We start from the raw sequence: 72089 nt of genomic DNA, 5'->3' as shown, positions 1-72089 counted from the left end.
CGGCAGAGCTGTAAAGCCGAGACACCCCGGGCAGCCACCCAAGAAGACCCCACGACCTAGTCGAGTGGGCCTGAACAGATTTCGGAACCGGCAAGCCTGCCATGGAATAAGCATGCTGGATAGTAAGCCTGATCAAGCGTGCAATTGTCTGCTTTGAAGCAGGACACCCAATCTAATTGGGATCATAGAGAACGAACAGCGAGTCAGGTTTCCTGTGACAAGCTGTTCGCTTTACATACACCTTCAAAGCCCTCACAACATCCAAAGACTTTGAAGTAGCAGATGTGTCGGTGACAACCGGAAACACAATAGGGTGGTTGATGTGAATCGCAGACACCACTTTAGGAAGAAATTGCTGACGAGTTCTGAGTTCTGCTCTGTTCTCATGGAAAATTAAATAGGGGCTTTTGTGAGACAAAGCCCCCAGCTCTGACACACGTCTTGCTGAAGCCAATGCCAACAGTGTGACGGTCTTCCACGTAAGATATTTTACATCCACCTCCTGTAACGGTTCAAACCAGTCCGATTGGAGGAACTGCAGCACTAAGTTGAGATCCCAAGGTGCCGTGGAAGGCACAAAAGGAGGTTGGATGTGCAGAACACCTTTCAAGAACATCTGGACCTCAGGGAGAGAAGCCAATTGTTTCTGAAAGAAAATGGACAAGGCCAAGATCTGGACTTTTATGGAGCCCAGATGTAGGTCCACATCCACACCTGTCTGCAGAGAAAACAGGAAACATCCCAGATTTAATTCCACCGCAGAAAAATTTCTGCTCTCACACCAAGAGACATATTTCTTCCAAATACAGTGGTAATGTTTAGACGTTACCCCCTTCCTGGCTTGAATCATAGTTGGGATGACCTTGTTAGGGATCCCTCTTCTGGCTAAAATCAGCCGTTCAACTTCCATGCTGTCAAACGTAGCTGTGGTAAGTCCTGATAGACGAACGGGCCCTGTTGCAGAAGATCCTCGCTAAGAGAAAAAGGCCCCGGATCTTCAAGGAGCATCTCCAGAAGGTCCGCCTACCAAGCTCTTCTTGGCCAGTCCGGAGCAATGCATTTTGCTTGAACCTTTTCCCTTTTTATTCTTTTTAGAATTCTTGGAATCAGAGGAAGTGGAGGAAACACGTACACCATCTGATAGACCCATGGAGTCACCAGACCGTCTACCGCCACTGCCTGTGGGTCTCTCGACCTGGAACAATACTGCTTGCACTTCTTGTTGAGATGAGAGGCCATCATGTTGATCTATGGATATCCCCATCGACGTGTAAAGTACCTGAACACTTCCGGGTGAAGGCTTCACTCCCCCAGGTGTAGGTAGCGTCTGCTGAGGAAGTCTGCTTCCCAGTTGTCTACTCCAGGAACGAAGACCACTGAAAATGCTACAGTGTTTTTTTCTGCCCAGAGGAGAATTCTTGACACCTCTGACATTGCTGCTCTGCTTTTCGTTCGCCCTGTCGGTTTACATACGTCACTGCCGTCACATTGTCCGATTGGACCTGAATGGCCCAATCTTGAAGAAGATACGAGGCCTGCAGAAGAGCATTGTATATGGCCCTGAATTCCAGAAAGTTGATTGGAAGGATGACTTCCTGACTTGACCATCTTCCTTGAAACTGCACCCACTGGGTGACTGCTCCCCAACCTCTGAGGCTTGCATATGTGGTTAGCAGAATACAGTTCTGAATTGCGAACCTCCGACCCTCTATGAGGTGAGAAGTCTGTAGCCACCACAGAAGGGAGATCCTGGCTTTTGGCGACAGACGGATCCTCTGGTGCATGTGAATATGCGATCCGGACCATTTGTCCAACAGATCGAACATGAAGAGTCTTGCGTGAAACCTACCATATTGAATCGCCTTATAAGCGTCACCATTTTCCCCAGAAGGTGAATGCATAGATGCACCGATATCCGGGTTGGCTTCAAGACATCCCGAACCATCGGCTGGATTACTAATGCCTTTTCCAACAGAAGGAACACCCTCTGCGACTCCGTGTCCAGTATCATTCCAAGGAATGGAAGCCTCCGTGTTGGCTCTAGGTGAGATTTTGGAAGGTTCAGAATCCACCCGTGATCCTGGAGAAGTGTGGTTGAGAGACCAATGTTGTTCAGCAACCGCTCCTTGGACTGCGCCTTTATCAGAAGATCGTCCAGGTACGGAATTATATTCAATCCCTGTTGGCAGAGATGATGTTTCTACTCCGTAATCACTTTGGTGAACACCCTCGGTGATGTGGAGAGACCAAATGTCAGGGCCTGGAACCGGTAGTGACAGTCCTGCAGTGCAAACCATAGATAAGCCTGATGAGGTGGCCAGATCGGAATGTGAAGTTACACATCCTTGATATCCAGAGACACTAGGAATTCCCCTTCCTAAAGACCTGAGATCACCGCTCTCAGAGACTCCATCTTGAACTTGAACACTCTTTAGAAGGGGTTCAAGGACTTGAGGGTCAGAATCGGCCGTACCGAACCATCCGGTTTCAGTACTACAAACAAGTTGGAATAGTACCCCTTGTTTTGCAGATGAGGTGGAACTGGAACAATGACTTGAGTCTGTACCAGTTTTTGGATGGCATGCTGTAAAGTTATACTTGCCTCTTGTGAAACTGGTAAGCCTGATTTGAAGAATCTGTAAGGTGGGAGCTCTTGGAACTCCAGTCTGTAGCCCTGGGAAATAAGATCTATGACCCAGGGATCCTGCCACGAACTTGACCAGATGTGACTGAAGAATTTTAGCCGGGCTTCCACCTAACAGTCTTCCAGGCATCGCGGTCCACCATCATGCTGAAGGCTTTGAGGAAGCAGAGCCTGAGCTCTGTTCCTGGGCACATGCAGTTGTGGTTTGCGTGGTTTACCTCTTGTGCCTCTGGAGGCCGTAGAAGCACCTCTGGATTTGCCCTTAAACTTGGCCGTCCAAAAGGACTGTAAATTTGAAGCTGAATAAGCTTTCCTGGCTGGGGAGCTGTGGAAGGAAGATACGTAGACTTACCCGGAGTAGCTTTGGAGATCCATTTGTCTAGTTCATCTCCAAACAAGGCCTCTCCTGTGAATGGTAGGCCTTCCACGCCTTTCCTGGAGTCCGCATTAGCAGTCCACTGGCGTAGCCACAAGCCCCTGCATGCTGACACTGCCATAGCGGTGGTGCATGCATTAAGCAAGCCTATCTCTTTCATGGCTTCCACCATAAAGTTTGCAGAGTCCTGTATATGCTGCAGGAGTAAAACAACATCCACCCTAGACAAGGAATCTAACCCCTCAATTAGGTTACCTGACCATTTAGAAATGGCTTTTGTGAACCATGCACATGCAATAGTGGGTCTCTGGGCCACCCCAGCAGCTGTGTACGACGCTTTGAGTGTAGTCTCAATTTTACAATGTCTTTTAGGAGGGAGGCTGCACCAGGAACAGGCAATACAATTTTTCGTGACAGCATAGAGACTGATGCGTCCACTATCTGTGGATTTTCCCATTTTTTCCTATCCTCCAGAGGAAAAGGAAAAGATGAAAGCAACCTTTTTGGGATTTGAATTTTTTTATCAGGAATAACCCATGGTTCCTTAAACAGGGTATTCAATTCCTTTTACACAGGAAAAGGGACTGAGAATTATTTTTTACATTAAAATAAGATTCCTCACACTCCTCTGACACCTTATCAGGAACAAGAAAAGGTTAAGCACAATTAACCCACAAAGAGCCCTTCAGGGAGACACAAAGTTATTTGAAGCCAGCCCCCACTGCGCCCTTATTGCTAATGCCAAGCTTAGCCGGGCCACAGACTAAGTACCCTGATAGGGGACTTAGTACACTAATAATCGCTATCACCCTGCTATGACCCCCTGGTACCGCTGAGGTAAACTGGAGTCACTCCAGAGAAGCTGCGCATCCCTGTCAGTCAGCGTCTGTGTCCACTGCAGAGGGAAAATGGCGCTGGTGAGCTGCTGGATCCACTCATAGTGAAGGCCCCGCCCCCTCAACTATGCACGGTCTTCCCACTTTTTTATACTGGCTAAGGTAATCTGGTGCTTAAAATGGAGAGAAAACCATGTTAAGGCTGTTTTTGCCAGTGTAGGTACAGTGTACTGAGACACAACTGTGTACTGTGTCTGGAGATGCATTCTGCCCCAGTTAGAAGCCATCTCCTTACCCTCATGCTACCATAATGGCAGGCACACCGCTAACCGGGACACCGGCTTAGTAGTCACCACACTTCATTCTTCTGGCTCGGTTAGGGGTGGCGGCGTGCTGCGGGAATGTACGCTCGCCGTGGTGGGGCTTGCGAATAGTTCCCTCAGGAGCTCAGTGTCCTGCCAGCGGGGAACGGGACCATTAACCCTTCAAGAGGTTGGGCCATCCCCTCCCCCATAACTCCCATGAAGCAAGCAGGCTAGTGCCAGCCATATACATATAAAATAAATGCAGAAAACTCTTCAGGAGCTTCCATAAGTGTGACCGACTCCTCTGGTCACATTTTCTAAACTGAGTCTGGTAGGAGGGGCATAGAGGAAGGAGCCAGCCCACACTATCAAATTCTTAAAGTGCTCATGGATCCTAGTAGACCCGTCTATACCCCATGGTACTAAATGGAACCCCAGTATCCTCTAGGACGTAAGAGAAATACACCTACACCATCTACCACCAAACATAGGGGGTAATTAAGACCTGATCACTGCTGTGCGTTTTCGCACAGCAGGCGATCAGGTCTGTACTGCGCATGCATATGCACCACAATGCGCCGGCACGTCGGACGACTGCACCGAGCATTTGTGCATAGTGACGGGATGGTGCGAAAAATTCGATCGCACGGGCGATCGCAAGGTGACTGACAGGAAGAGGACGTTTGTGGGTGGCAACTGACCATTTTGTAGGAGGTGTCTGGGAAAACGCAGGAGGGACCAGGCATTTGGAGGGAGGGTTTCAGACTTTAGCTCCAGCCCCGATCATCACAGAGGCTGAGTAAGTCCTTGGCTGAGCAGAGACTGCACAAACTGATGTTTGTGCAGCTCTGCTACAAATGCGAACGCACACTTCCACAGAGCTAATACCCTCCACCTGTAGGCGGCGACTACCTGATTGCACAGCTGCAATAATACACCCTAGCGATCAGGTCTGAATTCCCCCCCTAATTTTACAAAATTAACTTGAACCTTGTGATGATAAAAGCAGTAGGACCAAGAAAAATGGCAGATAAGTCTATATGCCAGTGTGTTTACTTGAGCTTTATTGACAGGTCATGTTTTCTAGGCCACATGTGGAACTATAGAATGTGTCAGTTAGGAATGAATGCCCCACATATTTGAAAATGTGACAGTTAGTAATGACTACAAATGTACACCAGCTAGGTGATCTGGAAAATGTGAACCGTTAGTAGCTCTCGAGGACAGGGTTAGCTATCCCTGGTTTACAGGGTGGTAGTCCCACCAAGACTGCACATGCTACGTTGAGAATTTTTTACTGCACTTTTTATACAACAAAGAAAGCACAGAGCCCAAACATAGTATATGCTAGGGAAAGTTAAACCCACTAAAATAAAAAATACAAGTCAGTCATTAAAAACTAAAGACAAGTAATGGAGAAGGGTGTCAGAGATCTCTTGAAAGTTCTGAGCATTTTTATACTGCCCTAAGAAGCAAAGGGAATGGATGGATGGATGGATGGATGGATGGATGGATGGATGGATGGATGGATGGATGGATGGATGGATGGATGGAGAACTGTGCACAGATATATGTCAGTAGAAGTGCCATGCCTTCAGAATGTTTTCTATGTAATGCTTCAGCACACTACCGCAAATGCTTTATAGACACCAAAGCAGCACGGCGGCAGCGAGCAGGCAGCGGGAGTAAGATGCTCCCGTTGTAGTGTATAGTGAGAGGAACACTGGGAGACACTATCGAGATGGGTAGCAGGAGGACATGCTCCCGCTACCCGTAGTTATATGTTCCGTGTGCAATCGTGGTGCGCATGCGTACGCACACGCCTGCTATCATTAGCATATCAAAACAGCCGTGGCAGTGCCCATTCACAAAAATGTGGCGATATGGCTGTAAAAACAGCAAAGTTTGTGTGAGGACACATCTGTAGTGGTCAGCTCATAAGTACTGTAGCTCAACTGTGAACCTCACAAACCACCACAGCAAGGTTCACTGGAGGCATCCATTTTCTACTTCCCTCATATTTTCAGCCAGACATCACACATGCTCACCTGTAGCATAGAATCCAATAGTGAGTTTCTCATTCCTAAATCTACCATCTGCTGATAGTAATACTTTGCATATGTAATTTAATGTTGTTTGCATACAATAGTTTGTTTATGTTTCTGCATATCTGCTATCTTGCATGTTATGTTATGTTTGCATTGCATTATCCTATCTACGCTTCTTATAATTGCATTTTATAATTTGTATATACAGTTCTACCAGTTTCCTATATTGCAAAATATATACTAGTATTCAGCTCGTCACATCTGATTGGGATTATTGAAAAGTAGAGGTTGTTATGCCATCTATTCAAATTTAGCCATCTATCATAGTGGAAGCAGATAAAGGAGAGTAAAGGGCCCTACACATTGGCCGATGCGCCGCCGAGCTGCCCGACGGCGGATACAGCCGACGGGCGACCCGGCGGCGGAGGGGCAGTGACGGGGGGAGTGAAGTTTCTTCACTCCCCCCGTCACCCGGCTGCATTGAAGTGCAGGCAAATATGGACGAGATCGTCCATATTGGCCTGTATGTACAGCCGACGGGGGACCAGCGATGAACGAGCGCGGGGCCGCGCATCGTTCATTGCTGGAGCCTCCACACTCAAAGATATGAACGGTATCTCGTTCATTTATGAACAAGATCGTTCATATCTTTGACTGATGTCGGCCAGTGTGTAGGGCCTATAAGAGACAGCCCCATGTTGTCCAGATATTGTCTCAAAGGCTTCTGTGCAAATACCCCATAGTGGCTATCTGTATTGAAGTCGGAGGCCAGGTGAAAGTGACTTTTGGACATTCTCAGCAAGTACAGTATTTATGGTTTACAGTAAAAGTTACACTTAACTTCCCTAGAGCCCGCTGATGGTTGTAAAAATACAGAGGACCCCTACTCATTTTTTCCTCTGTATTTTTGCAGCTAGGACTGGCTCAAAGAGCCCAGGGCTGGTTATGCTGATAAATCCACACTACGACACTTGGTATCCATCTTTTAGGGGGAGACTTATCAAAACTTGAAGAGAGATAAAGTGGAAAGACATAATGTACCAGCCAATCACCTCCAAACAGTCATTTTTTTCAAACACAGCCTGTAAAATGACAGTTACTGTAAAAGCTGACTGGTTAGTACTTTATCTTTCTCCACTTTATCTCTCCCCAGATCTTGATAAGTGTCCTCCGAAATTTTAGCTTTCGAGATGAGAACCAAAGAGGTACAAATATTGTTTTGATCCCAAAGGAGCAGAAGGACCACCTAACCTGTTTTGTTTCCCTGTCTCATAAAAAATGGAGATCTTGACAAAACTCTTCAAAAATGATCTGCTAACTCAGCTGGACATGGTAGTATTTCTCTCTAGAAGACACAGCACAGACAAATACAGGTGGCTTAGTGGGTTAAATCAATTATGGATATTTTCACTGGGGTTTGAACATTTTTTTTTATTAATTCCAGATACAGACAATTCTATAGATCAGTAATACATGTATGTTCTTATTCAAGATTTTCTTATCTATGAAACAATTCCCCAAATATCTCATTTTTCCATGTACATTAAATTATATCTTTAAAGAATGCAGATATTGATGTATAAAAATGCAATTTTCCACAAACAAGAACCACTTGTTAGTTGTTGACTCTCGCTGGGCTGTCTGTTAACAACCACTAGCCTACAAGGTAATATGCTGAGATGTAATGGCAATGAACAGCATGCTATAATAGAGAAACATTTGGACCTGCATTGTAATAACATGTTTTCTCCTGTCTGTTTCTTAAAGTGCCTCTGTTTTCCATAACTATGCTGGAACACTAATTGTGTTCTGAAGTTGACAATAGCTACTTTACCCAATTTATTTAAAGGTACCTAAATGCAAAGTGCTTTATTTTTGAAAGAATGGACACTTTTTTTTTTGCCAGCAGGTATTTGTGTGAGTATAGTCATTATGAGTGCATTAAAAAGCTAAGTGCTGATCCCCATGTTAGAACTCTGAAAGGCAATATGATATTATTTCGAAAACTGATTTAGCACTTAACCTGCACGTATAACATGGTCTAACTTTGAAGAAGCTAAGCACAATCAAGTTTTTTCTTTATAGAGATCATTAAGGTCATATAACCTCCACCTTGGGTCATACTAATGCAAACTTAGCCTACTTGAAATATATAATATTACAGATAGTAGATGGTTAATTAAAAAAAAACCACTGGGTCGGATTCAGATGTTCACATAATTTGATGTTGGACGCAGTGTAGCAACTTTTTGCCAATGCACATGCGCCAAAGCTGCAGATGCACAGAGGTTTTTTTGCAAAGTGAGTGACAAAAAGTGTACATTCCCGACAGCCAGCACAACATAGTCGACCCACACAGACAGCATTAGGCCTAATTCAGCATGGATCGCTGAAGTGCGATTTCCATACTTCTGCGTTCGCACGCAGCTGCATGCATGCGCAAGGACTTAAACTGCTATTGTAGCAAGGGGGAGACGGTGACGGGGCAGTGTTTTTGAGGTGGTGATGCGGCATTGGGGGGTGGCGGACAATGTATGCATGTCCGAACTGTTTACGGGGTGGGCTGCGGCGGCTGCATGACATCACACGCAGTGCTGCGCCACAAAACATGGCGTTTCGCCTGCCCTTAATATGCAAATGCTTCACTGTTTAGTGAAGCGCTCGTATTTCAACAGGGGAGGGACCCGACATTATTATTTATTTATTAACAGTTTCTTTTATAGTGCAGCAAATTCTGTTGCGCTTTACAATTGGAAATAACAATAATATAACAAAACTGGGAAATAACAAACAGTCATAGAGGTAGGAAGGCGAGTTTACAATCTATAGTGAATATGCATGTATACACAAGGAAAGGTGTTATCTATTGCATAATTGTCCACCAGATTGCAAAGGTTCTTGGTATGGTCACACAGCAATGATGAACCGGGGTCGAGAGGAAGGGAAAGTGAAGAATGAAAAGACGTGTGAGGATATGTGTGGACTGCGCAGAGTGGATGCAATTTGATAGGAAGGTTTATGAGTTATGCGGGGTGGTGTTGCCCTGTGCTGGGTGGTCCCCTGCATGCTAGGGAAAGGACTGGAGTTGTAATTTTATGACTTTTTGCAAAACTACAACTCATGCTGAATTAGACTCTTTGTACCTGAATTGTACTCCATTTGCGATTGCATTTACCACTGCCTAATTGGCAGAAGGAAAACATTGTGCAATTTTTTTTGGGGGGGGGGCATTTTCCTTTGTACAAAAGTTGCTCTCAGGAATACTAAATTTTATCCATTCTCGGTCTCCACCCAGTCTCCAGTCATTGAACCTCTTTTATCATGTGAGTAAACCTTGACCCTGCATTAGCCTGCATGAAATGTCCCTACCGCACAATGGGGGTCATTCCGACCCGTTCGCACGCAGCGGTTCTTTGCTGCATTGCAAATGGGTCGGAAATGCGCATGCGCGGTGGATGCTTTGCGCACGCGTGTCGTTGCCTGGGCGACGACGACGCCAGCAACAAATGTGATCGCAGCGGCGATCGCAAGAAGATGGACAGGCAGGAGGCGTTCCGGGGCGGATACTCACCGTTTCCAGACGTTTTCAGGGAGTGGTAAGAAAAACGCATGCGTGTCCAGGTGAACGGAGGGTGGATGTCTGACGTCAAAGCCGGGACCTGCATCGCTGGATCCATCGCACAGGGTAAGTAGATCTAGGGCTAGTCTTGTTTTGTGTGAAACTTTTTTTAGCATAGCAGGGCTGCACAAGCGTTCGCAGCCCTGCTATGCTAAAATACACTCCCCCATAGGCGTAGATTAGTTGATTGCACCAGCAGCAAAAAGTTGCTTGGTGCGATCAACTCGGAATGAGGGCCAATGTCACTGTCACATCCCAATGCACAATTTAAGTACAAGGAATACTACACAGATATCACCCCAATACCACAGAGTTTATAGACATCCAGATTACTTCTATTCCCTGCATTATATCTAGTACCACTACAGCCAAAGCCGGCCATAGGCATAGGCAAACTAGGCAATTTCCTAGGGCATTTGATATGCCTAGGGGCATCAGCAGCTTCTGCTGATTAAAATGGTATGTGGCATGCCTATATTCTGTGTGTAGCATTTCATATGCAGATACAGCCACAGTCTCACACAGTATATAGGCATGCCGCATATCAGTTTAATCGGCAGAAGTGGCTTGTGCATCCTAGCCACATAGCAATGCAAATAAGATGCATTTTCATTAAAAAAAATATGCCCGACGTTAGCATTGAGGCAAGATTTATGAGGACCCATCTGTATCCAAGTAAAGGCAGAGGTCACAGTGTTATTGGCAATGTGAGTGCTGTGTGCATGTGAGTGGGTTGGTTGTGCAGTAGTGTTCGGAATATGTGTAAGGAGCATTATGTGTGTAAAAATGCACTAATAATGTGCAGCAAATGTGTAGGGGGCACTATGTGTGTCATTATGTGTATAAGGGCATTAATAATGTGCAGCATATGTGTAAGGAACATTATTTGTAAAAGGGCATTAATAAAGGTTGTCATAATGTGTAAGGCGCATTATGTTTATAAGGACATTAATAATGTATCTCATATGTGTAAGGGGCATTACTGTGTGGATTTATGTGTATAAATGCATTACTAATGTGTGGCATTATGTGTATAAGGTGCTCTACTATGTGGCATTGCGTATAGAAAGGGCACTACTGTGTCATCTAATGTGAATAAAGAGCAATAGGGTGTGGTGTAATGTGAATAAGGAGAAATTCAGTGTGATGTAATGTGAATGAGGGGCTCTACTGTGAGGAGTAACGTTTATAAGGTAAAGTGATACTACTGTGGGATGTAATATGAATTATGGACACTCTTGCATGTTCAAATGTGAATAAAGTTGCAGTACTGTGTGGTGTAATTGGAATGGGGGTTACTATTGTGTGGCCATGCCCCTTGTCAGCAAAAACACACCCCTTTTTGGACTGTGCGCCAAATGTGCGAACTGTTCCTTTTTAAAATATAGGGGGTACAAACACCAAAATAAGGACTGCTATGGGTGAGGGGTGATGGTGCTGGGAAAGAGGTGCAAGGTCAGAGGCGGAACCAGCTGTGGTGCTAGGGGGCACCAGCCAAAATCTTGCCTAGGGCATCATGTTGCTTAGGGCCGGCCCTGACTACAGCTACTGTAATCTGGAATGACCCTGTCACACAGAAATGTAGCATAGGCACCAGTTTTGTTGGGAAATGTATTGCTGCTTAGACGACAATAATTTTGTCAAGGTTTCTCTGCAATATCCAGAATTAAACACAGTGGGAACATGAACTGACTTTTCACCTCCATGTCAGACATTCCACAATGGCTACTGAAAGACTTGTATACAACCACCCATTGCTGCTACCGCCTGTAGAGATGCATAAATGAAAAGTGCAACTGACAGATAACTACAGTATATGAAATAAAAACGTTATACTATTCAATTGTTGAACCTAGAAAAAAGAAGTAAGATTTGTTAAATGAATAAATGCTTAACTGTCCTGTCATACTTATTATTTAAAAAAAAGAAAATTCACATACAGTATGATGTTTGCGTGTCAAAAATGTTAAAATTCAGAAGAGAAAAGGACAGTATTCCTTGTTTGGGGAACTCCGTGTTAGCGCTTGACATAACTTTTATTAGAAATTATCAAAATGTCGAATTATAAATCCTTTGGCCATGTATGTGTTGGTTAAAATATATAAATTAGTGACTGTTAAAAGATGGTTTCTCTTTCTAGTTATTATAATCTTCTAGCCTAGGCTGCATGAAGTTATTTGTAACTTATCTATATCAAATAGCTGTTCAATTATTTTATAGACAGTGTTTATCAGTGGTATTGGCCATTCAATTGTTTTGTGTTTATTTTGATCATCTTAATGTAATTAAGAAAAAATAGTGAACTGCCATTGAAACTATGAGCCTGATTCATGTTTGTAAGTAAAGCAAAAAAGCAAGCAACTGGGCAAAAACATGCTGCACTGCAGGTGGGGCAGATGTAACTTATGCAGAGAGATTTAGATTTGGATGGGGTGTGTTCAAACTGAAATCTAAATTACAGTGTAAAAAACTCTCTACCATTTGTGGAGTACATGCAAAAGCAGTATTTACCCTGCACAGAAAAAATATAACCCACCCAAATCTAAATATCTCTGCACATGTTACATCATCTTCACCTGCAGCGCAACATGGTTTTGCCCAGTTGCTTGCTTTTGTGCTTTACTTACAAACAGGAATTTAGGCAATATCTTCCATAACAAGCCATTGACAGGAGTATACTAAGTATATGTACTCTACAATAGACTACTATACCTGTCTTTTTTAACAGTCACTGATTTTGGCATTTCAGCCAACACATACATTACCAAGTGTTTTATGACTTGACATTTTTATAATTTCTGATAAAAGTTATGTTTTAAGTAGAGAAATGCGGCGGGCACTTTGCGTCTTTTGTGTTTTGGTTTTGGAACTGGATCCCGACTCGTGTTTTGGATCTGGATTGGTTTTGCCAAAACCACCCTTTCGTGTTTTGGTCTTGGTTTTGGATCTGGATGATTTCAGAAAAAAAAACACTAAAACAGCTAAAATCAATTTTGAACCTACGGTATTATTAACCTCAATAACATTCATTTCAACTCATTTCCAGTCTATTCTAAACAGCTCACACCTCACAATATTGTTTTTAGGCCCAACAGTTGCACCGAGGTCACTGGATGACTAAGCTAAGAGACACAAGTATGCGGCACAAACACCTGGCCCATCTAGGAGTGGCACTGCAGTTGTAGACAGGATGGCACTTAAAAAAAACTAGGCCGCAAACAGCACATCATGCAAAGAAGTATAATAGGTGCAATGAGGTAGCTGTACTACTAAGCTAAACGACACAAGTGTGCGGCACAAACACCTGGCCCATCTAGGAGAAGCACTGCAGTGGTAGACAGGATGGCACTATTCAAAAACTAGTCCCCAAACAGCACATGATGCAAAGAAAAAAAAGAGGTGCCCCGATGTTGCTGTATGACTAAGCTAAGTGACACAAGTGTGCGGCACAAACACCTGGCCCATCTAGGTGTGGCACGCAGTGGCTGAATGACGAAAGTGGCTCACAATTTTTTGGGCCACCGACAACATCTGTGAGATGTTGCTACTGGTTCCGCTGCTGTTGTTGCTGCAGGAGGATATACATCTACCCAGTGGGCTGTCACAGTCATGTAGTCCTTAGTTTGCCCTGCTCTACTTGTCCATATGTCCGTGGTTAACCGGACACTGGGTACTACCGCATTTTTCAGGACACTGAGGACACTTTCCTTAATGTCCCTGGGATTTGGTACTGGGGACACACTACCTCCATCAATTGTCTAAATCCCACTGCACTAATGGGGGATACCGGACACACGTCTAACACCAACATAGCTGTCAAGGCCTCAATTATCCGCTTTGCAACTGGATGACTGCTGTCATATTTCATCTTCCTCGCAAAGGACTCTTGGACAGTCATTTGCTTAATTGAAGTAGCACAAGTGGTCTTCCGACTTCCCCTCTGGGATGACGATCGACTCCCAGCAGCAACAGCAGTGGCAGCAGCAGCAGCAATAGGAGGTAGTGGTTCTTGATCTTTCCCTATTTTATCATCCAAATTTTTGTTCTCCATTATTTTTCTGGAGTTATATAACAAAATGCAGCACATGAGAGCATACCTCTACACCACACGGGGCAAACACTGTAAAAATAATTTTGAATAAATATTAATAACCCCTTTATTTGGGGTAAATAATATACAGTACAGGACAGCACCACTGGACTTATATGGCAGCACCACTGGACTGGACTTATAAGGCAGTATCACTGGACTGGACTCATACAGAAGTACCACTGGACTGGATTTATACGGCAGTACCACTGTATTTATACGGCAGTACCACTGGACTTGATTTATATTGCAGTACCACTAGACTTATAAGGCAGTATCAGGACTGGACTTATATGGCAGTACCACTGGACTGGATTTATAAGGCAGTTTCACTGGACTGGATTTATACGGCAGTAGCACTGGACTTATACGGCAGCATCACTGGGCTGGACTTATACGGCAGTACCACTGGACATATACAGCAGTATCACTGGACTTATACAGCAGTATCACTGGACTTATGCAGCAGCACCACTGGACATATATGGTATTATGTAACATTGTGTCTAGAAAGGAGTGGTGCTCCTTCTTTGGTGGTTTACCGTGCTGCAGCTAGGGCGCAAGTTACTATTTCACATTTTTTTTTTTACTTATATATGGTATTATCACTGGCCTTATACGGCAGTATCACTGGCCTTATACAGCAGTATCACTGGACTTATACGGCAGTACAACTGGACTGGATATATACTGCAGTATCACTGGACTGGATTTATACAGTAGTATCGCTGGACTTATACGGCAGTATCACTGGACTTATATGGCAGTTCCACTGGACATATACAGCAGTAATCAGTGGACTTATACGGCAGTATCACTGGATTTATACAGCAGTATCACTGCACTTATACGGCAGTATCACTGGTCATATACGGCAGTACCACTGCACTGGAATTATACGACCGTACCACTGGACACATACAGCAGTATGTATCACTGGACTTATACAGCAGTATCACTGGACTTATACGGCAGTATCACTGGCCTTATACGGCAGTATCACTGGACTTATACGGCAGAACCACTGGACTGGATTTATACTGCAGTATCACTGGACTGGATTTAAATGGCAGTATCCCTGGACTTATACGGCAGTTCCACTGGACATATACAGCAGTATCACTGGATTTATACAGCAGTATCACTGGACTTATATGGCAGTATCACTGGCCTTATACGGCAGTACCACTGCACTGGATTTATATGGCAGTATCACTGGACATATATGGCAGTATCACTGGACTTATACGGCAGTATCACTGGCCTTATACGGTAGTATCACTGGACTTTTACGGCAGTACCACTGGGCTGGATTTATACTGCAGTACCACTGGGCTGGATTTATACTGCAGTATCACTGGACATATACTGCAGTATCACTGGACATATACGGCAGTACCACTGCACTGGATTTATACGGCAGTACCACTGGACATATACGGCAGTATCATTGGACTTATACGGCAGTATTACTGGACTTATACGGCAGTATCTCTGGACTTATATGGCAGTATCACTGGACTGGAATTATACGGCAGTATCACTGGACTTATACGGCAGTACCAATGGACATATACGGCAGTATCACTGGACTTATACGGCAGTATCACTGGACTTATACGGCAGTATCACTGGACATATACGGCAGTATCACTGGACATATACGGCAGTATCACTGGACTTATACGGCAGTATCACTGGACTTATATGGCAGTATCACTGGACATATACGGCAGTATCACTGGACATATACGGCAGTATCACTGGACATATACGGCTGTACCACTGGACTGGATTTATATGGCAGTACCACTGGACATATATATGGCAGTATCACTGGACTTTTATGGCAGTATCACTGGACATTTACAGCAGTATCACTGGACATTTACAGCAGTATCACTGGACTTATACAGCAGTATCACTGGACTTATACAGCAGTATCACTGGACTTATACAGCAGTATCACTGGACTTATACAGCAGTACCACTGGACTGGATTTATACTGCAGTATCACTGGACTGGATTTAAATGGCAGTATCCCTGGACTTATACGGCAGTTCCACTGGACATATACAGCAGTATCACTGGATTTATATGGCAGTATCACTGGACTTATACGGCAGTATCACTGGCCTTATACGGTAGTATCACTGGACTTATATGGCAGTACCACTGGACTGGATTTATACAGCAGTATCACTGCACTTATATGCCAGTACCACTGGACATATACGGCTGTATCACTGGACTTATATGGCAGTACCACTGGACTTATACGGCAGTACCACTGGACTGATGCAGGACAACACAGCACCACTACAATTTGACTGGACTTATAGAGCAGCATTGGACATATGGCAGCCACCATTGTGACTGGACTGATACAGCACGAGACACCACGACTGGACTGATGCAGGACAACACAGCACTGACATGACACACGTAAGACAGAGCAGGTCGCCTCACCACTTTCCTGCACAGACACTGAGGCGAGAGACACGTCCTCTCACTACACTCTCCGGGACTGGAGTGAAAATGGCGGCAACGTGCGGCTCCTTATATGGAATCCAAAACCTGCGAGAATCCGACAGCGGGATGATGACATTTTGTCTCGTTCTGGTTTCTGAGTCTGGCAGGAAGTCCCGAGCCAGACCCGGATCCGGGCTCGGGACGTGAAGTTCGTAGGGGTTTCGGTTCTCAGAGAAACGAACCCGCTCATCTCTAGTTTTAAGTATTGATGCTTACACTGACTGCCCCAGCAAGGAATGCTGTTCTTTTCTCTTTTTTGAATCCTGTAACATTCTATTCTTCCCAAAGAAATTATATATTAATTGTACATGGTAAATACTATAGAGATGAGCGCCTGAAATTTTTCGGGTTTTGGGTTTTGGTTTTGGGTTCGGTTCCGCGGACGTGTTTTGGGTTCGACCGCGTTTTGGCAAAACCTCACCGAATTTTTTTTGTCGGATTCGGGTGTGTTTTGGATTCGGGTATTTTTTTCAAAAAACACTAAAAAACAGCTTAAATCATAGAATTTGGGGGTCATTTTGATCCCAAAGTATTATTAACCTCAAAAACCATAATTTACACTCATTTTCAGTCTATTCTGAATACCTCACACCTCACAATATTATTTTTAGTCCTAAAATTTGCACCGAGGTCGCTGTGTGAGTAAGATAAGCGACCCTAGTGGCCGACACAAACACCGGGCCCATCTAGGAGTGGCACTGCAGTGTCACGCAGGATGTCCCTTCCAAAAAACCCTCCCCAAACAGCACATGACGCAAAGAAAAAAAGAGGCGCAATGAGGTAGCTGTGTGAGTAAGATTAGCGACCCTAGTGGCCGACCCAAACACCGGGCCCATCTAGGAGTGGCACTGCAGTGTCACGCAGGATGTCCCTTCCAAAAAACCCTCCCCAAACAGCACATGACGCAAAGAAAAAAAGAGGCGCAATGAGGTAGCTGTGTGAGTAAGATTAGCGACCCTAGTGGCCGACCCAAACACCGGGCCCATCTAGGAGTGGCACTGCAGTGTCACGCAGGATGTCCCTTCCAAAAAACCCTCCCCAAACAGCACATGACGCAAAGAAAAAAAGAGGCGCAATGAGGTAGCTGTGTGAGTAAGATTAGCGACCCTAGTGGCCGACCCAAACACCGGGCCCATCTAGGAGTGGCACTGCAGTGTCACGCAGGATGTCCCTTCCAAAAAACCCTCCCCAAACAGCACATGACGCAAAGAAAAAAAGAGGCGCAATGAGGTAGCTGTGTGAGTAAGATTAGCGACCCTAGTGGCCGACCCAAACACCGGGCCCATCTAGGAGTGGCACTGCAGTGTCACGCAGGATGTCCCTTCCAAAAAACCCTCCCCAAACAGCACATGACGCAAAGAAAAAAAGAGGCGCAATGAGGTAGCTGTGTGAGTAAGATTAGCGACCCTAGTGGCCGACCCAAACACCGGGCCCATCTAGGAGTGGCACTGCAGTGTCACGCAGGATGTCCCTTCCAAAAAACCCTCCCCAAACAGCACATGACGCAAAGAAAAAAGAGGTGCAAGATGGAATTGTCCTTGGGCCCTCCCACCCACCCTTATGTTGTATAAACAGGACATGCACACTTTAACCAACCCATCATTTCAGTGACAGGGTCTGCCACACGACTGTGACTGAAATGACGGGTTGGTTTGGACCCCCACCAAAAAAGAAGCAATTAATCTCTCCTTGCACAAACTGGCTCTACAGAGGCAAGATGTCCACCTCATCATCATCCTCCGATATATCACCGTGTACATCCCCCTCCTCACAGATTATCAATTCGTCCCCACTGGAATCCACCATCTCAGCTCCCTGTGTACTTTGTGGAGGCAATTGCTGCTGGTCAATGTCTCCGCGGAGGAATTGATTATAATTCATTTTAATGAACATCATCTTCTCCACATTTTCTGGATGTAACCTCGTACGCCGATTGCTGACAAGGTGAGCGGCGGCACTAAACACTCTTTCGGAGTACACACTTGTGGGAGGGCAACTTAGGTAGAATAAAGCCAGTTTGTGCAAGGGCCTCCAAATTGCCTCTTTTTCCTGCCAGTATAAGTACGGACTGTGTGACGTGCCTACTTGGATGCGGTCACTCATATAATCCTCCACCATTCTTTCAATGGTGAGAGAATCATATGCAGTGACAGTAGACGACATGTCCGTAATCGTTGTCAGGTCCTTCAGTCCGGACCAGATGTCAGCATCAGCAGTCGCTCCAGACTGCCCTGCATCACCGCCAGCGGGTGGGCTCGGAATTCTGAGCCTTTTCCTCGCACCCCCAGTTGCGGGAGAATGTGAAGGAGGAGATGTTGTTGACAGGTCGCGTTCCGCTTGACTTGACAATTTTCTCACCAGCAGGTCTTTCAACCCCAGCAGACTTGTGTCTGCCGGAAAGAGAGATCCAAGGTAGGCTTTAAATCTAGGATCGAGCACGGTGGCCAAAATGTAGTGCTCTGATTTCAACAGATTGACCACCCGTGAATCCTTGTTAAGCGAATTAAGGGCTCCATCCACAAGTCCCACATGCCTAGCGGAATCGCTCCGTGTTAGCTCCTCCTTCAATGTCTCCAGCTTCTTCTGCAAAAGCCTGATGAGGGGAATGACCTGACTCAGGCTGGCAGTGTCTGAACTGACTTCACGTGTGGCAAGTTCAAAGGGCATCAGAACCTTGCACAACGTTGAAATCATTCTCCACTGCGCTTGAGACAGGTGCATTCCACCTCCTATATCGTGCTCAATTGTATAGGCTTAAATGGCCTTTTGCTGCTCCTCCAACCTCTGAAGCATATAGAGGGTTGAATTCCACCTCGTTACCACTTCTTGCTTCAGATGATGGCAGGGCAGGTTCAGTAGTTTTTGGTGGTGCTCCAGTCTTCTGTACGTGGTGCCTGTACGCCGAAAGTGTCCCGCAATTCTTCTGGCCACCGACAGCATCTCTTGCACGCCCCTGTCGTTTTTTAAATAATTCTGCACCACCAAATTCAAGGTATGTGCAAAACATGGGACGTGCTGGAATTTGCCCATATTTAATGCACACACAATATTGCTGGCGTTGTCCGATGCCACAAATCCACAGGAGAGTCCAATTGGGGTAAGCCATTCCGCGATGATCTTCCTCAGTTGCCGTAAGAGGTTTTCAGCTGTGTGCGTATTCTGGAAACCGGTGATACAAAGCGTAGCCTGCCTAGGAAAGAGTTGGCGTTTGCGAGATGCTGCTACTGGTGCCGCCGCTGCTGTTCTTGCGGCGGGAGTCCATACATCTACCCAGTGGGCTGTCACAGTCATATAGTCCTGACCCTGCCCTGCTCCACTTGTCCACATGTCCGTGGTTAAGTGGACATTGGGTACAGCTGCATTTTTTAGGACACTGGTGACTCTTTTTCTGAGGTCTGTGTAAATTTTCGGTATCGCCTGCCTAGAGAAATGGAACCTAGATGGTATTTGGTACCGGGGACACAGTACCTCCAACAAGTCTCTAGTTGGCTCTGCAGTAATGATGGATACCGGAACCACGGTTCTCACCACCCAGGATGCCAAGGCCTCAGTTATCCGCTTTGCAGTAGGATGACTGCTGTGATATTTCATCTTCCTCGCAAAGGACTGTTGGACAGTCAATTGCTTGGTGGAAGTAGTAAAAGTGGTCTTACGACTTCCCCTCTGGGATGACCATCGACTCCCAGCAGCAACAACAGCAGCGCCAGCAGCAGTAGGCGTTACACGCAAGGATGCATCGGAGGAATCCCAGGCAGGAGAGGAATCGTCAGAATTGCCAGTGACATGGCCTGCAGGACTATTGGCATTCCTGGGGAAGGAGGAAATTGACACTGAGGGAGTTGGTGGGGTGGTTTGCGTGAGCTTGGTTACAAGAGGAAGGGATTTACTGGTCAGTGGACTGCTTCCGCTGTCACCCAAAGTTTTTGAACTTGTCACTGACTTATTATGAATGCGCTGCAGGTGACGTATAAGGGAGGATGTTCCGAGGTGGTTAACGTCCTTACCCCTACTTATTACAGCTTGACAAAGGGAACACACGGCTTGACACCTGTTGTCCGCATTTCTGTTGAAATACCTCCACACCGAAGAGCTGATTTTTTGGGTATTTTCACCTGGCATGTCAACGGCCATATTCCTCCCACGGACAACAGGTGTCTCCCCGGGTGCCTGACTTAAACAAACCACCTCACCATCAGAATCCTCCTGGTCAATTTCCTCCCCAGCGCCAGCAACACCCATATCCTCCTCATCCTGGTGTACTTCAACACTGACATCTTCAATCTGACTATCAGGAACTGGACTGCGGGTGCTCCTTCCAGCACTTGCAGGGGGCGTGCAAATGGTGGAAGGCGCATGCTCTTCACGTCCAGTGTTGGGAAGGTCAGGCATCGCAACCGACACAATTGGACTCTCCTTGTGGATTTGTGATTTCGAAGAATGCACAGTTCTTTGCTGTGCTGCTTTTGCCAGCTTGAGTCTTTTCATTTTTCTAGCGAGAGGCTGAGTGCTTCCATCCTCATGTGAAGCTGAACCACTAGCCATGAACATAGGCCAGGGCCTCAGCCGTTCCTTGCCACTCCGTGTGGTAAATGGCATATTGGCAAGTTTACGCTTCTCCTCCGACAATTTTATTTTAGGTTTTGGAGTCCTTTTTTTTCTGATATTTGGTGTTTTGGATTTGACATGCTCTGTACTATGACATTGGGCATCGGCCTTGGCAGACGACGTTGCTGGCATTTCATCGTCTCGGCCATGACTAGTGGCAGCAGCTTCAGCACGAGGTGGAAGTGGATCTTGATCTTTCCCTAATTTTGGAACCTCAACATTTTTGTTCTCCATATTTTAATAGGCACAACTAAAAGGCACCTCAGGTAAACAATGGAGATTGATACTAGTATACAATTATGGACTGCCTGCCGACTGCAGACACAGAGGTAGCCACAGCCGTGAACTACCGTACTGTACTGTGTCTGCAGCTAATATAGACTGGTTGATAAAGAGAAGATGTCTATGTAACTATGTATGTATAAAGAAGACTGAAAAAAATCCACGGTTAGGTGGTATACAATTATGGACGGACTGCCTGCCGAGTGCAGACACAGAGGTAGCCACAGCCGTGAACTACCGTACTGTACTGTGTCTGCAGCTAATATAGACTGGTTGATAAAGAGAAGATGTCTATGTAACTATGTATGTATAAAGAAGAATGAAAAAAATCCACGGTTAGGTGGTATACAATTATGGACGGACTGCCTGCCGAGTGCAGACACAGAGGTAGCCACAGCCGTGAACTACCGTACTGTACTGTGTCTGCAGCTAATATAGACTGGTTGATAAAGAGAAGATGTCTATGTAACTATGTATGTATAAAGAAGAATGAAAAAAAACCACGGTTAGGTGGTATACAATTATGGACGGACTGCCTGCCGAGTGCAGACACAGAGGTAGCCACAGCCGTGAACTACCGTACTGTACTGTGTCTGCAGCTAATATAGACTGGTTGATAAAGAGAAGATGTCTATGTAACTATGTATGTATAAAGAAGAATGAAAAAAATCCACGGTTAGGTGGTATTACAATTATGGACGGACTGCCTGCCGAGTGCAGAGACACAGAGGTAGCCACAGCCGTGAACTACCGTACTGTGTCTGCTGCGACTGGATGATAAATGATATAAAAAATATATATATATCACTACTGCAGCCGGACAGGTATATATTATATATTATATAATGACGGACCTGCTGGACACTGTCTGTCAGCAGAATGAGTTTTATTTTTATAGAATAAAAAAAAAAAAAACACACAAGTGAAGTCACACGACGAGTGTTTAACTTTTTCAGGCAATCACAATATAAGTATACTACTAACTATACTGGTGGTCAGTGTGGTCAGGTCACTGGTCAGTCACACTGGCAGTGGCACTCCTGCAGCAAAAGTGTGCACTGTTTAATTTTAATATAATATGTACTCCTGGCTCCTGCTATAACCTATAACTGGCACTGCAGTAGTGCTCCCCAGTCTCCCCCACAATTATAAGCTGTGTGAGCTGAGCAGTCAGACAGATATATAATATATATAGATGATGCAGCACACTGGCCTGAGCATGAGCAGTGCACTGCACAGTGCACACAGATATGGTATGTGACTGACTGAGTCACTGTGTGTATCGCTTTTTTCAGGCAGAGAACGGATATATTAAATAAACTGCACTGTGTGTCTGGTGGTCACTCGCTATATAATATATTATGTACTCCTGGCTCCTGCTATAACCTATAACTGGCACTGCAGTAGTGCTCCCCAGTCTCCCCCACAATTATAAGCTGTGTGAGCTGAGCAGTCAGACAGATATATATAATATTATATATAGATAATAGATGATGCAGCACACTGGCCTGAGCCTGAGCAGTGCACACAGATATGGTATGTGACTGACTGAGTCACTGTGTGTATCGCTTTTTTCAGGCAGAGAACGGATATATTAAATAAACTGCACTGTGTGTCTGGTGGTCACTTACTATATAATATATTATGTACTCCTGGCTCCTGCTATAACCTATAACTGGCACTGCAGTAGTGCTCCCCAGTCTCCCCCACAATTATAAGCTGTGTGAGCTGAGCAGTCAGACAGATATATATAATATTATATATAGATAATAGATGATGCAGCACACTGGCCTGAGCCTGAGCAGTGCACACAGATATGGTATGTGACTGAGTCACTGTGTGCTGTGTATCGCTTTTTTCAGGCAGAGAACGGATTATAAAGTAAACTGCACTGTCCTCACTAGTAAACTCTCTCCACTCAGTCTCTACACTTCTACAGTAACAGTACTCCTCCTAGTCAGCTCCAGTAAATCTCTCTCAGTCTCTTATAATCTAAATGGAGAGGACGCCAGCCACGTCCTCTCCCTATCAATCTCAATGCACGTGTGAAAATGGCGGCGACGCGCGGCTCCTTATATAGAATCCGAGTCTCGCGAGAATCCGACAGCGTCATGATGACGTTCGGGCGCGCTCGGGTTAACCGAGCAAGGCGGGAAGATCCGAGTCTGCTCGGACCCGTGAAAAAAACCATGAAGTTCTGGCGGGTTCGGATTCAGAGAAACCGAACCCGCTCATCTCTAAAATACTATAGATTGTTTTGTGTGGGAGCAGTGATTAGGCTTTATTTCAATCACCCTACTCCTGTGCAGGCTTTACTGTATACTTTTCTTTCCATACTTTTGTCAGATTCGTTTTGTATGTGTGCAAACATTTTGACGTCTTAAATTAAAAAACAACATGATTTAGTCCTGGCAAAGAGAAGTACATTTAACCGATATGGAAGTTGTACTATGGAAGTAGTAACATTATCCAGCTTCCTGCTACAGTGGTGTCTTAAGGGATGCAGTAATTTTACCGGCAGTCAGTATCCCGGCATTCAGAAGACCAACGCCGGAATCCTGAGACCCGCCAATAGACTGACAGCCGGAATCCCAACACCAGCCTAGTTCTCCCACTCGGTTGGTGGATCCATGCCACCAACAGAGTGGGCATAGAACCTGTGGCAAGCTCAGTGAGCCCACAAGGGGACTTGCTGCCTCCCTGCCGGAATCAGTGTCGGACTGGGGCATGAAGGGCCCACTGGGGGAATGCAGTAATAGAGGCCCATACTTAGGGTTGTGGCTAGCCTAAAAAGGGGGTGTTTAGTGCAGTGTAATGCAACATATGTACCTATGTATAATACAAGTGCACAGTCTGGAACCTGATCCCTAGAGGAAGGAATGGTCCCTCAGGCAGTGGGGCCTACCGGTGGTTTCCCTGGTACCCCTGTGAGCCAGATCGACCCTGGCCGGAATCCTTACAGCTGGCATCCCATCTAGTGGGATATCGTATGTATTCCTGTCCTCATTCACCTAGCATTCTTGTGCCATATTGCGGCATTAACTTGGCACTGCTTGGACATGGGTAGCAATTTCTACCTTTTCCCAAATTGTATCAGACACACTAAAGTAGTACATTTTTATTTTGCAAGGAATTGGTATACAGTCGCATATTAAAAATAACGATACGTGGCATGAAGCATGTCATGGGTCACTCGTGTATCTGTCTTTTGCCTTCTTACCTAAATTAGCGACTGAAGGCCTGATGCAATGTCATGTTTATGCAGTTCAGCGATTGTTGGCCGATTACGTATACATTGTGGTTGCACAGTACATGCACCAAGTTACCTATGCAATGTCGCTCACATTGACGTTTTATTGGCAAAACGACTGACAGTCAGGGACCATTTGGGGGCAGTTGCCAGGAGTGGTGGCACAATCGCAGGCAAGTTGCGACAATTTTTGAGGCGTCTCAGTCTACGACTGTGATTCTATGTGCAGAAAACATGGCGCCAATGTCTAAGATCCCATGGACATTATATGTGACCATATGGCTTGTTGTTTATCATAGGAACAGCAACTGCCTTTGTGGGTTTGTACGCAGTTGCTGGGATCTGTGAAGCTGCCGGTGGGCATCTCAATACATTTCCAGATAGCATATTTTTGCACATCCACTGCGCATGGGATCTCAGCTGCTAATGCATTAGTGTCTATCTCAGAAGCAGGCACTAAGCTCCACACAGAAGTACACAAAATGCTAATGATCAACACTTGTTTATTTTGTAGCCAGCTGCAATGTGATCTGGCTAGAATGATATTAAATGTCAATTACAGACATATTAAAACTTTATGTTGCCATGCAGATTATGGGCCTAATGCAGAGCTGATCACCGCAGCAAAATTGTTCTCTAATGGGCAAAACCATGTGAACTGCGAGAGGGGGGCAGATCTAACATGTGCAGAGAGATTTAGGGGTTATATTGTTTCTGTGCAGAGTAAATACTGGCTGCTTTATTTTTACACTGCAATTTAGATTTCAGTTTGAACACACCCCACCCAAATCTAACTCTCTCTGCACGTTATATCTGCCTCCCCTGCACTGCACATGGTTTAGGCCATTATACCCGTTCACACTGCACAAAAAACTCGGTATCAACCCGATATTTTGCCTGGTTGACATGGATTGTTGTGCAGTGAGAACGGGTCACTGTCAAATTCCTGGGTCGTCTGACCCAGTAATTCAACCCGGGAATAAAGAAGGGTTATTCCCAGGTTATTACCAGGTCAGGCGCAGTGTGAACGGGTTACCTGGGTCGAGGCGACCCAACACCCATTCACAGCATAGGGAGAGGGGGCGCGGAGATTATGTCATCTCCAGTGCCGCCTCCACCCCCGATGCCCCCTCCTGCCCCGTCCCCGAATGGCAACACGACCCGGCATATTGCCAGGTCTGGAAGCCACCCCGTTCACACTGCACAGGTCCAATGCCGGGTCACACCCGGGAAGGACTCGTATCTAATTCCTGGGTGTGACCCGGCAATGGCAATGTGAACGTGGTATAAGAGAACAATTTTACTGCTACGATCAGGTTAGGCCCTATGTCAGATAATGCTCTTCAGTGTTTATTACTTACATAAAATTGAATTTCCAAATATTTACAGACATTTATTTAAGCTTTTCTTTTTCTATACCTCCAGCCCTATTGCCCAATTTTAACTGTGTCAGTATCCTGGATTTGTACTGAAGAGTACTATTCCTCTGTATTCATAATAATAAACTCTATTATTATAACCAGCTATGAGTCAGAGTAGGAGTGCAAGATCGTTAGAGACTAGCAGTCAGGATCATTATATTTCCCTATACCCTGTGTTAGAAGTACTACCGATGTCACGGTGAAAGTCATTGTGCGGACATTGCTTAGCAATTACTATAAATATAACTTTTATAGTCAGATAGAATGAAAATGGCGGAGGCACAGGTTTAGTAAACAAAAGAAAAGCCGTGTGAGAAATAAAACTCCTAGTTTCTGTGACTATTTGTTGGGTTTACATATAAATAAGGACTCTAAATCACAATACTAATACTACAATATAAAGTATACAGTGCAGAAGAAATTAAGATCCAGCTGCTTCGCTATGTGGGCGATAACCAGATTAATGTTTTTTTAGAAGTCACCTAGAAAGGATTTATACCAGCTTACAAATTTATATTTATTCAGATACAGGTGTGTTTCTGCACTGACAGTAGTTGTAAAGAAAGATAACGACAATTATAAGAAACCAACATATTGTAGTTCAAAATTTGCTATATTGCCATTTGACAGCTCATTGGTGGTGCACCTAGGGTTCAGTAGAACACTATTGGTTAGTCAGATTTACAAAAGACAAGAAAGAAAGACCCTTTTCTGTCGCACTCATTATTGAAAAGAAATTTGTATTAAGTATATCTACTGTAATTGTAATTAAAACATAACTTTTAATAACATTTGTGTTAAAATAAGTAGTGATCCCTCCTGTATGCTATATATGCAATAATATGCACACTGATCACTGAAAATGTAAAGATAATACATTGAAGTGAAAGCATCCCTGTCTGGGATTCAAATAATTTAGAGGCAAATTGCCAAATATATAGCAGGTAATACTTGGGAGCTATAAAGTAGGGGATAGATGATAGCATCCTCTTATCAATACTTTATTACACTCTGCAAACTAGAACAATACTGAGAAATAATTATTTGATCAGATATTATATTTCCCTGTTAAGTTTATCTGATGGTCATATGCCCAAGTAGGATGGTTTTCAGAGAAGACTCCAAGTAGTGTGACATAGCTGTCAAGTAGGAATATAAGCAAATGTATGAATCTGCTGTCAACGTTAGACTGGATTATTACTTGCCAAAAGAACCTACTACACCGGATATTCTCTGGGGGTCCCCCTCCAGGTACTTATCCAGCCCAACACTTTATCACTTCCAAGATTGGACGAGATTGGGCAATTTAAGTGTGGGTTGGTAGTAGATTGGGATGCATCTCTACCGGAATCGTTGATGAGAGTTCATGAATATGGAAAATAAAGGTAAATATTTTATAGAGAGATATACAAAGTATTGTCAAAAGAATGGATCTGCTGTTGGCGTTAGACAGTGAGAAGCATGTAAGTTGGAAAACTGCCACAGTAGCTCACTGAATCGCCAATGAGAGTCCTAGAATGTAGAAAGTGAGGAAATCAGAGGGTTAGATGACTGATGCTGTTCTAATATAGGAGTAATAATTAAAAAAAATAAACAAGGAGAGTCCTTAGTTCACTTATAAGTAAATAAATAATTGAAGTTAGGTAGAATCCAGTTGTATACACATAGTGAGTCTTTCCACCCTATAATTGGCTAAATGAGTAATATAAATCAGGTAGCAATGGTAGTAGCCACACTACTGCACTACGTGTTATTTGAGATATTATGCTAATTTGGTATACAAATTTAAGACTGTTCCCAATTAAAAGTGGCCGCAGCACCAAAGAAAAGAACCACCTAAATATGTATTTGTTATTAAGGGTGATGAAAAGCATTCATGAGCATGATAATGTACTACTTCAAGTTAAATACACAGGGAGCTAAGGTTGCATCATTCTAAAGGTTCCAAAAAGGTATAATACAGTCACTAAATAAGCAAAGGGAGGGTATGTGTGCTACAATACCACTCCTGGTGAGGTGCTGTAGTCCACAGTGGGTGTGGGTGACAAGTCAGGTGGCGGGTCAAGCGGGTGTAGAGGATCGCTGCTGGGAGCTGGCTTGGAAGACGTTGTGTATTCCTGCTGTCGGGTGCCATTGGAAAATGTATTTAGCCCATCTAGCGGGTTTGGTCACTTTGTGACGGCTGTAGATCCCGGTGATGCTTTTAAACACATCACTAGGAATGCCTCTCTGCTGTGACAGGTTGCCAAAGCCCTCCCTCACACACGTAAAGAGGCTGCGTGTATGGATTTGGATCTTTGAGATGTGTTTCCCTCCTGACATACCTAGGAGGGAGGTGTGTCAATGTCTCCCTCCTGACGCGTCAATGTGAGGGGGGGATGGTAAGTTTACTTTGCGGGCTGTAATCATATCACTATTCGCTATTTGCTGTCAGCCTGAGATGTATAAGGGAAAACTCCTTCTCCTGCTGCATAATGGAGACGGGGGAGGGAAACATTATTAAGTGTATGCATATAATAAACATCCTATTTGAGATCTTGTACAGATACTGTTTGATATGCAGATGTGCTATCCACATCTGCATGTTGTGATCCAGAGCTGTTCACAAACATGAGCCTAAAGCGACACAGCTAAAATAAGGAGAATGAAAGAAAATGACATAGAAACAGGAGACCTGCACATATGGGTAACAATCCCTTTTTGATATTGTTGTTAGATATTCATATTAGAAAGGATGAATTAATTAGTGGTTCTATGGCAATAAGTCTTTACCTACTTATATATGTGAGTTATTGGGGTCCATATATGTCAACACTTCTAAAGGACACCTTACCCCATAAAGTTTATGTTGGCACTTGTAAAGGACATCATAATCCCTAAGGGTTTATGTGAAACTGTATGTACAGTATGAGCTATACAAGGTAAATACCCATGTCACGGGTTGTTGGCCACATGTGTAGGCGCAGGAGAGATACGAAGGCGAAGCATATTTTGTGTACATATCGTGATACATAAGGGGTATATGGGGGTGTATATGTGCATAGGAAAAATATACATCAATAGGTATAAAATATATTAAAATGAATTAAAATTATATGAAATTCATGTATACAGTATGTGCATGGGAAGGTATACATCAATGGGTATATTATAATATATTCAAATTAATTAAAAAGATATGAAATTCATGGAAGATATAAAAGTTAGATATGAGGTGATCTCACAGATGTGTGGTGTGGTTAGTGTGTCGTGAATATGGTGAGGCAAGTGAAGATACTTGAAAATAAAAGTATTATAGTGGTTCCTAGGGGGGAGGGGATGGTGGGAAGTAAAAGATGATGAACCTATTGGTTAGGGGAATGGGATTGGAGGGGGAAACAACCAAGTTGCTTTCTGTTGCTAGGTGAAAGTGACAACAAGGCATTTTGCCTGTTCAGAAGGTGTATATGGGTAGGACTGTCCCATCTTTGGTGAATCCCAGAAGGACAAAAAGACTGGGAACGATGAAAATAAATAATACTGTAAACTGACTGTGAATGTGTACACTGCAAAAAAACTGATGTAGTGAAGAGAAGGGATGGGATAATGGTGAGACTTCTGTGGCATAGTGTGATGCCTATGTAATTGGATAGAGGAGCAGTATGGAAGAAAAGAGATTGGTTCTGGTTAATATTGACCAGTGTTTAAAGGAATGCACTGTAATTGATAAATTCATTAAGGCCTTGTGGTTTTAGTACTCCAAGACGGAAGGTCCACCTGCTTTCTTTTCTTAGTAGTTCCTGTGTTAATTTGCCACCCCTGATGCCCAATTTCACTTGTTCAAGGTCAAAGCATTTCATATCCTTTGTTGAGTGTTGATGGTGCCTATTGAAGTGTCTGGCAACCAAAGTGAGTTTACGCATCTTGTCCATATCTGTGGCCGCATTGCAAATATTACCAGCATGTTCTAGGATTCTTGTTTTGAAGGCCCGTGAGGTCATTCCCACATATTTTAGACTGCATGCGCATGTCAAACAGTATATCACACCACTTGTCTTGGAATTGATGTGTTGGGGGATCTTTATCTCTTGGCCATATTTGTCCTGCACAATGCTGGTCTCCAAGATGAAGGAACAGGCCTTGCATGAGCCACATGGGTATGTCCCACTTATTGATGGTAGTTTTTGAGGATATTTCACAAAATGACTCTTTACCAGGTGGTCCCTGAGATTACGAGATCTGTGCCAACTCATTTTCGAATCCAGATGTGTGGCCAGGTCATGGTCCAATTTGAGAATGGGGAGATGTTTCTGTAAGTTCTCACCACTCTTTACAAAATGTACCCACAAATCTTAATTTTTGATCTTCCTGTGGTTTGTCTGTTTTTGGTCTAAATATTAGTGATTACCTGTTGGTATGCATCACCGATTTTTGTGCTTTTTTGAGGGACCTCCCCACTCTAGTAAGCGAGACACCAGTTTTTCACTTTCAGTTTTGTACACCTGGTCTTCTGAGCAATTGCGTCTCAGCCGTAAAAATTTCCCTTTGGGGATATTCTCCATAGTGGGAGGGAAGTGGGAGCTGGTCTGTAACAAGATGCTGTTGGTGGCAATCTCTTTTTGGTAGAGTTCAGTTGCCAGGTTGCCATCCAAGGTTCTGTAGATGTTCAAGTCTAAGAAGGATATTGATTGTGCACTGATGGTATGGTTTAGTTTAATGTTGAGATCATTATCATTCAACTATAATATTAATTCTAGTAGTAGTTCTTCACTGCCATCCCATAGGATGACAATGTCATCGATATAACAGAGCCAATTGATTACATGTGAGGTGTAGATGTCATTATTGGTATGAAAGACCTGCTCTACTTCCCACCAACCTAGGGAAAGATTTGCGTAAGTGGGGGCACATGCTGCCCCCATTGCTGTGCTTCTGGTCTGAAGAAAATATTGATCTGAGAAGGTGAAATCATTTTGTGCAAAACAAATTGTTACAGGAGGGTTAAGTTCGAGGAGACCCAAATGGCTGGATTGCCAGAAAAGTACTTCAACAAACAACTTGAATATATAAATACAGTGCATAAATGTATTGTATATTTTGCTAAGGTTATTGATCAATTCAGCAGATGCTGAATACAGTAATCACATCAGCATACTCAGGAGCCTCGCCCTCTGTGTCTAGAGGCTGAGTTATATTTAGATTATCCTGGCACTTCTGCAGTCCATGTTTCATCCAGGCTGTCTAGGCTGCTTTAACATTGACAATTTCTATCTTACATAGGCTGTAGAACTCCTGAGTAAGCTTATTTCATATGTACAAAGTTCAAATTACGAAATATACATAAATGCTAAGAAACAGTAGGGGGCACTGTTGCCTTAATTTTGAGTGTTAGAAATAACATAAAAATACAATGTGTAACATGGATTATATAGATTAACACACAAGGTGAAACCCATTGTCTCAACATGAAGATGCAAACTATCCAATGTTGACATATGTCCAACTCCAAATACTTGTCTTGTTTTTGTCTGTCTCATATAACCAGACAATGGACATCGCCCTTGCTTGTAAGATATACCTGCGTCAGGAATACTGACACACAAAGAACATATCAATTCAGAAATACTGACACACACAGAACACACATAAATATACATATATATATATATATATATATATATATATATACCTATTCATTTATTTACTTGTATTAAATATATATATATATATTTCCCCATTCTTGTCCTATTAAAAACACCATATTATTTTATAACAAACTCCAACCACCTTTCTAGAGCTATAACATAAAACACTCATATAATAAGCAAGTGAAGTTAAAAACACGAATTGTGTATAGTCAGTATGCAACCTGAGATGTAATGGATAACTAATCCTATCATCAGTATGTTTACTCATTCTGTTCTATGTATTTGGTGCTAAAAGAACACATGAGAGCATGAGATTGATAATAGTGAAACATACATTTTTGTATCATTCCTTACACAAATTCCAGGAGTTCAAGTAGGAATTCCCCAAAGGCGTTGTTGTTACTAGTGTTAAGGACAGGATTGGACTGGCCCACAGGGGTACAGGGGAAATCACCGGTGGCCCCACTGCCAGGGGGCCCACCTCCTGCTCTAAGGATCAGGTTCCAGACTGTGCACTTGAATTTTACATTATACATATGTTACCTTATACTGTACTATGGTGTATTTTCTACAGTGCATTACTGTTAATAATCTGTTATTAATCTGGTACATTATCATGCATGCAGCATCTTAATTTACTGTATATATTTTTGAAGAGGTCCAGACATTGCACTCTCTAATGGTTAGTCAAATGAGGTGGCAGGCTACACCCCCTCTGCAGACTGGCCACACCCCTAACATGGGCCCATACTACTGCATTCCCCTGGTGGGCCCAGCATGCCCCAGTCCGACACTGGTTAAGGAAGTATCTGATGGCTGCAATTCCTCTCTGGTGATCTATGCTTCTATATAATGACTCCAAGTCAAGGGTAGCTAGCAGGTGATTTGCTTCCAGTTTTACATTGTGTATTTTTTTAAGAATATCTGATGTGTCCTGTAGATATGATGACAAGGTAAGTACATGGTGTCTAAGATGAAGGTCTAGGAATCTACTGGGTTGTTCCAGTAGACCCCCCTGTCCAGATACTATTGGTCTGCCTGGCAGATTTTTCGAGTTTTTGTGGCTTTTGGGAAGGAGATAGAAGGTGGGAACTTTCAGGTTGGATACTGAGAGGTACTGGTGTTCTTGTTTGGTGATTACCCCCTTAGACAGAAAAGCCGAGTGAGAATAAGTTTCTGTAACTGTTTTTTGGGTTTACATATAAATAAGGACTCTAAATTAGAATACTAATGCTGCAATATGAAGTATACAGCGTTGAAGAAATCAAGATCCAGCGGCTTCGATAAGTGGGCGATAATCAGAGTAATCTTTTATAGAAGTCACCTAGAGAGGATTTATACCAGCTCACACGTTTATATTTATACTTGTAGCTTTAAGAAGTAAAAATAGAAAACAAATTTATTATATGCTGCATGTGTGGAACACTGAGAAAACAGATCTCCTACAGATACAAATTAGTTTCTTATTGGTAATTACACAAGTCTTATATATCAGAAGTCGAAACTTAACCATCCTGAATACTGAGTAAATAGTTTGATCTGACATTCTTTGCAAAGATTAAGTGCTACAGAATATTCAGTGATCTTTCTACACATACGAATAAGGCAGCATTTGATAAACATGACAAATTCATGAGAAAAAAAGATTAAGCAAATATCAAGATGCCATAAACAATTCGTGCCCCTAGATCTTCTAAACAGCCAAACTCAATGGTTTACTTTGTTGCTATTTTTCAACTTCTATTATAAAATGATCAACATGATCTTTTGGGGCAGATGTATAAAGCCTGGAGAAGGCATAAAAAAGTGATAAAGTGGTGATAAGTGCAAGGTGATAACGCACAAGCCAATCAGCTCTAATATGTAAATTTACAGTTATGAGCTGATTGGCTGGTGCATTATCACCTTGCACTTATCACTGCTTTATCACTTCTTTATGCCTTCTCCAGACTTAAGACATCTGCCCCAATGTCTCTTACAACTCAAGGACTGATTGGTACACAGGGGGACGCCGGACCGGGGGGTGTAAATTTATGTATATGGAGAGTGATAAATTGCTCAGTGATGAAGTACCAACCAATCACTTCTTAACTGTCATTTTTTAAACACAGCCTGTAACATGGCAATTAAGAGCTGATTGGTGGATACTTTATCACCGTGCAATTTATCACTCTCCAAGGCTTGATTAATTTGGGCCCTGGATTCTGTTTGGTCAGTTCGGTCATCCTCCCAGTGGCCGCCTGCGATACCCGTGCTGGCTGACTGCCACGATCAGAGCTCAGCTCCGATTGCGGCAGCGTCAACTGAAAACTTCTGCGTGTGCACAGAAGCTCCATGGTCACATGAAATCTGGGTTCCTACCTTGTGGAGGAGACATTTCCCCATTCCTCTGCTGGGAAGAACAAGGGAAATGTTGGTTGGTTGGTTGGTTGGTTGGTTGGTTGGTTGGTTGGTTGGTTGGCATCTTCAGTTCATACACTGCTCAAAGCGGTAGACTTGCAACTTTCAAAATATTGCTTTAGAAACACGCTGTCTGATTTGGCATGTCCTTCTAACAATATTTTTGAATTGGTTGCGCACATACACAGTACAATTATCTTGGAGATTGCGCAGATAATTTTATGATATAAAGATGTGTCCTCTTTCAGCCTTGCTGCGTTGCTTTGATTACTGGCATAGCGTTGCATATGTTACGCTTTTGAATGGGAGCCGGCAACTGCATGTACATGTATGCTCCAGCCTCCCATTAATTTTAATGGGAGCTGGCTAGTGAAGCGCATGCAGCGGCATGTTGTGCTTCGTCATGCTTGCCTACCATATACATTTTCTCTCTGGGAGTCAGCAGAGGAGAAGCAGGTGGGAAGCAATGGGGCGGGCTAATAGCGTCATTAGGCCTCAAAGCTTCTTCAGTAAGTGGAGGATTTAGCAGGGGGTGATAAGGGCAAATTCCCCACCCTACACACAGCTCAAAACCCCGCCCACTTACTCCTCCATCACCCAGCACTGGTGACCGGGGCAGGAAGGATACCGCACAAACAGCAGCAGCAGTCCGGGATCGCTCCCACTGACCCCCTCACATAGGCGGCATAAAGATTCTCAGGCACCCCCTGACTGGTGCCGGCCGCGCTGCTGCTTATTGTTGTCTCCCTGTTGTGTACTTTGCTGTTGTATGAAAGGTTAAGGAGGTGCAGTGGCCGTGCTACAGTGTGTGTGGGGGCCCATGTGAGACACCGGGGGCAGGAGCGCAGGAAGTGGCTAATAGAGGAGGCACACATCAGGGAGCTCCAGGCATGGCATCTCCTGTCCCAGCAGTGCTACTGGTGGAGACTCGGCTGCTGCAGGGCCATGGTGGTGGGGTCTGCAGCCTGTACCTGCTGATTTCTGGGATTGGTAAATACATGAGTCCTCCATTTCTTTCTATTTCTATTAGGTTTATTCCATATTAACACCGTATTTCTGAGTAATTTTTATTGCAATTACTGTGACTTCCCAGCTACCTTAGCCTTTTATTGTATAACATACAGGTTCTGGTCCTGCAGGTGGTGAATCATTTCCTGGGGTTCCTCAGTTGTCCTCCCTACTAGAGCTTGTAACTGACCGGTCATATTTGTATGGTGCTGAACTTTTATTTCCTGGCATTGCATATTTATAATGAAAATGAGTACTAGAGTGTTTATTTGTAATAGGTGATTTGAAAAAGTGCTTACTGTGAAGTTAGACCTAAACCAGTGGTTCCCAAACACGGTGCCCTACAGTACCAGAATTTTTTTCATGGCACCCCTAGGCCAAAAGTTTCTTGTTGAAAAATTTTGAAAGAAAAATTCAAGTAAGTTGTGTTTATATGTCATTGTTTAAATGTCATCCTAAGGTTTGCTTGTGTGGTGAGGTACAAGATTTGCTTCTGCATGTTCACATATTGTCACAATCCTGACTAAAATCATATCATTTGGTGACTTACCTCTGCCATCAGTCCTGTAACCTGCATGTTTTCTGCTGGCTGGACAAACAGCTCACCAGTATCATGAGTTCTCTGTGTGCTGAGCTCACTCCCTGCTAACGAGTTGCATCTGTGATGATTAACCTTCTGTGTGAATGCAGAACTCAGCAAGTCTCTGCATGGTGTGCCTGCATAGCAATCATTGAGGATTCTCATGCTGTCCTATACTTCCGTGCCAATATCCACAAGTCCAATGGTTACCAGATATACCTCCCTGTGCTCTCAGGACCTGCGGCCATTATTGCCTGTCTATGCACACCCCACGCCAGGGTTCTCTCCAAAACCAGCTATGGATGTTGCCATGACCATTTCTGGCCAGGTGACCTTCCAGGGTCCAATCCAGATTCACTTCTGCATCATGTGAGCTGCTCATCCACTCAACTTTAAGCACTGGGTATAAGTTCCAAGTCTCAAGCACTAGCAAGCTGTCAGTGCTTTGGTGTCTCTCAGCCTGGAGTGAGCTCCAGAATCAACTGCTGGTAATAAACTCAGTGCAAGTTACCATCCCCCGCACTGCCTGACTCCCTGGATGATTTAAAGGGCCATTGCTGCCACTATAACCTGGCATCCCCAGACTCACTGGAAGTCCACCAGTGATCTAGAGGGACTACCCAATATCCCTGGCGGCATTAGAGACTCTGCTGGTTCTTGTCAGCTTTCAGTTCATGGCTGCGCAAGATAGTGCACCAACGGCTTGGGTTACAAGTATTGCTGACGTGCACTAATTGGGGTTCCCCGTCTCTTTATAGAGAAATCAACACCTTGTTCATGTCGAGCTAATGGCCGAGTCGACCCATTTCCTGTGTCGACCTAGTCACTGTCGACCAATAGTTGTCAACCTAATGTGCGTTGACCTAGACACTGTCGACCCTGAGTCCCATACCGATCTGCACACTGTTGCTGCCGGCTCTGTCTTTGCAGCAGATATAGGTGATTTATCTCTCTCTCTCTCTCTCTCTCTCTCTCTCCCTCTGACCCCTGTCTGTCTCTCCACTGATCTCTCTCTCTCTCTCTGACCCTTGTCTGTCTCTCCACTGATCTTTCTCTGACCTCTCTCTCCCTCTCTCTCTCTCTCTCTCTGACCCTTGTCTGTCTCACCACTGATCTCTTTCTCTGACCCTTTTCTGTTTCTCCACTGATCTCTCTCTCTCTGACCCTTGTCTGTCTCACCACTGATCTCTCTTTCTCTGACCCTTGTCTGTTTCTCCACTGATCTCTCTCTCTGACCCCTGTGTCTTACTCTCTTTTGGGGTCATTCAGACCTGATCGCTCGCTAGCAGTTTTTTTGCAGCGCTGCGATCAGATAGTCGCCACCTACAGGGGAGTGTATTTTAGCTGTGCAAGTTTGCGATCGCATGTGCAGCTGAGTGGTACAAATAGATCTTTTGCAGTTTCTGAGTAGCCCAGGACTTACTCAGCCACTGCGATCACTTCAGCCTGTCCAGGGCCGGAATTGACATCAGACACCCGCCCTGCAAACGTTGGACACGCCTGCGTTTTTCCAACCACTCCAAGAAAGCGGTCAGTTGCCACCAACAAACGCCTTCTTTCTGTCAATTTCCTTGCGATCGGCTGTGTGAATGGATTCTCGTAAAACCCATCGCACAGCAATGATCTGCTTTGTACCTGTGTGACGCACCTGCACATTGCAGTGCATATGCATGTACAGTTCTGACCAGATTGCCGCAGAGCTAAAAAAAAACTAGCGTGTGATCAGGTCTGAATGACCCCCTTTGACCCCTGTCTGTCTCTCCACTGATTTTTCTCTCTCTCTCTCTCTCTCTCTCTCTGACCCATTTGTGTGTCTCTCACCGCTGTCTGTCTCTCCACTGATCTCTCTCTCTCTCTCTCTCTCTGACCCCTGATCTCTCTCTTTCTGACCACTGAACTCTCTATCTCTCTGACCCAAGTCTCTCTGTCTCTCTGTCTGTGATGGGAAGTGGGAGGAGTAATGAGTGGAGGGGGAGGAGTCAGGATCATTCATAAACCGCCCCCTAAAAGAAAAGTCTGGATCCGCCCCTGTCTTCAGTGTGTGTTCAAATCACACTGTTATTTTGTGACCAATTCTCCGCTCATTTACGTGCTACAATATCAATAACTGACAATAATAAATTAAAAGAATCATCTTTCACTTGAAAACACTTTTTCAGTTATTGATTTATATCTATATTTTGCGTGCTACTTGGCAAATGTATAGCTACATATACTGATCTGAGATTACATATTGGTGTAGTCTCGCATTATAAATACTCCGCCTTTATGTGTTTTGTTTTATCTTTTTTAGAAACTCTTTTGAAAATTCTTTGTTGATTTCTGTTCTATATGGTGTTTTACTACACAATAAGCATTACTTTGATTTTTACTGGGGAAGTGATACCTGCGCTCACCTCCTAGTGCTAGTAAGGAAATATGTGACAGATAAGCGTTGTGTATATCTATGCCTTTTTATTGAGACACAATGCTCAGGCATAAAGAGTACAACGCATTCAAATAGCAAAATATAAAATGACAGTGATTGTTAGCACACAGGTGATGGATCACAATTAAGATCAAAGTCGAATTTGTAGGTGAAAGTTAGTACGTAATTGTCACGATCAAATAGGTCCCAAATGCTGGTTCCAGTGAAAGTGGTGTGTTCCTTTGTTGCACAATGATGCTGTGATGCAGTAGATGTAAGGGTCAGGGCGCCGGCTCTCTAGAACAGAGACCCTTACATCTACTGTATCACAGCACCATTGTGCAACAAAGGAACACACCACTTTCATTGGAACCAGCATTTGGAACCTATTTGATCGTGACAATTACGTACTAACTTTCAGCTACAAATTCCTGCTCTATTTCACAGTCTGTGTCATCAGCATCTGGACTTTGATCTTTATTGTGATCCTTCACCTGTGTGCTAACAATCGCTGTCATTTTATCATTATGCCTGAGCATTGTGTCTCAATAAAAGGCACAGATATACACAACGCTTATCTGTCACATATTTCCTTACTAACACTAGGAGGTGAGCGCAGGTACCACTCCCCCAGTAATCACCACTTACCAGATGAGTTTGGACAACTCATTGGTACCAGCTGCCCCGAAACAGGAGACAGGACACATTGTTGTGCTGATCATCCCACTCCCCAACATATTACTTTGATTTTATTATTGTAAAAATAAAAGTTACGTTTTAATTTATTAATTAAAAGCGCACCCAAGAAAATGAGAGTAGCTTTCCTTTCTTTTTTCCTCCTGCTACTTGATATACAATTACTTTCTGGGGTGCACCTCCACACAGTGAGTTTCTATATTTGACTGAAATTGTGGATATATTATAACATTTTTGAATCACATGTACCTCCAACGTTACACTTCCCTTAATACCATATTTGTATTACAGGTACGTCACCATAAAACTGAGTGCTGTTACAGTATTTTCAAATCTTTGCTGTAGAGTTGCTGTGGAACTTCGTACACCCTAGACATTTTATCCTTACTGATCTGGTAGTATTTGTGCGCTGTTACTGAATTCATTAAATCATGTAACTTGTGACTCACATACCTTAAATAAAATTATACAAAAGGAATGCATAATTAGTCTTGGCAAGCAGGCACCTGGGATTCAGCGTGTTCCATATTTCTGCTTACAACTGCACACTAAACTCTATTTGTTGTTTACTAGTTGTATTTTACATTCATTGTATCATCTATTTTGTCATATTGTTACCTTCTGGTATAAATAAAAAGTTAATGTATTAAAATAAAGCTTATCATTTCCTAAAGTAGCGCGCAACCATTAATTAAAAATACAATGGATGTGCATTTCTCCAACCAATCAGCACCATAATAGCAGTATAAACACAAAGGCATGCCATCCTATTAAATGATGACAGATAAAAACGGTGCAGAAAATTATTCAAAGTGAAGGTGGATAAATTTTAAATACAATTAATTCCCAATAGATTTTTATGATGAACTAGCAGAGAATGAATATATTCATAAAAATAAGTAAGGAACAGTCTCTGTCCCATTATGTTATTTAGCTCTGAAGCATTTATAAAGGATCATCTCTCACCACTCTCCGGCTGTGATAATTAGTGCTCTGGGCTCCATAGCAAATGCAGTTTTACGCGCTGGGGAATACAGCTCCGATCTCAACCGCAAACATTTGTGTCGTCTACCTTTGATATACCATCTGGCAAAGATGAAGCTGCTATGAAGTTGCCACTATGCACAATCCTTAACATAAAACCATGATGTTTTTTTCTCCTGTGAATAAGTTTCCTCTGCAGGCTATAAAGGGCTCCATTTAAGAACGAGTCATGACCCCTTTACAGTAGCACTCGTTTCTGGCGCTAAAAAAGGGTTATGACCGCATTCCTAAATTTAGCAAACAGTGGTAGCTTAGCTGGCTGCTGTTCCTGAAGAAACCTTACCCATCTATAGAAGGGAACCCAGTTTTTCCAGTGTCAGTACTAACAGATTGCTATATAAGACTGTAAGAACCTCCATGCAGCCTTTTCAGTTTGAGAGGCCAGGGACAAACATACTGGGGGTTCATCTTGCCCAGAAACACCCCCTGTACTGGATTCAGCTTCTTCTCTGAAGCCAGCAGCACACTATTCTGTGTGCTGCCTATTGCCTTACAGGTTCGGACTGGCCCACAGGGGTACAGGGGAAACCACTGGTAGGCCCCATTTCCTGGGGGGCCCTCCTCCTCTAAGGATCAGGTTCTAGACTGTGCACTTGAATTTTATATTATACATATGTTACCTTATACTGCACAGGATTATGATGTATTCTCTACAGTACATTGCTGTCATTAATCTGGCACATTATCATGCATGCACTAGCATTAATTACAGGTTGAGTATCCCATATCCAAATATTCCGAAATACGTGAGTGAGAGTGAGATAGTGAAACCTTTGTTTTTTGATGGCTCAATGTACACAAACTTTGTTTAATGCACAAAGTTATTAAACATATTGTATTAAATGACCTTCAGGCTGTGTGTATAAGGTGTATATGTAACATAAATGCATTCTGTGCTTAGATTTAGGTCCCATCACCATGATATCTCATTATGTTATGCAATTATTCCAAAATACGGAAAAATCCCATATCCAAAATACCTCTGGTCCCAAGCATTTTGGATAAGGGATACTCAACCTGTACTATATAAATTATCAAGGCGTCCAGACCAGTTACTCTATAATGGTTAGCGAAACCGCTGTTGTGGCTGGCCGCACACCTTTTGGAGGCTGGCCACACCTCTAATCACAGACCCCTACCACTGCATACCCCCGGTGGGCCCTTCATGCTCCGTATAGAAGGCAGCAAGGCCATAAAGAAGGCAGCAAGGGTCATATACATACAGTAGTTTGAACAGCACAATCTCCACTCCCAGTACTGTCTGATTAGAGCACTAGCCTTTTACTATAGTACATTATTTGCTGGATTAAGTTTCCTGGTAACTGCATTCAGCAGTGATATGAGTGCCTGTAATGTGTATATTAATTATGCATTTCCTGCGCCCTGACTAAGGTTATGTACATATAAATCCAACCTGTTTGCAGACTGCCGTATCCACTAACCAAACATATGATTCTGGTAAGCAAACACACTGATGGGCCGCTCGATGTCTATGTGCTGACATCACAAATGGTTTGGTATTTTATATTGCCCATCCATTTGAGATGTCATTCAACAATGGTCCCTGCAGCAAGTGTATGGGTAGTCAGCGGGTCGCCCATGCATACAGCCATACGTGTTTCTGCAGCTATTTCGGGTATTGGCTGTGCTGCAGGTCCGATATGATATGTCTGTGAATTACGTCATTCACAGACATATTGTGTGTATGCACCTGCTGGTCCACAATCAATATATCGTCCATACAATAGAATGGATGCTATCTCATCCAGTGTGTACCCAGTATAAGCTGTAATGTAACACTGTTATAATATAACTGAGCAGGAGATGTTTCTCTCTGTACTGCTGAACTCAGAGCAGAAAAAAAGAAAATAGACTGCCCCAAAGAGACTTTCCTCCTTACTAATGGGGACCATCTGGTGCACCAACAATTGGTGACTTTGGGGTAGATTTACTATGCCTTGGAGAGTGATAAAGTGGAGAGAGATAATAATCTGGTAATGTCACAATGTTCCTCATTTCAATTAGTGATGTGCACCGGACATTTTTCGGGTTTTGTGTTTTGGTTTTGGGTTCGGTTCCGCGGCCGTGTTTTGGATTCGGACGCGTTTTGGCAAAACCTCCCTGAAATGTTTTTGTCGGATTCGGGTGTGTTTTGGATTCGGGTGTTTTTTACAAAAAACCCTCAAAAACAGCTTAAATCATAGAATTTGGGGGTAATTTTGATCCCGTAGTATTATTAACCTCAATAACCATAATTTCCACTCATTTCCAGTCTATTCTGAACACCTCACACCTCACAATATTATTTTTAGTCCTAAAATTTGCACCGAGGTCGTTGGATGACTAAGCTAAGCGACCCAAGTGGCCGACACAAACACCTGGCCCATCTAGTTGTGGCACTGCAGTGTCAGACAGGATGGTCGATTTAAAAAATAGTCCCCAAACAGCACATGATGCAAAGAAAAAAAGAGGTGCACTGTGGTCGCTGGATGGCTAAGCTAAGCGACACAAGTGGCCGACACAAACACCTGGCCCATCTAGGAGTCGCACTGCAGTGTCAGGCAGGATGGCACTTCAAAAAAATAGTCCCCAAACAGCACATGATGCAAAGAAAAATGAAAGAAAAAAGAGGTGCAAGATGGAATTGTCCTTGGGCCCTCCCACCCACCCTTATGTTGTATAAACAGGACATGCACACTTTAACAAACCCATCATTTCAGCGACAGGGTCTGCCACACAACTGTGACTGAAATGACTGGTTGGTTTGGGCCCCCACCAAAAAAGAAGCAATCAATCTCTCCTTGCACAAACTGGCTCTACAGAGGCAAGATGTCCACCTCCTCCTCATCGTCTGATTCCTCACCCCTTTCACTGTGTACATCCCCCTCCTCACAGATTATTAATTTGTCCCCACTGGAATCCACCATCTCAGGTCCCTGTGTACTTTCTGGAGGCAATTGCTGGTGAATGTCTCCACGGAGGAATTGATTATAATTCATTTTGATGAACATCATCTACTCCACATTTTCTGGAAGTAACCTCGTACGCCGATTGCTGACAAGGTGAGCGGCTGCACTAAACACTCTTTCGGAGTACACACTGGAGGGGGGGGGGGGGGCAACTTAGGTAAAATAAAGCCAGTTTCTGCAAGGGCCTCCAAATTGCCTCTTTTTCCTGCCAGTATACGTACATACGGACTGTCTGACGTGCCTACTTGGATGCGGTCACTCATATAATCCTCCACCATTCTTTCAATGGTGACAGAATCATATGCAGTGACAGTAGACGACATGTCAGTAATCGTTGGCAGGTCCTTCAGTCCGGACCAGATGTCAGCACTCGCTCCAGACTGCCCTGCATCACCGCCAGCGGGTGGGCTCGGAATTCTTAGCCTTTTCCTCACAGCCCCAGTTGCGGGAGAATGTGAAGGAGGAGCTGTTGACGGGTCACGTTCCGCTTGACTTGACAATTTTCTCACTAGCAGGTCTTTGAACCTCTGCAGACTTGTATCTGCCGGAAAGAGAAATACAACGTAGGTTTTAAATCTAGGATCGAGCACGGTGGCCAAAATGTAGTGCTCTGATTTCAACAGATTGACCACCCGTGAATCCTGGTTAAGCGAATTAAGGGCTCCATCCACAAGTCCCACATGCCTAGCGGAATCGCTCTGTTTTAGCTCCTCCTTCAATGTCTCCAGCTTCTTCTGCAAAAGCCTGATGAGGGGAATGACCTGACTCAGGCTGGCAGTGTCTGAACTGACTTCACGTGTGGCAAGTTCAAAGGGTTGCAGAACCTTGCACAACGTTGAAATCATTCTCCACTGAGCTTGAGTCAGGTGCATTCCCCCTCCTTTGCCTATATCGTAGGCAGATGTATAGGCTTGAATGGCCTTTTGCTGCTCCTCCATCCTCTGAAGCATATAGAGGGTTGAATTCCACCTCGTTACCACCTATTGCTTCAGATGATGGCTGGGCAGGTTCAGGAGTGTTTGCTGGTGCTCCAGTCTTCGGCACGCGGTGGCTGAATGCTGAAAGTGGCCCGCAATTCTTCAGGCCACCGACAGCATCTCTTGCATGCCCCTGTAGTTTTTTAAATGATTCTGCACCACCAAATTCAATGTATGTGCAAAACATGGGACGTGCTGGAATTTGCCCACATGTAATGCACGCACAATATTGGTGGCGTTGTCTGATGTCACAAATCCCCAGGAGAGTCCATTTGGGGTAAGCCATTCTGCGATGATGTTCCTCAGTTTCCGTAAGAGGTTGTCAGCTGTGTGCCTCTTCTGGAAAGCGGTGATACAAAGCGTAGTCTGCCTAGGAACGAGTTGGCATTTGCGAGATGCTGCTACTGGTGCCGCCGCTGCTGTTCTTGCTGCGGGAGGCAATACATCTACCCAGTGGGCTGTCACAGTCATATAGTACTGAGTCTGCCCTGCTCCACTTGTCCACATGTCCGTGGTTAAGTGGACATTGGGTACAACTGCATTTTTTAGGACACTGGTGACTCTTTTTCTGAGGTCTGTGTACATTCTCGGTATCGCCTGCCTAGAGAAATGGAACCTAGATGGTATTTGGTACCGCGAACACAGTACCTCAAGCAAGTCTGTAGTTGCCTGTGAATTAGCGGTGGATAACGGATACTTGTTTCTCACCACCCAGGCTGCCAAGGCCTGAGTTATCCGCTTTGCAGCAGGATGACTGCTGTGATATTTCATCTTCCTCGCGAAGGACTGTTGGACAGTCAATTGCTTACTGGAAGTAGTACAAGTGGTCTTCCGACATCCCCTCTGGGATGACGATCGACTCCCAGCAGCAACAACAGCAGCGCCAGCAGCAGTAGGTGTTACACTCAAGGATGCATCGGAGGAATCCCAGGCAGGAGAGGACTCGTCAGACTTGCCAGTGACATGGCCTGCAGGACTATTGGCTTTCCTGTGTAAGGAGGAAATTGACACTGAGGGAGTTGGTGGTGTGGTTTGCAGGACCTTGGTTACAAGAGGAAGGGATTTAGTGGTCAGTGGACTGCTTCCGCTGTCATCCAAAGTTTTTGAACTTGTCACTGACTTATGATGAATGCGCTGCAGGTGACGTATAAGGGAGGATGTTCCGAGGTGGTTAATGTCCTTACCCCTACTTATTACAGCATGACAAAGGCAACACACGGCTTGACACCTGTTGTCCGCATTTGTGTTAAAATAATTCCACACCGAAGAGGTGATTTTTTTTGTAATTTGACCAGGCATGTGAATGGCCATATTCGTCCCACGGACAACAGGTGTCTCCCCGGGTGCCTGACTTAAACAAACCACCTCACCATCAGAATCCTCCTTGTCAATTTCCTCCTCAGCGCCAGCAACACCCATATCCTCATCCTGGTGTACTTCAACAGTGACATCTTCAATTTGACTATCAGGAACTGGACTGCGGGTGGTCCTTCCAGCACTTGCAGGGGGCGTGCAAATGGTGGAAGGCGCCACCTCTTCCCGTCCAGTGTTGAGAAGGTCAGGCATCGCAGCCGACACAATTGGACTCTCCTTGGGGATTTGTGATTTAGAAGAACGCACAGTTCTTTGCTATGCTTTTGCCAGCTTAAGTCTTTTCATTCTTCTAGCGAGAGGATGAGTGCCTCCATCCTCATGTGAACCACTAGTCATGAACATAGGCCAGGGCCTCAGCCGTTCCTTGCCACTCCGTGTCGTAAATGGCATATTGGCAAGTTTACGCTTCTCCTCAGACGCTTTTAATTTTGATTTTTGGGTCATTTTACTGAACTTTTGTTTTTTGGATTTTACATGCTCTCTACTATGACATTGGGCATCGGCCTTGGAAGACGACGTTGATGGCATTTCATCGTCTCGGCCATGACTAGTGGCAGCAGCTTCAACACGAGGTGGAAGTGGATCTTGATCTTTCCCTATTTTACCCTCCACATTTTTGTTCTCCATTTTTTAATGTGTGGAATTATATGCCAGTATCAATAGCAATGGCTTACTACTATATTTACTGCGCACAACTGAATTGCACCACAGGTATGGATGGATAGTATACTTGACGACACAGAGGTAGGTAGAGCAGTGGCCTACTATACCGTACTGCTATATATTATATACTGGTGGTCAGCAAACTGTGCAAAACTGAAATGCACCACAGGTATGGATGGATAGTATACTTGACGACACAGAGGTAGGTAGAGCAGTGGTCTACTGTACCGTACTGCTATATATTATATACTGCTGGTCAGCAAACTGTGCAAAACTGAAATGCACAACAGGTATGGATGGATAGTATACTTGACGACACAGAGGTAGGTAGAGCAGTGGCCTACTGTACCGTACTGCTATATATTATATACTGGTGGTTAGCAAACTGTGCAAAACTGAAATGCACCACAGGTATGGATGGATAGTATACTTGACGACACAGAGGTAGGTAGAGCAGTGGCCTACTGTACCGTACTGCTATATATTTTATACTGGTGGTCAGCAAACTGTGCAAAACTTAAATGCACCACAGGTATGGATGGACAGTTTACTTGACGACACAGAGGTAGGTAGAGCAGTGGCCTACTGTACCGTACTGCTATATATTATATACTGGTGGTCAGCAAACTGTGCAAAACTGAAATGCACCACAGGTATGGATGGATAGTATACTTGACGACGCAGAGGTAGGTAGAGCAAGGGCCTACTGTACCGTACTGCTATATATTATATACTGGTGGTCAGCAAACTGTGCAAAACTGAAATGCACCACAGGTATGGATGGATAGTATACTTGACGACACAGAGGTAGGTAGAGCAGTGGCCTACTGTACCGTACTGCTATATATTATATACTGGTGGTCAGCAAACTGTGCAAAACTGAAATGCACCACAGGTATGGATGGATAGTATACTTGACGACACAGAGGTAGGTAGAGCAGTGGCCTACTGTACCGTACTGCTATATATTATATACTGGTGGTCAGCAAACTGTGCAAAACTGAAATGCACCACAGGTATGGATGGATAGTATACTTGACGACACAGAGGTAGGTAGAGCAGTGGCCTACTGTACTGTACTGCTATATATTATATACTGGTGGTCAGCAAACTGTGCAAAACTGAAATGCACCACAGGTATGGATGGATAGTATACTTGACGACACAGAGGTAGGTAGAGCAGTGGCCTTCTGTACCGTACTCATATATATTATATACTGGTGGTCAGCAAAATTATGCACTGTACTCCTACTATATACTACAATGCAGCACAGATATGGAGCGTTTTTCAGGCAGAGAACAGATAATACTGGTGGTCACTGGTCAGCAAATCTGTGCACTGTACTCCTCCTATATAATACTGCTGGTCCCCAGTCCCCACAATAAAGCAGTGTGAGCACAGATATATGCAGCACACTGAGCACAGATATGGAGCGTTTTTCAGGCAGAGAACGTATAATACTGGTGGTCACTGGTCAGCAAAACTCTGCACTGTACTCCTCCTAAATAATACTGCTGGTCCTCAGTCCCCACAATAAAGCAGTGTGAGCACAGATATATGCAGCACACTGAGCACAGATATGGAGCGTTTTTCAGGCAGAGAACGTATAATACTGGTGGTCACTGGTCAGCAAAACTCTGTACTCCTCCTATAATACTGCTGGTCCCCAGAATAAATATATTTGCAGCCCCCTGAAACAAAGTGAGAGGACGCCAGCCACGTCCTCTCACTATCATTTCCAATGCACGAGTGAAAAATGGCGGCGACGCACGGCTCCTTATATAGAATCCGAATCTCGCGAGAATCCGACAGCGGGATGATGACGTTCGGGCGCGCTCGGGTTAACCGAACCATACGGGAGAATCCGAGTCTGCCTCGGACACGTGTAAAATGGGTGAAGTTCGGGGGGGTTCGGATTCCGAGGAACCGAACCCGCTCATCACTAATTTCAATCCACAGAGCATTATAGCAATATTGGTCTTGCTGCTCAGAGCCTGGATTTCTACAATATACTGCGGCTTTCTTTCAGTAATTTGGATAGATTTTTTTTTTAAGATTTGTTTATTGGAAGATCACAGTGCATCAATAATACAAGTTCCAACATTTACAATCCAGTACAATAAAAACACCTACTGTATAAAGACCTGGGAAATATTGTACTATCAAATTACTGTATGTGATCCATTTTATCCATTTTTAAAGAAATAAAGAAAAAAAAGAAAAGACAAACGTCTGGATAGTGTAGTTATTGAAGGAAGAGATAAATGTAAAAAAAAAAAAAGCAGATAGTAAGAAAAAAGAGGGTTAGAGGACAGAAGAAGAACAGAGGGTTAGGAAGAAGGAATGAGGGGGGAGGGTTGGACCCTTGACAAAAAGGAATAAAGGATCATACGATCCAGTATATAAAAATACCGCCAAAGGAAATAAATGTCAAATAGCAAAAGGAGAGCTGATTCGTTGAAGGGAGATCCACGGAGACCAAATGGTGGATAGATATTTTTTACATATTTAATTTCATATATATATATATATATATATATATACAGTATGCGTAAGTAAAACCGCACAAAACACCAATTCCTTTCCGTTCATCCGTGGGTGCCCGTCAGCACAAATGAATATACAATATTCCTCACCATAAGGCTCCAGCTTAAGCTTGTGTAGCTGCTATATTTATTTGTAAACCCGTGGTGTGCCGCCCGTCTGGTATATACTCTCTACATGGCTCCGTTCTGGTCTGTGGGAAGGCACCCAGTTACTATCTTTTCATTATGGAGTGCTGGTCAAATTGGATTAACCCTGGTCAGGATATTATTCCCCAGGTTATGCTGAGCCTCAATACCGATAAGTATCTGATTACCTTTATGCTCATATGCTGTTTATCAAAGAGTGGAAAGAAAGAATAAATGCTACCTGATTAAGTTATATGGAGTGCTGGTTCTACTCAGCCATAGCCCCTGCTGGAGCCTTATGGTGAGGACTATTGTATATATACACGCAGTATTTATATATATATATATATTAGTGATGTGCACCGGACATTTTTCGGGTTTTGTGTTTTGTTTTTGGATTCGGTTCCGCGGCCGTGTTTTGGATTCGGACGCGTTTTGGCAAAACCTCCCTCAAAATTATTTGTCGGATTCGGGTGTGTTTTGGATTCGGGTGTTTTTTTACAAAAAACCCTCAAAAACAGCTTAAATCATAGAATTTGGGGGTAATTTTGATCCCATAGTATTATTAACCTCAATAACCATAATTTCCACTCATTTCCAGTCTATTCTGAACACCTCACAATATTATTTTTAGTCCTAAAATTTGCACCGAGGTCGCTGAATGACTAAGCTAAGCGACCCAAGTGGCCGACACAAACACCTGGCCCATCTAGGAGTGGCACTGCAGTGTCAGACAGGATGGCAGATTTAAAAAATAGTCCCCAAACAGCACATGATGCAAAGAAAAAAGACGTGCACCAAGGTCGCTGGATGGTAAAGCTAAGCGACCCAAGTGGCCGACACAAACAACTGGCCCATCTAGGAGTGGCACTGCAGTGTCAGACAGGATGGCAGATTTTAAAAAAAAGTCCCCAAACAGCACATGATGCAAAGAAAAATAGAGGTGCAATGAGGTAGCTGTGTGGCTAAGCTAAGCGACCCAAGTGGCCGACACAAACACCTGGCCCATCTAGTTGTGGCACTGCAGTGTCAGACAGGATGGCAGATTTAAAAAATAGTCCCCAAACAGCACATGATGCAAAGATAAATTAAAGAAAAAAAGAGGTGCAAGATGGAATTGTCCTTGGTCCCTTCCACCCACCCTTATGTTGTATAAACAGGACATGCACACTTTGATGATACCAAATTGTGTAAAGTTATAAATGCGGAGGGGGATGCTGAGTCGCTTCAGAATGACTTCGTTAAATTAGAAGCTTGGGCAGCGAAATGGAGAATGCGCTTCAATACAGACAAGTGTAAGGTAATGCACTGTGGTAACAAGAACAAAAATAACACCTACCTACTAAATGGGGTAAAATTAGGGGATTCTGTACTGGAAAAGGACTTAGGTGTCCTCATAGATAGCAAACTAAGCAGTAGTACCCAAAGTAGGACTGCAGCAAAGAAGGATAATAGGATATTAGCATGCATAAAACGGGGAATTGATGCTAGGGACGAGAGTATTATACTCCCGTTATATAAATCACTTGTGAGGCCACACCTTGAATACTGTGTACAATTCTGGGCACCTTACTACAAAAAGGATATCCTGGAGCTAGAAAAGGTTCAAAGGCAGGCGACCAAACTAATTAAGTGTGTGGAGACGCTGGAATACGAGGAAAGGCTTGCAAGACCAGGCATGTTTACACTGGAAAAGAGGAGATTAAGAGAGGACATGATCAACATTTACAAATGTATAAGGGGACAATATACAGATCTTGCGCAGGACCTGTTTTTGGTTAGATCAACACAGAGATCTCGTGGACACTCGCTCAGGTTAGAGGAGAGGAGATTCCACACAATACGGCGTAAAGGCTTTTTTACGGTAAGGACGATACGTGTTTGGAATTCCCTGCCTGAGGGAGTTGTAATGGCCAACTCAGTCAACACCTTTAAGAATGGGTTAGATAAATTCCTAATGGATAAGGATATCCAGGGTTACGGGGCATAGTCATGCACTATGGTTATTATAAAAAAGAGGGGTTAATCGGAACGGCAGTAAGCAACTTCAGTCAAAATTTTATACAAAATAATCATGCATAGGAGACCACAAGTAGGTTGAACCCTATGGACAATTGTCTTTTTTCAACCTTAGATACTATGTTACTATGTTACTTTAACAAACCCATCATTTCAGCGACAGGGTCTGCCACACGACTGTGATTGAAATGACTGGTTGGTTTGGGCCCCCACCAAAAAAGAAGCAATCAATCTCTCCTTGCACAAACTGGCTCTACAGAGGCAAGATGTCCACCTCCTCCTCATCGTCCGATTCCTCACCCCTTTCACTGTGTACATCCCCCTCCTCACAGATTATTAATTTGTCCCCACTGGAATCCACCATCTCAGGTCCCTGTGTACTTTCTGGAGGCAATTGCTGGTGAATGTCTCCACGGAGGAATTGATTATAATTCATTTTGAAGAACATCATCTTCTCCATATTTTCTGGAAGTAACCTCGTACGCTGATTGCTGACAAGGTGAGCGGCTGCACTAAACACTCTTTCGGAGTATACACTGGAGGGGGGGGGGGGGGGGCAACTTAGGTAAAATAAAGCCAGGTTCTGCAAGGGCCTCCAAATTGCCTCTTTTTCCTGCCAGCATACGTACGGACTGTCTGACATGCCTACTTGGATGCAGTCACTCATATAATCCTCCACCATTCCTTCAATGGTGACAGAATCATATGCAGTGACAGTAGACGACATGTCAGTAATCGTTGGCAGGTCCTTCAGTCCGGACCAGATGTCAGCACTCGCTCCAGACTGCCCTGCATCACCGCCAGTGGATGGGCTTGGAATTCTTAGCCTTTTCCTCGCAGCCCCAGTTGCGGGAGAATGTGAAGGAAGAGCTGTTGACGGGTCACATTCCGCTTGACTTGACAATTTTCTCACCAGCAGGTCTTTGAACCTCTGCAGACTTGTATCTGTCGGAAAGAGAGAGCCAACGTAGGTTTTAAATCTAGGATCGAGCACGGTGGCCAAAATGTAGTGCTCTGATTTCAACAGATTAACCACCTGTGAATCCTGGTTAAGCGAATTAAGGGCTCCATCCACAAGTCCCACATGCCTAGCAGAATCGCTCTGTTTTAGCTCCTCCTTTAATCTCTCCAGCTTCTTCTGCTAAAGCCTGATGAGGGGAATGACCTGACTCAGGCTGGCAGTGTCTGAACTGACTTCACGTGTGGCAAGTAGAGATGAGCGGGTTCGGTTTCTCTGAATCCGAACCCGCCCGAACTTCATGTTTTTTTACACGGGTCCGAGCGACTCAGATCTTCCCGCCTTGCTCGGTTAACCCGAGCGCGCCCGAACGTCATCATCACGCTGTCGGATTCTCGTGAGGCTCGGATTCTATCGCGAGACTCGGATTCTATATAAGGAGCCGCGCGTCGCGGCCATTTTCACACGTGCATTGAGATTGATAGGGAGAGGACGTGGCTAGCGTCCTCTCCGTTTAGAAATTAAAATAGATAGGAGAGTGAGACACTTCATTTACTTACTGGAGCTTAGGAGGAGTTATACTAGTGACTGATGACCAGTGACCTGACCACCAGTGCAGTTTTATAATTTATTATTATTTAATAATCCGTTCTGTTCTTGTTCTCTGCCTGAAAAAAACGATACACAGTGACTCAGTCACACTCACATACCATATCTGTGCTCAGCCCAGTGTGCTGCATCATCTATGTATAATATCTGACTGTGCTCACACAGCTTAATTGTGGGGGAGACTGGGGAGCAGTTATAGGTTATAGCAGGAGCCAGGAGTACATATTAAACAGTGCACACTTTTGCTGCCAGAGTGCCACTGCCAGTGTGACTGACCACTGACCACTGTGACCAGTGACCTGACCACACTGACCACCAGTATAGTATATTGTGATTGAATGTCTGCCTAAAAAAAGTACACTCGTCGTGTGACTTGTGTGGTGTTTTTTTATTCTATAAAAATTAAAAAACTCATTCTGCTGACAGACAGTGTCCACTCCAGCAGGTCCGTCATTATATAATATATACCTGTCAGGCTGCAGTAGTGATATATATATATATTTTATATCATTATTTATCATCCAGTCTACTAGCAGCAGACACAGTACGGTAGTTCACGGCTGTAGCTACCTCTGTGTCGGCACTCGGCAGTCCATCCATAATTGTATACCACCTACCCGTGGTTATTTTTTTTCTTTCTTCTTTATACATACTACATCTCATTATCATCCAGTCTATATTAGCAGCAGACACAGTACAGTACGGTAGTCCACGGCTGTAGCTACCTCTGTGTCGGCACTCGGCAGTCCATCCATAATTGTATACCACCTACCCGTGTTTTTTTTTTCTTTCTTCTTTATACATACTACATCTCATTATCAACCAGTCTATATTAGCAGCAGACACAGTACGGTAGTTCACGGCTGTAGCTACCTCTGTGTCGGCACTCGGCAGTCCATCCATAATTGTATACCATCTACCCGTGGTTTTTTTTTCTTTCTTCTTTATACATACATACTACATCTCATTATCATCCAGTCTATATTAGCAGCAGACACAGTACAGTACGGTAGTCCACGGCTGTAGCTACCTCTGTGTCGGCACTCGGCAGTCCATCCATAATTGTATACCACCTACCCGTGTTTTTTTTTTCTTTCTTCTTTATACATACTACATCTCATTATCATCCAGTCTATATTAGCAGCAGACACAGTACAGTACGGTAGTCCACGGCTGTAGCTACATCTGTGTCGGCACTCGGCACTCGGCAGTCCATCCATAATTGTATACCACCTACCCGTGGTTTTTTTATTCTTTCTTCTTTATACATACTACATCTCATTATCAACCAGTCTATATTAGCAGCAGACACAGTACAGTACGGTAGTCCAGGGCTGTAGCTACCTCTGTGTCGGCACTCGGCAGTCCATCCATAATTGTATACCACCTACCCGTGGTTTTTTTTTTCTTTCTTCTTTATACATACTACATCTCATTATCATCCAGTCTATATTAGCAGCAGACACAGTACAGTACGGTAGTCCACGGCTGTAGCTACCTCTGTGTCGGCACTCGGCACTCGGCAGTCCATCCATAATTGTATACCACCTACCCGTGGTTTTTTTTTTCTTTCTTCTTTATACATACTACATCTCATTATCAACCAGTCTATATTAGCAGCAGACACAGTACAGTACGGTAGTCCACGGCTGTAGCTACCTCTGTGTCGGCACTCGGCAGTCCATCCATAATTGTATACCACCTACCCGTGGTTTTTTTTTTCTTTCTTCTTTATACATACTACATCTCATTATCATCCAGTCTATATTAGCAGCAGACACAGTACAGTACGGTAGTCCACGGCTGTAGCTACCTCTGTGTCGGCACTCGGCAGTCCATCCATAATTGTATACCACCTACCCGTGGTTTTTTTTTTCTTTCTTCTTTATACATACTACATCTCATTATCATCCAGTCTATATTAGCAGCAGACACAGTACAGTACGGTAGTCCACGGCTGTAGCTACCTCTGTGTCGGCACTCGGCAGTCCATCCATAATTGTATACCACCTACCCGTGGTTTTTTTTTCTTTCTTCTTTATACATACTACATCTCATTATCATCCAGTCTATATTAGCAGCAGACACAGTACAGTACGGTAGTCCACGGCTGTAGCTACCTCTGTGTCGGCACTCGGCAGTCCATCCATAAGTATACTAGTATCCATCCATCTCCATTGTTTACCTGAGGTGCCTTTTAGTTGTGCCTATTAAAATATGGAGAACAAAAATGTTGAGGTTCCAAAATTAGGGAAAGATCAAGATCCACTTCCACCTCGTGCTGAAGCTGCTGCCACTAGTCATGGCCGAGACGATGAAATGCCAGCAACGTCGTCTGCCAAGGCCGATGCCCAATGTCATAGTACAGAGCATGTCAAATCCAAAATACCAAATATCAGTAAAAAAAGGACTCCAAAACCTAAAATAAAATTGTCGGAGGAGAAGCGTAAACTTTCCAATATGCCATTTACCACACGGAGTGGCAAGGAACGGCTGAGGCCCTGGCCTATGTTCATGGCTAGTGGTTCAGCTTCACATGAGGATGGAAGCACTCAGCCTCTCGCTAGAAAACTGAAAAGACTCAAGCTGGCAAAAGCACCGCAAAGAACTGTGCGTTCTTCGAAATCCCAAATCCACAAGGAGAGTCCAATTGTGTCGGTTGCGATGCCTGACCTTCCCAACACTGGACGTGAAGAGCATGCGCCTTCCACCATTTGCACGCCCCCTGCAAGTGCTGGAAGGAGCACCCGCAGTCCAGTTCCTGATAGTCAGATTGAAGATGTCAGTGTTGAAGTACACCAGGATGAGGAGGATATGGGTGTTGCTGGCGCTGGGGAGGAAATTGACCAGGAGGATTCTGATGGTGAGGTGGTTTGTTTAAGTCAGGCACCTGGGGAGACACCTGTTGTCCGTGGGAGGAATATGGCCGTTGACATGCCTGGTGAAAATACCAAAAAAATCAGCTCTTCAGTGTGGAGGTATTTCAACAGAAAAGCGGACAACAGGTGTCAAGCCGTGTGTTGCCTTTGTCAAGCTGTAATAAGTAGGGGTAAGGACGTTAACCACCTCGGAACATCCTCCCTTATACGTCACCTGCAGCGCATTCATAATAAGTCAGTGACAAGTTCAAAAACTTTGGGCGACAGCGGAAGCAGTCCACTGACCAGTAAATCCCTTCCTCTTGTAACCAAGCTCACGCAAACCACCCCACCAACTCCCTCAGTGTCAATTTCCTCCTTCCCCAGGAATGCCAATAGTCCTGCAGGCCATGTCACTGGCAATTCTGACGAGTCCTCTCCTGCCTGGGATTCCTCCGATGCATCCTTGCGTGTAACACCTACTGCTGCTGGCGCTGCTGTTGTTGCTGCTGGGAGTCGATGGTCATCCCAGAGGGGAAGTCGTAAGCCCACTTGTACTACTTCCAGTAAGCAATTGACTGTCCAACAGTCCTTTGCGAGGAAGATGAAATATCACAGCAGTCATCCTGCTGCAAAGCGGATAACTGAGGCCTTGACAACTATGTTGGTGTTAGACGTGCGTCCGGTATCCGCCGTTAGTTCACAGGGAACTAGACAATTTATTGAGGCAGTGTGCCCCCGTTACCAAATACCATCTAGGTTCCACTTCTCTAGGCAGGCGATACCGAGAATGTACACGGACGTCAGAAAAAGACTCACCAGTGTCCTAAAAAATGCAGTTGTACCCAATGTCCACTTAACCACGGACATGTGGACAAGTGGAGCAGGGCAGGGTCAGGACTATATGACTGTGACAGCCCACTGGGTAGATGTATGGACTCCCGCCGCAAGAACAGCAGCGGCGGCACCAGTAGCAGCATCTCGCAAACGCCAACTCTTTCCTAGGCAGGCTACGCTTTGTATCACCGCTTTCCAGAATACGCACACAGCTGAAAACCTCTTACGGCAACTGAGGAAGATCATCGCGGAATGGCTTACCCCAATTGGACTCTCCTGTGGATTTGTGGCATCGGACAACGCCAGCAATATTGTGTGTGCATTAAATATGGGCAAATTCCAGCACGTCCCATGTTTTGCACATACCTTGAATTTGGTGGTGCAGAATTTTTTTAAAAACGACAGGGGCGTGCAAGAGATGCTGTCGGTGGCCAGAAGAATTGCGGGACACTTTCGGCGTACAGGCACCACGTACAGAAGACTGGAGCACCACCAAAAACTACTGAACCTGCCCTGCCATCATCTGAAGCAAGAAGTGGTAACGAGGTGGAATTCAACCCTCTACATGCTTCAGAGGTTGGAGGAGCAGCAAAAGGCCATTCAAGCCTATACAATTGAGCACGATATAGGAGGTGGAATGCACCTGTCTCAAGTGCAGTGGAGAATTATTTCAACGTTGTGCAAGGTTCTGATGCCCTTTGAACTTGCCACACGTGAAGTCAGTTCAGACACTGCCAGCCTGAGTCAGGTCATTCCCCTCATCAGGCTTTTGCAGAAGAAGCTGGAGACATTGAAGGAGGAGCTAACACGGAGCGATTCCGCTAGGCATGTGGGACTTGTGGATGGAGCCCTTACTTCGCTAAACAAGGATTCACGGGTGGTCAATCTGTTGAAATCAGAGCACTACATTTTGGCCACCGTGCTCGATCCTAGATTTAAAGCATACCTTGGATCTCTCTTTCCGGCAGACACAAGTCTGCTGGGGTTGAAAGACCTGCTGGTGAGAAAATTGTCAAGTCAAGCGGAACGCGACCTGTCAACATCTCCTCTTTCACATTCTCCCGCAACTGGGGGTGCGAGGAAAAGGCTCAGAATTCCGAGCTCACCCGCTGGCGGTGATGCAGGGCAGTCTGGAGCGACTGCTGATGCTGACATCTGGTCCGGACTGAAGGACCTGACAACGATTACGGACATGTCGTCTACTGTCACTGCATATGATTCTCTCACCATTGAAAGAATGGTGGAGGATTATATGAGTGACCGCATCCAAGTAGGCACGTCACACAGTCCGTACTTATACTGGCAGGAAAAAGAGGCAATTTGGAGGCCCTTGCACAAACTGGCTTTATTCTACCTAAGTTGCCCTCCCACAAGTGTGTACTCCGAAAGAGTGTTTAGTGCCGCCGCTCACCTTGTCAGCAATCGGCGTACGAGGTTACATCCAGAAAATGTGGAGAAGATGATGTTCATTAAAATGAATTATAATCAATTCCTCCGTGGAGACATTGACCAGCAGCAATTGCCTCCACAAAGAACACGGGGAGCTGAGATGGTGGATTCCAGTGGGGACGAATTGATAATCTGTGAGGAGGGGGATGTACACGGTGATATATCGGAGGATGATGATGAGGTGGATATCTTGCCTCTGTAGAGCCAGTTTGTGCAAGGAGAGATTAATTGCTTCTTTTTTGGTGGGGGTCCAAACCAACCCGTCATTTCAGTCACAGTCGTGTGGCAGACCCTGTCACTGAAATGATGGGTTGGTTAAAGTGTGCATGTCCTGTTTATACAACATAAGGGTGGGTGGGAGGGCCCAAGGACAATTCCATCTTGCACCTCTTTTTACTTTAATTTTTCTTTGCGTCATGTGCTGTTTGGGGAGGGTTTTTTTGGACGGGACATCCTGCGTGACACTGCAGTGCCACTCCTAGATGGGCCCGGTGTTTGTGTCGGCCACTAGGGTCGCTTATCTTACTCACACAGCTACCTCATTGCGCCTCTTTTTTTCTTTGCGTCATGTGCTGTTTGGGGAGGGTTTTTTGGAAGGGACATCCTGCGTGACACTGCAGTGACACTCCTAGATGGGCCCGGTGTTTGTGTCGGCCACTAGGGTCGCTTATCTTACTCACACAGCTACCTCATTGCGCCTCTTTTTTTCTTTGCGTCATGTGCTGTTTGGGGAGGGTTTTTTGGAAGGGACATCCTGCGTGACACTGCAGTGACACTCCTAGATGGGCCCGGTGTTTGTGTCGGCCACTAGGGTCGCTTATCTTACTCACACAGCTACCTCATTGCGCCTCTTTTTTTCTTTGCGTCATGTGCTGTTTGGGGAGGGTTTTTTGGAAGGGACATCCTGCGTGACACTGCAGTGACACTCCTAGATGGGCCCGGTGTTTGTGTCGGCTACTAGGGTCGCTTATCTTACTCACACAGCTACCTCATTGCGCCTCTTTTTTTCTTTGCGTCATGTGCTGTTTGGGGAGGGTTTTTTGGAAGGGACATCCTGCGTGACACTGCAGTGACACTCCTAGATGGGCCCGGTGTTTGTGTCGGCCACTAGGGTCGCTTATCTTACTCACACAGCTACCTCATTGCGCCTCTTTTTTTCTTTGCGTCATGTGCTGTTTGGGGAGGGTTTTTTGGAAGGGACATCCTGCGTGACACTGCAGTGACACTCCTAGATGGGCCCGGTGTTTGTGTCGGCCACTAGGGTCGCTTATCTTACTCACACAGCTACCTCATTGCGCCTCTTTTTTTCTTTGCGTCATGTGCTGTTTGGGGAGGGTTTTTTGGAAGGGACATCCTGCGTGACACTGCAGTGACACTCCTAGATGGGCCCGGTGTTTGTGTCGGCCACTAGGGTCGCTTATCTTACTCACACAGCTACCTCATTGCGCCTCTTTTTTTCTTTGCGTCATGTGCTGTTTGGGGAGGGTTTTTTGGAAGGGACATCCTGCGTGACACTGCAGTGACACTCCTAGATGGGCCCGGTGTTTGTGTCGGCCACTAGGGTCGCTTATCTTACTCACACAGCTACCTCATTGCGCCTCTTTTTTTCTTTGCGTCATGTGCTGTTTGGGGAGGGTTTTTTGGAAGGGACATCCTGCGTGACACTGCAGTGACACTCCTAGATGGGCCCGGTGTTTGTGTCGGCCACTAGGGTCGCTTATCTTACTCACACAGCTACCTCATTGCGCCTCTTTTTTTCTTTGCGTCATGTGCTGTTTGGGGAGGGTTTTTTGGAAGGGACATCCTGCGTGACACTGCAGTGACACTCCTAGATGGGCCCGGTGTTTGTGTCGGCCACTAGGGTCGCTTATCTTACTCACACAGCTACCTCATTGCGCCTCTTTTTTTCTTTGCGTCATGTGCTGTTTGGGGAGGGTTTTTTGGAAGGGACATCCTGCGTGACACTGCAGTGACACTCCTAGATGGGCCCGGTGTTTGTGTCGGCCACTAGGGTCGCTTATCTTACTCACACAGCTACCTCATTGCGCCTCTTTTTTTCTTTGCGTCATGTGCTGTTTGGGGAGGGTTTTTTGGAAGGGACATCCTGCGTGACACTGCAGTGACACTCCTAGATGGGCCCGGTGTTTGTGTCGGCTACTAGGGTCGCTTATCTTACTCACACAGCTACCTCATTGCGCCTCTTTTTTTCTTTGCGTCATGTGCTGTTTGGGGAGGGTTTTTTGGAAGGGACATCCTGCGTGACACTGCAGTGACACTCCTAGATGGGCCCGGTGTTTGTGTCGGCCACTAGGGTCGCTTATCTTACTCACACAGCTACCTCATTGCGCCTCTTTTTTTCTTTGCGTCATGTGCTGTTTGGGGAGGGTTTTTTGGAAGGGACATCCTGCGTGACACTGCAGTGACACTCCTAGATGGGCCCGGTGTTTGTGTCGGCCACTAGGGTCGCTTATCTTACTCACACAGCTACCTCATTGCGCCTCTTTTTTTCTTTGCGTCATGTGCTGTTTGGGGAGGGTTTTTTGGAAGGGACATCCTGCGTGACACTGCAGTGACACTCCTAGATGGGCCCGGTGTTTGTGTCGGCCACTAGGGTCGCTTATCTTACTCACACAGCTACCTCATTGCGCCTCTTTTTTTCTTTGCGTCATGTGCTGTTTGGGGAGGTTTTTTTGGAAGGGACATCCTGCGTGACACTGCAGTGACACTCCTAGATGGGCCCGGTGTTTGTGTCGGCCACTAGGGTCGCTTATCTTACTCACACAGCTACCTCATTGCGCCTCTTTTTTTCTTTGCGTCATGTGCTGTTTGGGGAGGGTTTTTTGGAAGGGACATCCTGCGTGACACTGCAGTGAGACTCCTAGATGGGCCCGGTGTTTGTGTCGGCCACTAGGGTCGCTTAGCTTAGTCATCCAGCGACCTAGGTGCAAATTTTAGGACTAAAAATAATATTGTGAGGTGTGAGGTATTCAGAATAGACTGAAAATGAGTGTAAATTATGGTTTTTGAGGTTAATAATACTTTGGGATCAAAATGACCCCCAAATTCTATGATTTAAGCTGTTTTTTAGTGTTTATTAAAAAAAAACACCCGAATCCAAAACACACCCGAATCCGACAAAAAAAATTCGGTGAGGTTTTGCCAAAACGCGGTCGAACCCAAAACACGGCCGCGGAACCGAACCCAAAACCAAAACACAAAACCCGAAAAATTTCCGGCGCTCATCTCTAGTGGCAAGTTCAAAGGGTTGCAGAACATTGCACAACGTTGAAATCATTCTCCACTGCGCTTGAGTCAGGTGCATTCCCCCTCCTTTGCCTATATCGTAGGTAGCTGTATAGGCTTGAATGGCCTTTTGCTGCTCCTCCATCCTCTGAAGCATATAGAGGGTTGAATTCCACCTCGTTACCACCTATTGCTTCAGATGATGGCTGGGCAGGTTCAGGAGTGTTTGCTGGTGCTCCAGTCTTCGGCACGCGGTGGCTGAATGCTGAAAGTGGCCCGCAATTCTTCAGGCCACCGACAGCATCTCTTGCATGCCCCTGTCGTTTTTTAAATGATTCTGCACCACCAAATTCAATGTATGTGCAAAACATGGGACGTGCTGGAATTTGCCCACATGTAATGCACGCACAATATTGGTGGCGTTGTCCGATGTCACAAATCCCCAGGAGAGTCCATTTGGGGTAAGCCATTCTGCGATGATGTTCCTCAGTTTCCGTAAGAGGTTGTCAGCTGTGTGCCTCTTCTGGAAAGCGGTGATACAAAGCATAGCCTGCTTAGGAATGAGTTGGCGTTTGCGAGATGCTGCTACTGTTGCCGCCGCTGCTGTTCTTGCTGCGGGAGGCAATACATCTACCCAGTGGGCTGTCACAGTCATATAGTCCTGAGTCTGCCCTGCTCCACTTGTCCACATTTCCGTGGTTAAGTGGACATTGGGTACAACTGCATTTTTTAGGACACTGGTGACTCTTTTTCTGAGGTCTGTGTACATTCTCAGTATCGCCTGCCTAGAGAAATTGAACCTAGATGGTATTTGGTACCGGGGACACAGTACCTCAAGCAAATCTCTAGTTTCCTGTGAATTAACGGCAGATACCGGAAACACGTTTAATACCGCCAAGGCTGCCAAGGCCTGAGTTATCCGCTTTCCAGCAGGATGACTGCTGTGATATTTCATCTTCCTCGCAAAGGACTGTTGGACAGTCAATTGCTTACTGGAAGTAGTACAAGTGGTCTTCCGACTTCCCCTCTGGGATGACGATCGACTCCCAGCAGCAACAACAGCAGCGCCAGCAGCAGTAGGCGTTACACTCAAGGATGCATCGGAGGAATCCCAGGCAGGAGAGGACTCGTCATACTTGACAGTGACATGGCCTGCAGGACTATTGGCGTTCCTGTCTAAGGAGGAAATTGACACTGAGGGAGTTGGTGGTGTGGTTTGCAGGAGCTTGGTCACAAGAGGAAGGGATTTAGTTGTCAGTGGACTGCTTCCGCTGTCACCCAAAGTTTTTGAACTTGTCAATGACTTCTGATGAATGCGCTCCAGGTGATGTATAAGGGAGGATGTTCCTAGGTGGTTAACATCCTTACCCCTACTTATTACAGCTTGACAAAGGCAACACACAGCTTGACAAATGTTGTCCGCATTTCTGTTAAAATAATTCCACGCCGACAAGGTGATTTTTTTTGTAATTTGACCAGGCATGTCAATGGCCATATTCGTCCCACGGACAACAGGTGTCTCCCCGGGTGCCTGACGTAAATAAACCACCTCACCATCAGAATCCTCCTTGTCAATTTCCTCCTCAGCGCTAGCAACACCCATATCCTCATCCTGGTGTACTTCAACAGTGACATCTTCAATTTGACTATCAGGAACTGGACTGCGGGTGCTCCTTCCAGCACTTGCAGGGGGCGTGCAAATGGTGGAAGGCGCCACCTCTTCCCGTCCAGTGTTGGGAAGGTCAGGCATCGCAACCGACACAATTGGACTCTCCTTGGGGATTTGTGATTTAGAAGAACGCACAGTTCTTTGCTGTGCTTTTGCCAGCTTAAGTCTTTTAATTTTTCTAATGGGAGGATGAGTGCTTCCATCCTCATGTGAAGCTGACCCACTAGTCATGAGGAACATAGGAGAGGGCCTCAGCCGTTCCTTGCCACTCCGTGTCGTAAATGGCATATTGGCAAGTTTACGCTTCTCCTCAGACGCTTTTAATTTTGATTTTTGAGTCATTTTACTGAACTTTTGTTTTTTTGGATTTTACATGCTCTCTACTATGACATTGGGCATCGGCCTTGGCAGACGACGGTGATGGCATTTCATCATCTCGGCCATGACTAGTGGCAGCAGCTTCAGCACGAGGTGGAAGTGGATCTTGATCTTTCCCTATTTTACCCTCCACATTTTTGTTCTCCATTTTTTAATGTGTGGAATTATATGCCAGTAATCTATCAATAGCAATGGCCTACTGTACCGTACTGCTATATATTATATACTGGTGGTCAGCAAAATTATGCACAGTCCTCCTACTACTGCGCACAACAACTAAAATGCACCACAGGTGTGGATGGATAGTATACTTGACGACACAGAGGTAGGTAGAGCAGTGGACTACTGTACCGTACTGCTATATATTATATACTGGTGGTCAGCAAAATTATGCACTGTCCTCCTACTACTGCGCACAACAACTAAAATGCACCACAGGTATTGATTGATAGTATACTTGACGACACAGAGGTAGGTAGAGCAGTGGACTACTGTACCGTACTGCTATATATTATATACTGGTGGGGAGCAAAATTACGCACTGTCCTCCTACTACTGCGCACAACAACTAAAATGCACCACAGGTATGGATGGATAGTATACTTGACGACACAGAGGTAGGTAGAGCAGTGGACTACTGTACCGTACTGCTATATATTATATACTGGTGGTCAGCAAAATTATGCACTGTCCTCCTACTACTGCGCACAACTAAAATGCACCACAGGTATGAATGGATAGTATACTTGACGACACAGAGGTAGGTAGAGCAGTGGACTACTGTACCGTACTGCTATATATTATATACTGGTGGTCAGCAAAATTATGCACTGTCCTCCTACTACTGCGCACAACTAAAATGCACCACAGGTATGGATGGATAGTATACTTGACGACACAGAGGTAGGTAGAGCAGTGGACTACTGTACCGTACTGCTATATATTATATACTGGTGGTCAGCAAAATGATGCACTGTCCTCCTACTACTGCACACAACAACTAAAATGCACCACAGGTATGGATGGATAGTATACTTGACGACACAGAGGTAGGTAGAGCAGTGGACTACTGTACCGTACTGCTATATATTATATACTGGTGGTCAGCAAAATTATGCACTGTCCTCCTTCAACTGCGCACAACAACTAAAATGCACCACACGTATGGATGGATAGTATACTTGACGACACCGAGGTAGGTAGAGCAGTGGACTACTGTACCGTACTGCTATATATTATATACTGGTGGTCAGCAAAATTATGCACTGTCCTCCTACTACTGCGCACAACAACTAAAATGCACCACAGGTATGGATGGATAGTATACTTGACGACACAGAGGTAGGTAGAGCAGTGGACTACTGTACCGTACTGCTATATATTATATACTGGTGGTCAGCAAAATTATGCACTGTCCTCCTACTACTGCGCACAACAACTAAAATGCACCACAGGTATGGATGGATAGTATACTTGACGACACAGAGGTAGGTAGAGCAGTGGACTACTGTACCGTACTGCTATAATACTGGTGGTCACTGGTCAGCAAAATTCTGCATTGTCCTCCTACTATACACTACAATGCAGCACAGATATGGAGCGTTTTTCAGGCAGAGAATGTAGATATTTTCAGCACACTGAGCACAGATATTTGCAAGCACACTGAGCACAGATATTTGCAGCACACTGAACACAACTGAGAGAACGCTGCACACGTCCTCTCCCTATCATCTCCAATGCACAAGTGAAAATGGCAGCAACGCACGGCTCCTTATATAGAATATGAATCTCGCGAAAATCCGACAGTGGGATGATGACGTTCGGGCGCACTCGGGTTAACCGAGCCATACTGGAGAATCCGAGTCTGCCTCGGACCCGTGTAAAATGGGTGAAGTTTGGGGGGGTTCGGATTCCGAGGAACCGATCCCGCTCATCTCTAATATATATATATATATATATATATATAAATAAGTCCAAGATAGTACCTGGGTGCCTTCCCACAGACCAGAACGGAACCATGTAGAGAGAATATACCAGATGACGAAAGGTGCAAAAATAAAAGAGCACCTGAAACGTTGATGCTTAAGCTTATATAGCTGCTACATTTATTTGTAAACCTGTGGTGTGACGCCCATCTGGTATATTCTTTCTCTCTCTCTCTCTCTCTCTCTCTCTCTCTCTCTATATATATATATATATATATACATATATATATATACATATTTATTTAAACTGTGATATTTTTAACTACTTTTTGACACCATTTTGTTCATGTATAATTACTCCATTTTGTATATGTATAACTTCATTGCTTTATATATGTACTTTTTATTAGAATAAGTGCTTTTGCAGACATAGGCACCAGTTAGAAATATAGCTCCACAGCTGTCTTTCACCTTTGACCTAGTGCAAAGGACATAGTGAGTGGGGAGTGTATATAGCTTTTAGGTAGGATGATTATAATAAATATGTCTTCCTTAAAGCAGGATCTCAGTATCTCAGATGAAAACTGTCTAGTAAGCTGTTTGGGGTATTGTGTTCATAAGTGGGTGAAAGGGGAAACTTGTCAAGTCTAAGATAAATGAGCTTATGTGAATGACTACTGCACCCAACTTCAAAGACACTGAATGTAACATGTAAGACAATGTTAAAGTATTCTTGCAGGAGGGCTCTAAAGCCTAGAGACTTACACATAGCAAATCAGTTCCGATTGAAGCTAGTTCTGCAGTGGACCTAGCCTTCTACAAATCCCCTCCAGCTTTTAACTTGCGACAAAGTTATAAGACAGGACCCTGGAGATTGACTGAACTTCATTATTTAAACTTCTTAACCGATGACCATTATCTGGGACAGATCTTAAAACATCAGAGGTAAGAGCTGAGTATTCTAATTTGTTCTTGCATGTTTTCATTGTTGTAACTTAGATAGAGTAAATACTTTTCCTTTTTTAAATGTCCTGTGTCAATCTCCAAATTTAACACATTGTCCCTTGAGTTTTTTAACCAACAACAGAGTATAATCCAATACACTTTTTTTCCACCTCAGGCAAGATACAGCTTTACGTGCAGGTTTTGCAGGTCAAGTTTTACAGGCAGTTCTAACTTTCTTCTGGATATCACAAACAGTGCATGTTTCAAATGGCTCCTAATGTAACCCCAGACTCCAATCTATTGCCTGGGCACTTGTTGGCATCAGGAGGAAAGACCTACTGAACAAAACACATTTTTAAAGACAGCAGACAAGGTGAAATGATTAGCCCAGCTGTGGCTTACAAGAGACTCAGCTAAAACCATAACCTGTTGCTGCTACTCTAATCCTGCAAATGACTGCCATTCCACGTTGATAACCTTATGTGGAATCAAGCTGTCCCTGCCACATAACATGCTGCCTCAAGGCAGTTCGTGCAAATACAATCCAGAGGCAGCACTCCGTAAATAATGAAACAAAAACCAATTGGTTAAGCAACATTTAATGCGCTTTTGTCAAGTAGAAAGAACAATTGACAATTTACCAGATTATAAAGACAAACATACCCGCCACCATTGCAAGGGTCAATTCCTATTTCTGGTCACTATCACATTCGACCACAGGAGATGACGTCACCCACATATATAACTATAGAACAAATGCAGTTCAGTGTTAAAACAAACACAGTATCAAAAAGTTTAAAGTGTAACAATAAAAAGTATACACTGTAACAGCTAAGACATCAGCAGAAATTCATACGGCTCAATCAATGTTATGAAGAAATTATTAAATACTGACGTATATAATTCAAAAAATACAAGAGAGCGCATAGAAACTCCACACAGAGGCTAAAAATAATTAAGTAGCTGAACACAGGTTATTGGAATTTTGATGGATATAGAAAAAATTCACAGTGAGTTACTCCACTACAAGGAAGGTTGCAAATTCATTTAAATATGAGGACATTATAAATAATATTTCATAAAAAAAAAGCTTAATCCTAGTGTTTCATTTAAAACCCACGTGGGGCCAATGTGTCAAGATGCTCAATCCAGCAAGATTCCAATTGTAATAATAATAATTTAGATCTATTTCCTCCACGTACATGATCTATTATATGATCCCTAAGTGAAGATAGATTATGTTTTGCTTGAGCAAAGTGTCTAGCTACAGGTTGAGCAGTAGATCCAGAAGCCAAAGCCAACTAAATCGCATATCGGTGTTGTGCCATTCTGGTCTTAAATTGGCAATCCGTTTTACCAATATCCATTTTAGCACAAGGGCAGGTGATAGACTAAACAACATGAGTAAGGGTGCAAGTCAGGAAATTACGTACATTATATTTAATTCCTGAAAATGGATTGAAAAAAGATGTCCCTGTTTGTAAATAGCTGCAGGTGGTGCAATTGGGGCATTTAAAGCACCCCTTTCTCTTGGTACCCAAAAATTGTTTATTTTTAACCTTGCCCATGCCACTGATGTTATTACGCACTAAGTAATCCTTGAGGTTTTTGCCACATTTATAACATGACATCAAAGAAGAATTATGCAGTGGGGTCAAATCTTTGTCAGTGTTAACGATCGGCCACAATTTCTTGGCTTCACTATTGATTCGGCTGCTCATGTGGTTAAACCTATTTACCCAGATATGTTGATTTTCTTATTTTTTTCTATAAACATTTAGTTGTTGCTGGGGGATGGCTAAAGCTTTCTTTTTTAATTTCTCCAACACCTCCACCGAATAACCTCAAGCCAAAAACTTAGAATACATTTTGTCAATCTCAACGATGCCATCTTCCCTATAACTATTCAATCTGAGAGCCCTCAGAAATTGTGAGTATGGGAGGGCATCCTTAAGAGGCTTAGGATGTGCACTTGTTGCTAATAGGAAGTTATTATGATCTGTGCTTTTAGTAAATAATGATGTATCAAGTTTGGCATTGTTCTTACGTATAGTTATGTCTACAAATTGAACTGTAGTATCATCCATCTTATAAGTAAACTTAACTGGATTGTCAATTTCATTATGTGTATCGATTAAATGCCTAAAAAACTCTTTAGTATCATTCCATATGGTGAATAAATCATCTATGAAGCGATAAAATGTTATGATTTTTTGGGCTGTATTTGGACAAGAAAAAATACATCTTGTTCAATACTATACATGAAGGCGTAGGCGAATGATGGGGCCACATTCGACCCCATCGCTATGCCAGACACCTGTATAAAATGTAAAAAATAATTCTAAATTGGGACCTACATAATGAGTGTTATTGATAAGTAATATCCTAGTAGCATTCATGTCCATTACGTGCAGAATAAACTGTCACAGTTTAAATATATATGTATATATATGTATATATATATATATATATATATAGAGAGAGAGAGAGAGAGCGAGAGAGAGAAAGAGAAAGAGAAAGAGAAAGAGAAAGAGAGAGAGTGTATAGATTACATACATATACTGAACAAAGAATACACGTATCAGGTATATCAGACAGCTTAGACAGTAACTGTAACAAATGATTAGTATCCTTTAAAAATCATGGTTTGGCCTGCACACAAGGTTGCATAACTGAATCCAAAAATGTAGAGATTGTCTGAATTAGTGACCCATTGGCTGCTATGATGGAACGCTCCAGGTTTTTTTTTTTTTTTTTATCATTGTTGATTTTTGGCAATAAATACATTAAAGGTGTAACAGGATAATAAACCATATGGGCCTCTTTTAAAGATTCAGAAATGATACCATGTGTGCAGGCTTCCATCAAATAAGTATCTAGTTCCCTTTTTAAGGTGTAGGTAGGGTCATTTGTTAATTTTCTGTAAACACCCTGATCATTAAGCTGACGTTCCATTTACATATTCTTATCAATGTATATTATTTAAGTGGACATTATAATATATGAATTACCATTTGCTGAAATTGCATTCCATATTCTTTCATATACATGTTGTTAATAGAAATATACGATGACCTCCGTGCGTTGGTTTTGATTTTAGACTTGTATTGATTTCATGTTTTGTTTGTAATTTGTGGGGGGGGGGGGGGGGACAGGACACCATCATGTGTTTTGGTTTTGGATCTGTATTTTTTTCAATTCAGATTAAGTTACTATTTTTTGGGGACATATGAACAGAAGACATAGGATTAAATATATTTATTTATTTATTTATTTATTCAGTCAGTCATTCAGCCAAAACAATAATGAATGGAAAGTTGAACTACAGTATGTGACTTACACTAAATATACAGTGCATTTAGGGGGTCATTCCGACCCGATCGCATGCTGCACTTTTTCGCAGCCGTGCGATCGGGTAGGAACTGCGCATGCATGGTGACAGCATTGCGAACGCGCGACGTTGCCAAGCGATGGCCATCACTGGTCAACGACAGGGACAGCAACAAAAGCAATCGCAGTGGTGATCGCAAGAAGACTGACAGGCGGAAGGCGTTCCGGGGCGGATACTCACCATTTTTTGGGAGTGGTGAGTCCAACGCAGGCGTGTCCAGGCGTTGCAGGGCGGGTGTCTGAGGTCAACTCCGGAACCAGTCACGCTGAGGACATCAAAGCTGGTAAGTATGTCAGGACCTACTTAGAAACTGCACAAACTCTTTTTGCATAGCAGGGCTGCACAAGCGTTCGCAGCCTTGCTATACAAAAAATCCCTCCCCCATAGGCTTTGACTAGTCGATCGCACGGGCTGCAAAAAGCAGCTTTGTGCGATCAACTTGGAATGACGGCCTTTTTACAGGATATAATGGCTTCAATGACTTAGGCAGGAAAAAAAAATCTAGGTAGTAAAGGCTAAGGAGTAAGTGCCATGCTGTAGTTTAGGGCTCTATTTTATAAACAAACCATGAAGCGGTACTAAGTTGCCACTTTTTATCTCCATTTCTGTTGCAGCAATCAGAATTCCAGTATCTTTGCATTAGTGAAAGATGTTTGTATGGTCTGCACATGTGCCAATCAGCATCAGTGATGTCAGTCCCAACGATAATTGGAGAAGTGGTTGAGGGGAGCAGACAGAAGAGAGGAGTTGGCGGGGGAGCGTGATCCACTGGGTGAGCAGAGGTGATGGAGCCAGCTGGGGCAGTGGATGATGCAGTAAGAGAATGTATCTTCCTCGCTTTTCTCCATTTCTGCAGGTTAGGAGGCACATACTGTAGCTCTATCTAGAGATGGTGTTACCGTTCTCAGAAAAGAGAGTAGCTTTATTTCTCATCTATATAAAGTTCCTGCACAGTCTCCATTATATATAATGAGTCTTCTGTCTAAAATGCTGGATAAAAGACATATTTTATTTATTAAATAGATCCCATAGTCTCTACAAAGTAGATTTTCCTGTTTACGCAATCATTTCATTAATGTCCCTTTAGTATCTCCATGCTCTCTATATTTTATAAAAAGCTTTTCTGTATTTCACTTTCTGTACTGTATTATGTTCAATCTATCTGTTAAGAGCCTTAAGTCCTTTTGGAGTAAAAGCATTATATAAATAAAATTATTATTCAAAATTCACAAAATTCTGCAGGAATGCACTAAAATGGAGTCACTGTATAACATCTAGATCACAGGTCCTCAAACTCGGTCCTCAGGATCCCAGACAGTTAACATTTTCCAGATCACATAGCAGGTGTACAGGATGTAGTTATAACGCACTGATACATTTTAAAAGATCACAGGTGGTGCTGATTATTTCACTTGTAATTCTGTGAGTAGACCTAGAAAACGTGAACTGTTTAGGGTCCTGAGGACCGAGTTTGAGAACCTGTGGTCTAGTTGTTGCACAGTGGCTCTATTTTAGTGCTTTCCTGCAGAGTTTTGATGTTATCACAGCCAGTGGTGAATTTCCTATTAGGCACATGAGGCATGTGCCTAGGGGCGCTACCTTCTGGGGGCAGCACTTTGATGCTTACTGTATTTTAGTATTGTCCATTTGAAATTTCCCAGTAGCAACAAAATATTTTCACTTTACTGTATAGAAAACAACTTGATAGTAGTGCGGACAATTAGGACATGCACAGACACTGCAGCTGCAAGACTGGCAGATGTGTGAATATCATTAATAATAAGAGATGAAATGTTTTTTTTATTTTTAAATTGTCAATTTCCATATGAGAGATTATAACCAAACCATGAAAATCATAGAATTGGGCTGGTGTGTGTGTGTGTGTGTGTGTGTGTGTGTGTGTGCGTGTGTGTGTGTGTGTGTGTGTGTGTGTGTGTGTGTGTGTGTGTGTGTGTGTGTGTGTGTGTGTGTGTGTGTGTGTGTGTGTGTCAGGGGGTGCTATGGTGCCTAGGCGCACTCTGAGCCCTTATTTGGTTTGAAGCTTCTCTCCAGAAAGAGAAACATACAAAACATTTTTTGAGGTATTGGAAAGCTTTATTGGCTCCCAATCTGCTTCTGTCAAGAAACATACTTGGAAATGCTTCCAATCCAAACTCTGTTTTGAAAACCATTATGTTCCTACAGGACCCTCCTATCATTATTGATTCTCAATCTGTTTTAATGTGTTGTTTTAATACTGGACTGGAGCACTTTTAGCTACAATGGCACATGTGAGTCTGTTTGGATAAGTTTCTATTATAGTGGTTTTCTGGTATTCAGACTCTTTGGGTACATTTCATTGATGTTTTAGCCATGGTACAGTGTCGGACTGGGGCATGAAGGCCCACCAGGGAATGCAGTTATAGGGGCCTATGTTTAAGGGTGTGGCCAGTATCCAGAGGGGATGTGGCCAGCTACCACAGAGGTCTGGCTAATCATTAGAGAGTAAATAATATAGTAAAGTACAGTAAATAGTTACTGCTAGGGCATGCATGATAATGTACCAGATTAATAACAGCAATGCACTTTAGAAAATACACCATAGTCCTGTGCAGTATAAGGTAACATACTGTAAGTATAATTTTTATAATTCAAGTGCACAGTCTGGAACCTGATCCTTAGAAGAGGAGGTGGGCCCACAGGAAGTGGGGCCCACCAAGGGTTTCTCCTGTACCACCATGGGCCAGTCCAACCCTTCCATGGTACATTAATTTTAGCACTTTATTAAACTTTGTTTTTCTGGTAATATAGTACCTGTGCATTTTTTTGATTACTATATTGTGGAGAATCAAGTTGAACAAAAAAGAAACATTTATGTGCCTGCTTTTACTGTTTGTATGAGAAAAATAGTCTAAGAAATAGCAGACATTCCGAGCATGGAAAGACATTTTGGTGATCCTTTATAAAATGATCACACTCTTAAGAAAAAAAGACACCTTTAGACGCACACACTCAGCTCATGTACAGGGAAAGATCTACTTGTAACCTGGAGGATTTACAGTACATGCTGCAAAGAAAACTTATCCTGTTCTGCGGATCCAGCCAGTGCAACGACAGGATGTCAAGTAGATCACAGTCTGGCACAGCCACACTGTGTGAACACATACATTCAAATGTATGTGTTCTACTTGAAATCTGGTTGTCCTGTCATCCTGCTTAACCACAGCATGCTGTGGTTGGATCCGGCGGGTGCGGCACTGCCACATATGTGTAGACCGCCGCATAGGAGTCCATGTGCAGGTTCCTTCCTGCCAAGTGGGTACCGCTAAATGGGACCCGCTAAAACACTATGTGTGGCCCTAACCTTAGACTAATGCAGACTAGCCAAGGGCTGTGACCGTC

This window comes from Pseudophryne corroboree, chromosome 10 (genome assembly GCF_028390025.1).
Source record: "Pseudophryne corroboree isolate aPseCor3 chromosome 10, aPseCor3.hap2, whole genome shotgun sequence".
In the NCBI taxonomy this organism is placed as follows: Eukaryota; Metazoa; Chordata; class Amphibia; order Anura; family Myobatrachidae; genus Pseudophryne; species Pseudophryne corroboree.
Note: the sequence above shows the minus strand (reverse complement) of the source record.